General features: G+C 57.1%; 1 protein-coding gene and 1 long non-coding RNA gene across 11 annotated transcripts; one reads left to right on the forward strand and one right to left on the reverse strand.

Annotated features, from left to right (window-relative positions):
* Window positions 1-1,759: 1,759 nt before the first annotated feature.
* On the reverse strand, window positions 1,760-3,196 carry LOC102957345. The gene is made up of 2 exons (XR_006221351.1): window positions 3,015-3,196; window positions 1,760-1,973 (listed from the first exon to the last, which is right to left on the reverse strand). It is a non-coding gene; the product is annotated as an uncharacterized LOC102957345 (long non-coding RNA).
* Window positions 3,197-3,287: 91 nt separating this feature from the next.
* BIN1 (bridging integrator 1) lies at window positions 3,288-58,331 on the forward strand. 10 transcript variants are annotated; one of them, XM_042994201.1, is made up of 19 exons: window positions 3,288-3,530; window positions 30,209-30,289; window positions 36,329-36,383; window positions 36,617-36,711; window positions 37,088-37,183; window positions 38,273-38,380; window positions 39,241-39,333; window positions 43,705-43,790; window positions 43,991-44,066; window positions 45,401-45,483; window positions 48,616-48,760; window positions 50,097-50,225; window positions 53,065-53,172; window positions 53,674-53,697; window positions 54,657-54,764; window positions 55,687-55,776; window positions 56,030-56,140; window positions 56,443-56,544; window positions 58,095-58,331. In XM_042994201.1, exons 1-19 carry the CDS (start codon window positions 3,447-3,449, stop codon window positions 58,200-58,202), a joined length of 1,782 nt encoding a protein of 593 aa, XP_042850135.1. In that variant the 5' UTR covers window positions 3,288-3,446; the 3' UTR covers window positions 58,203-58,331. The 10 variants fall into 10 exon arrangements, with proteins under 10 accessions (XP_042850135.1, XP_042850136.1, XP_042850127.1 ...); XM_042994202.1 differs by lacking the exon at window positions 39,241-39,333; XM_042994193.1 differs by lacking the exons at window positions 53,065-53,172; window positions 53,674-53,697; window positions 54,657-54,764.
* Window positions 58,332-68,247: the final 9,916 nt, after the last annotated feature.

Below are 68,247 nucleotides of genomic sequence, written 5' to 3' on the forward strand. Positions count from 1 at the left end.
CTCAACCTCACAAACTGTGAGTCTTGATCTCAGGCACCTAGCCATGAGATCGTGACCTGAGCAGAGATCAAGAGTCTGATGCTTGGGGTGCCTGGGTGGCTCAGTCGGTTAAGCGTCCTACTTAAGCTCAGGTCATGATCTCACACTCCGTGAGTTCGAGCCCCACATCGGGCTCTGTGCTGACAGCTCAGAGCTTGGAGCCTGCTTTGGACTCTGTGTCTCCCTCTCTCTCTCCCCCTCCCCTGTTCATGTTCTGTTTCTCTCGGTCTCAAAAACAAATAAACATTAAAAAAAGTTAAAAAAAAAAAGTCTGACGCTGAACCGACTGAGCCACCCAGACGCCCTAAAGAATATAGACATTTTGATGGTTCTTAATACATATTACAAGACTGCTTTCTGGAAATTCCAGTATCTGTCATAATCTCAGAAGCAGTATGTGTGAGTGCCTGTCTCTCTGGCTGTAGGTAATGTAGTTTAAAAAATGATTCGCCGATTTGATGAAAGTAGGGGCAGGAATGATATAATTCGTTGATTTAATAAATGCTTTTTTTTTTTTTTTAAACCTGTTAATTGATCATTTGGAACTCCGATTTTGTGAATTGTCCATCTGTGCCATTTGCCCAGTTATACTGGATCTTAGTGTTTTGTTTGTGATCGTGAAAACAATGGGCTATCATGGTAAAGAAAATCAGACATTATAGCAAATCATAAAGAAGAAAGTAAAAATCTCCTACATTCCTACCCCTTGGACTCGTGACTAACATTTTTGGAGTATGTCCTTCCAAACTTTTAACCTTATGTGTTAATAGTAGTTTTTGAAGTTTAAAACATTTAAATTTCTATGTACTCTCAAACTAGCATTGTTTATTTCAATAGATCTTCCAATGCCTCTGTGTTTAAAAAAGTTTTTCCAACGTAGATATCACATTAAGAGTTGCCATGTTTAGGGGTGTCTCAGTGCCTCCGTGGCACTGTCCGCTAAGCTTCCAACTTCGGCTCAGGTCACAATCTCACAGTTGGTGAGTTCTAGCCCCACGTGAGGCTCTGTGCTGACAGCTCAGATCCTGGAGCCTGCTTCCGATTCTGTCTCTTCCTTTCTCTCTGCCCCTCTCCCACTCACACTCTGTCTCTGTCTTTCAAAAATAAATAGACATTAAAAAAAAAGGATTATCACGTTTAAAGATACAGCTATGCGTGTGTTTAGTTATTAAGGCCATATAGTATATTGTGGAATATTTAGGAAATTAAGAGGAAAAAATCAGCCATAATCTCTCGACCTTAAACAAAGCCTGTTTCCTTTGTTTATGGTCCTTTTGAATCTTGGATCACGAGCACTTATATTTATTTTTAGTGGTTGCAAGGACAGAGTGCATGCACAGTGTTTTTTGTCTTCTCCTTTTTGCTCACAACTATACTGTAAGCATTATTTTCATGTTGCTACATCTCTAGATGGTTGTTTAGAATGATCCCCTAGCTGACTCCATCCTGCTGATAACCATCTAAGTTGCTTCCAATTTTTTTGTCAAGTGATATTTTGCAACACCAAAGCCCAGCGAAGCACAATCTCCCACTGTTCCCTGGGAACTGATTGTAATATGGTTTGACTTCTGCTTATTTCCTCCTTTCCTCCGAGGAGTGTTGGGAGACAGCGCTCTTAGAGAACGGTTAGAAAAACGACAATCATAAAATTAGGAGAAGAGAGACCATGAAGTGAAAGCACGTTGAGCTTTTAGAAAAAAGTCGCTTTAACAACTCAGGCTGTGCTGTTTACGTTTTGTTTTTGTAACTCATGAATCGGGCATGAGTTTATAATCATAATTTTGACAAAATGCTTTCCATTTGTGCAGTGCTTGGTGCTTTTTCTGGGACGCAGTTCGGTGTATCAGCTGAGGGCTTTAGTGCAGGAAGACCAGGGTTTGGATATCTGCTTCTCTCTTGTGATCTTCAGTTGCTGCAATCCCCAGTCTGTCTTTCTGCAAAATAGGAGTGGTAATAAGCCAGGAGGGAGGACTGGTTAAGATCATCCCTTATGGGCACTGAGCAGTAATGGGAAGAAGAAGGAGGAGGAGTGGCCAGAGTACAGGAGGCCTTCCATGCAGAGGGAAGTGAAAACCTTTTATTCCTGGGCCTCAGTTTCTCCATTTATATGGGGGCGGGGCTTGGTGTATGGTCTCCAAAGCCTTTCCTGCTTCTGGGAGCCTCCCAGGGACCTCTGCCCTGGCACCTGTCCACCCGCCTCAACAGGGCGTCCAGGACTCCTCTCTCCACTCAGCTCAGCCTTCGGTGCCTGAGAAACCTTGCAGGGCGGTGCCCTGGCCTCCAGGGCAGCATAGGGCTGTGGCATCCTTTATAGCCTCTGACATAATTTGGGGAAGGGGTGTGAGTGGGATCTGTAGATTCAACACATATTTATAAATCTCGAACAAGTGTCATTGATTTGTTGGCAAAGCTAGTTAGCAATAACCTTATCTTCTCTTTGAATAACGATCATTAATCATCCCCCTCCCCGCCTCACAGAAGAGAAGGCAGCCCAGTAGTATATAGTGGTAGAGAGCCTGGAAGGCAGAACCAGAGATTTGGTTCCAGGCCTCTCTGCGCCCATTTGTCAAATGGGAATGATAACAGCACCTACCTCATAGGGCTGTTGTGGAGACTGGAAGCTATACCGCCTGTTCAGGAGACAGCCGAGTGCCAGGCACACAGTAAGTGCTCAGTTAATGGTCAGTTGTTATTACAGTAATAATTATTGGCAAATGGGAAAACAGCGCGCTTTGTAGGCATGGGACTAGGTGCCAAGGACAGAGATGTGAAGATGTCCTAGAGGGCCCCCCCCACCAGAACCCAGGTGAAAACTGGTGAGTCTATAGGCCAGGACGAGGCCGAGCGTCCTGCGCGAGGCCAGAGCCAAACCCAGAGCTGGAGAGCGGGTTCCCGCCGCGCGCTCCAGGCCGGGGCTCCCCGATCCCGGGGACGCGCCCCGATCGCCGCCCTTAACCTCTGGTTTTGGAACGCACCCTTTCTCAGGCTGGTCTCTTGTCCCGGGAGGACGGCGTCTTCGTCTCCGCCCCGGGGCGGTGTCTTCGGAGTGCCCCGGGAGACCCGCTCGCCGCAGCACCGGGCGCCCTCGCGCACCTCCCCTCGCTCCGGGTCTGCCGAGGGTTCCGGCGCCCGCGGAGGCCCTTTAAAAGGCAGAGTCTGGTCCGCAGGGGGCGGGCGGGGGGCGCTGACCGCCGCCCGAGGCCCGGCCCCTCCTCCCCGCCCCTCCCTCGGTCCGTCCCTCCCCGGGTCCCCGCGTCGCTCGCTCGCTCGCCGGGCTAACGCTCCGCCTCCGTCAGTCGGCTCGGCTGTCGAGAGAGCGGCGTGGAGCCGGAGCCGGGGCCGGACGCGCGGCCGGGGGCTGGGGGCTGGGAGATCGGCGCCCGCCGCCTGGCGAGGCCTGAGCCACGATGGCCGAGATGGGCAGCAAGGGGGTGACCGCAGGGAAGATCGCCAGCAACGTGCAGAAGAAGCTCACGCGCGCGCAGGAGAAGGTGAGGGAGCCAGATCCCCGGCCTCCGCGCGGTCCGGGCCACCTGTCCCCTCCCTCCCCCTAACCCCTCACCCCCAGGGGCTGGTCCTCACCCGGGATCAGGCCCTGTCACCTCCGGACGACCGCTGCTGGGAGTCTTCGGGGATCCACGGGCTGCAGCCCCCAGCGGTCTGGGCGCCCCCTCCGGTCCGCGTCTTGTCTCCCCACCCCCGGCAGGGGCAGGAGAGGGCGCAGCTGTCCCCTCAACCCCCCCCCCGCCCTCGTTTCCCCCCCCCCCCCAACCCGCTTTGTATCTCCTCCGCCTGTCTGCAGAGAAGAGGCGGCCCACGCTCTTCTCGGGGCGCGAGGTCCAGTAAACCCAACGTTGGAGACCGAGGGCCGGGAGGCTGGGAGGCTGGGTGGCGCCCCTAGCCCCTCAGCCCCACGCGAGCCACGCGGGCGGGGCCGGCTCCAGGGGGAAGGAGGGAGCCTGTTACCCGTCCCCCAGGGCCGCCGTGCTCCGGGAATCCCGAGGCTGCCCCGAGGCCCGCGGGTGCTGGAGCACTCGCTCTCCAGGCCTCTGGGCGCTTCCTACGCCCTCCGTTCCCTCCTCCCCGCCCGCCTCTCCACCTTCTGTCCCCGCCGGCCGCAGGAGGGATCGAGTTTCCTTTGCCGAGAGGTGCCCGCGGCCTGGCCGCTCCCGCCCGGCCCTCAGGGAGCACGGCGCTGCGCGCCCCTCGGGGAGGTGCTCGCGCTCCAGCCCCGGCTTGGCGTTTCCGGCGGCTGGGGAGGGGGTGGTGGCTCCGGTTTTGGGAGCCCACCACCTGGGTGGGGAGCTGGCTCGAAGGAGCTGGGGCTAAGCCGGGGGGCGTGGAGGGCGCCTCAGGAAACCCGACCCCTCGGCGCCCAGGGCAGCGGGCAGCAGGCGAGGGGGGACGGAGCTGGGGCTTCCCGCGGCTCCCTGACCGTGCCGGACGTGCGGGACCCGGGGGCAGGGGTCCGCGCGCGCTCACTTTTCCCTCCCAAGCCACCTCTGGTTCATTGAATTGGATCACGCCAGCTGCTGACGCCACTTCCCCTGCCGCCTCGGACTCTGAAATCTAGGATTGTAGAATCCGTGGTCCAGCCGGGGTGGTCCCCCAGTGCCCCCCAGCGGAGTCAGCCCTCTCTCCCGCCCGACGCTCAGCCGAGAGGAGGAATCTGGGGACCGGTCGGCCTTCCCCTGCCTGGCTGTGGCTGTTTATAAACAATGACTTTTGCAGCTAAGACCTGCGGGGCTCCCTAAGGATGCGGCCACGTGATTGGGGCCGGGGGGGGGGGGTGGGGGTGGGGGGGACGGCGGCTAGAGCTTCCCGGGCGCCTCCCTAAGTCCCGTCGCTCATCCTTAAGGTCCCAGGCTAAGGAGATAGGTGGGTGTGTGTGGAGGTTAGGGCCCTCAGCCAGTCTCCAGATCTGGCCTGGCCCCAGCAGCTGTACCACCCCCCCTCCGGGCCCCGGGCGGGGGAGGGATTAGAGCACCGCAGATAGCTGGTGTGTGTGTGGGGCGGGGGGGAAGCTGGGAAGGCTTCTATGAGCGTCGGTGGGGGTGGAGGGGCAGATGCTTCTGCCCTTGCTTCCTCCCCCTCCCCCCTCTCTCGCCCTAGACTGGGTAATCCATCTAGGTGCCTGGAGCCGGCAGCTCTGGGCTAAGCCTACTTCCTGCTGCTGAGGGGCTGGGAAAGATGAATGGGAAGCAGAAGGTTAGCTGAGACCAGGTCCCCGCCCCCACTCCACTGACGTCCTATTCCTCCCTAGCTCCCCTTGGCTCTTTTGGTGTCCCCTTTGTCCTGGTTTGCCTTGTCTCTGCAGCAGTGTCTTTCAGTAACTTCAGGGACAGCAGGCATGACCTGTGTCCCCTCCTTGTAAGTGGCAGTATGTCATTACTGACCCCACTGAGCTGCCACCCCTCCCTCTTCGGCTCCTGTTTTGTGGCATGGGCAGTTGGCTGACAGCTGGTCAGCCATGGGTGCTGGCCTTGGCCAAGGGCTGGCACTGCCCAAGCCTGGGCTCTAAGCGACCAGAGTTGTTGAGTGCTGCCTGTGTTCTGGCCCTCAGGCACTGGTGAGGAGACCCTCCCCCCATCGGAAGCCAGAGAGTAGCCTTCCTTCAGTCCCCTCCCTTGTGGGCCCTGCCGAGGTACCCCCTTCCCAGAAGCCTGATGCATCTCCCCTTTGCCCTCCTGTGGTTCAGAGTGTGTCATCTGCTGGTGGTCTTCAGGACCATGTCTAATTCACAGTGTCAGTGGTCTCACAGGCACCCCCCCCCCCGCCCTTCCCCCACCTGGACTCTGCCATATCAGTGAATGATGGGGACAGTTCCAGCTGTCCGGTTGCCCTAGGAGGGCATCTCCTGGTCAGGGACAAGCAGTAGCTGGGGTGGAGGGCCTAGATTGTATCCGCATAGATTCAAGGGCCCCATCTCTCCTTTTCTTCTTTCCCGATTTCCCCACATCCACTCCCAGCCCAAACATCCAGCAGGACTCCGAGGGTGACAGTGTGCTCAAGTTTCCTTGCTTGCCCTCTGGTGCCTACGGAGCCAGCTCTCCTGTGCCCCCAGCCTAGTGGGTCTCTGCATGGGTCTTGGCTTGGCGTTACCCATCTCACCCTCCCCCATCCCTGGGTCGCTGGTCTGGGTGCTGTCCTTGAGGGGAGAGCAGACCTGCGTGTGCACCCAAATGTTCACCTGGCCCTGGCGGAGGTACAGTGACTATGTATGAACAAACAAGGGCATTTGAGGGCTTGGCCTGGGAGTCCTGATGCAGGCTTGTGGGTGGGCTGACTTGTGCTGTGTGCTCCTCGTTCAGCAAATTCTGCCTTGGGCATGTGCTGTGTGCCTGGCCCTGGGCCCCGCCGAGGGTGCCGTGGGGAGTGGGCTGTGCTGGCTTTGACTGCCGTGGAGCTTACTGTTGTAAGGTCCTGTGGCCTCTGGTCATGAGGATGGCGTAAGCGTATATCGGAGGGGCCAGCAGGGTCTGAGCTTGGCAGTGACACTGCTCACCTCCCAGCCGCCGGCTGCCCCCAGAGGGCTGGGGTGCAGACCGTGTGCCTGGAGCTCAGCCTGGGGGTGTCATGAGGTCACCTTCCCATTGCCTCCATTTTTGGGCCTCAGTAGGGTGGCTGGACAGAGCCAAAGGTAGGGTGGAGCCCGGGTCAGATGACAGAGGATTAGAGGTTGGCGGGCTGGGCCCCTTGGGGGAAGGGATGGTGGGGGAGAAGGGACAGCTGGGGTGGGGGTGGAACCTGGCCTGCTTGCCCCTGAGGCCTACTGCTCAGGCGTCCTCACAGAGCAGAGCGGTGTGCTTGAGGGAGGCTGTGTGCTGGCAGAGCTGGGGCTGCTGATGAGCACAAGGAAGGAGGCTCCGGCAGGGGGTGGGAGTATGCACTCTGTCCCCCTAGGCCGCCTAGAGCCTGCTGGGAATGGGGAGGCCCAGCTGGGAGAGGGCAGGGCCCAGGGCTGGCAAGTCAGAGTGGAAGGTGCGGCAGTTATTTATAGGACCCTGACACATGGCCCCGATGGCACCACACTTGCCTGGTGGTCAAGGTCTCCCAACAAAGTGGCTGTGTTAGCCTCAGCTGGAGCCAGGCCTGTATGACCAGTCTTTATCCTCACGGCAGCCATAAGAAGAGCCGTGCCATAGGGAGGAGCAGGTGCCCTGGGAGTGGGGCCTACCCGGGTGCCTCCCAGCCCCCTCTCACCTCCCCCCTTCCCCAGGCCCCAGCCACCCATTGCTCCCCTCCCTTCACATTCTGCATTTCTCTTTCCTCATCTTGGTGTCCATTGCTCTGTCCCTGGGTATCTGAGGACTCTTCCTCCCCTCTCTTTTGTCTGTGCCCACACCCTGCCCCATGTTGCCTGTTCCTTGGCCTCTCCCTATCTGCCTGCTCTGTGTCTCTTTCCTCTGAGTTTGCACAAGGCTTTTGTACCCGCCTACCCTTGGAGCAGCTTGTCCCTGAACCTGAATTATTGATGGAGATGGTTCACCCACTGGATGGAAGGCTCCTGAACCAGGCATCATCTCTGGGAGCATGTCTATAGGGGCTCAGGACATTTGGCTAGGGAACGTGGGCACGGAAAGATTGGAAGCATGGCCTCCAGACTTCCCTGAGCTCTGGTGGTCCTGGCTGGGCTGGGGCCTGGGGGTGAGCTGGGTCCCCACTCAGCAGAGCCCTGCTGGCTCATGGCAGGACTCAGAATGAGGCAAAGGCCGTTTTGCCCAGGGGCCTGCAGACAAGGATGTGCTCACTGGGCTACGTGGGGCACGGAGGGTGTTCTGGGAGGGTCCTTGTGGGCTGAGGTATGGGGTGAGAGTGAGCACAGGAGGCCAGCAGCTCGCTGACCACGTCCCTTTCCCTGGACCAGGCAGTTTGGATTCAGCTTGTCCCTTACAAGCTGTGTGACTTTCACGATGTGAAGAGAATGTTTCTGTCCCTCCATCCTGCCGGAACCTAAGGCCAGGCCTTGCATTGTTCTTTTTCCATGAGTTTCTAGAATCCCTGGGTCCGCCTCTCAGTGTTAGGCCTCTTTCTTACTACAGGAGAAGAGACTACAGGAGCATGTCAAAAAGGCAGCCTGCATGGGCTTGGCAGGCAGGCAATCCTTGGTTTCCCTATAGGACCTTGGGCAAGCGGCAGGACCTTCATCTATAAAGTGTGGTAATAATGGTTCCTCTGCGCTTATTTGTGTTGGAGAGTAAAGCCTTGGACGGTGCCCAGCACATAGCAAGTGCTCACTAAATGCCAGCTCTGTGGGGCAGGGCAGTACAGTGAGGCCACCCTGGAGCCTGCCGTCCCTGCCTAGGCCTGCTTCCCAACCTTCTCCCTGTGAGTGTCCATTACAGGCCTCTACAGACAGCTAATCCCTGCTGAGCCCTTAGATGATCAGGGCTTATGATGGTGTGCGGTGTGCGTGTGTGTGCATGCCTGTGTGTGTGTGTGTGTGTGTGTGTGTGTGTGTGTGTGTGTGTTTAGAGGGGCAGCCGGCGGCAGGGGAGGGAATCAGCTCTGTAGTGAATATCAACTCTCCTACAGATAAACTCGGTGGCCCTGGGTAAGTTATTCCCCCTCTCTGGGCTTCTTCACTTTGGCCATCAGTAAAGTGAGGGGGGTTGCTCATCCGTTCTTTAATTCATGGAAGGAACATTGAGCACCCACTATGTGTTGGGCACTGTTCTAGGGACAGAGGGTACAGGGCTGAGCAAAACCAAGCCCCACCCTCAGGGAGCTGACATTCTAGCTTGGGGAGACGGTAAAGAAACAAACATGTACTGGCAGGTGGAGTGGGTTCTGAGAACTGGGCTCAGCGTTTCCCGAACATCCCCTAGTTACCACTGCTGAGGACTCAGGTGTGGATGTGAACATGGGCTCTCACACAGTGCAAGGGATTGACCAGGGAGAGGCTGACTGGAAGCTTCTGGGCTCCAGGTAAGAGGGCACCTGGAGGAGGAAGTCTTTCTGTTAGATGTCACCCTTGGATGTTGTGTTTCTCTAAAGACTCTTTGGGAAGAGTTTCTTTTTGGGACTAAAAGTGCAAAGGAAAGGATGCCCATGCTAAAACTGCTCAGCAGGGCACTGACGGAGGACAGGCCCGGCAGCTTGGAAGCGGGGCAGGGGCTCTGGGTTTGGAATGTAGAATGAGGGGGTCAGAGGGGCCACTGAAAGAGGAGGAGGGAGGCACCAAAGATGACCCAGACTTGGGGGTGGGTGCTTGTAAGACTTTTTAGAAAGCTGAGTCTGAATCTCTCCCTAGCATTACTGCCCGTGGGCAAGACTCATTGACCTCTCGGAGTCTGTTCCCTCCCTTGGTATCGGGGTGTGTGCCTTGCGGGGTGCTGTGCAGATTAAATGCACTGGGCTCGCCATTCCCCAAAGGAGCTGGTCTTGTGCTGTGGATGGGACACCCTCGTGGGAACTGGCTGACACCTGGGGGTGTTGGTGCCTCCCCAAAGGGGCTGTCACCTCCCAAAGAGGTCACTCACTTCAGGCAAAACGGACTCCATGCTAAGGGCTGACAGGGGTCAGGGATGGGCAGTTGAAAAGGGAAAGGCAGGCCTCTTCTTGCTCCGAGGGAAGAGTTGGTCAAATATTAACTTGATAATAACAGCCATGGTTTACTGTGTACCTGCTGAGTGCCAGGTGCTTGGTGAAAACTCTCATCTCCACTGCAACCAGGTGAGGTCATTATGATTCCCATTCAGCAGATCAAAACACTGAGGCCCAGCAGTCGTATGACTTGCCCATGGGCTCTCCTGGTCAACTATCTGGGTTACCAGGTCTCTGGCAGAGATGTGAAATGAGAAGTGCATCTCTAGTGACCCCTCCTGACCCCTCCTGACCAGGAAGGCCTTGTCTATCAGGTGGATCATCTGACAGATTTGGATCCCCAAGACCTTCTTCCTTTCCCATTAAATGAGGTTTGGGGGCTCTTGTCCCCTCTGTCTAGCCATACACTTGGGGTGTGACCTTCACTCTTTTGGGACGTGTGGTGGGCTCTGGGGTGTGGAAACTGCCGGAGGTTTCCTGATGTAGCCCAAAGCAAGAGTTTCTGCATGCAAATAAGGACTAACGAGGCAATGTGGTGTGTATTTATGTGAGCGTGTGTGTTTTCCCAAATATAAAAGCTGTATCCAGTTCATTCAGTATAAAGAGACACTCTCTATTCTGAGATTCAGTCTACTTTTGTTTGTATTATTGTAACAGTGTTTCTTTTATGAAATGATGTTAATAGAGTTGTTTTTTAATGTTACAGAGGAGGATATAGTCATGCAATTGACCATACACACATGCTGGTCTTTTCCTGGAGTGGAATCTGAAAGTCTGGGACCTACTACCCACCCCTGGGGGTGGGAGGGGGGAGGAGGACCTTGCTGCCCAGCCTCAAGCAATTGCTCTGGTGGGGAGGCAGGTCTCTTGGGTGCAGGCTTGAGGCTGGCCCAGGGCAGCCTGAGGCAAGCTCCCTAGAATATCTGCTCCACGAGGGTGGGTCCCGCCTCCTATGGTAGCTGTGGCACCTCCAGCTCAGCACATGGCACGTGCTCAGTGCATAACTTCTGCATGGGTGCGTGGATTCCTCAGGCAGGGCTGGCCAAGGCCTGGGAGATGCCCTGAGTGTTCAGGGTGCAGGGTGGGTGGCGTAGGAAAGCCAGGACTGCAGGATTTCAGGCCTTCAGAGAGCAGAGAAGGCCAGAGTTAGAGCTCAGGGCTTGGAGTCAGATGGAGGGGCACCTCCCGCACCGTGCAGGCCATTCCAAGGGACCCAGGCATCACAGTACCGTCTCCCCCAGTAAAATGGCCCAGGACCATGGCGGGGCGAACCTGAGCCAGAGGCTGCAGAGCTTGGGCCCAGAAACCGGGAGTGGGCTGGCGCCCTGCTCGGGAGCCCTGCCTGGCTTTAGGCCAGATGCCAGAGAGGACGTGGCCTGGGCCTCCTGCCAGAGTCTTCTTCCAACCTGAGAAAGCTTTTAGGTGACACAGGCTCTGGGGATCGCTGACCTGGGGGTCTGTGTGGTTTGCTGAACCCGCGACCTCGCTGTTAGGGCCGGTGAACTGCTGTCCTCAGCCCCAGCCCCGCTGTACTCTTTGCTGGACCTTCTCCCTCTGCTTCCTGGACTCACCTTCAACCACACTGCAGCACAGATGGGGTGGGATTGGGGGCCCAGCATGGGTGGGGGGGGTTGGAGCCTGGCTGCGGGGATGGCCTCAGGGCACTGAGAGCCACTTGGTGCCCTGTGGGTGGGCATTTGTGCCCCACCCCCTGCTGTGTCCAAGCCTGAGGCGATGCACTGGCCCCCCCCTCCCGTCCCCCCCAAGGGCAGTGAGCTGCGGCCGCCTCCGCCTCTGCAGCACTAGGGCCGCAGTGTCTCTGGGTTGCGCCCCACAGGCTGGGAGTGAGTGGGCGGCTGCCAGCCACAGCGCCACAGGGCCGTAGGGAGGGACTCCTTGCGGCTGGTGCTGGGCCAGCGCTCCGAGGCCTTCTGGGCCCCTGAAGGCTCCCTGTTCCTGGCTCCCAGGGCACCTTCGTAGGGACCTCCCTGCTGGCTCCGTGTTTTAGATGCCTCTACCCACACTGAACTAGCTCCCTCAGCTTATTTTTCCGGCTGTCCTTCCCCTGTCTGTGGCTTGCCCACTGAGGGCCAGGATGCTGAGGTGCGGTGGGTGCTGAGAGAGAACCTGCCCTGCCCTCAAGGGGCTCCCAGTGCCCATCACGGCACTCGGGGAGACTGAGGGCAAGGGCACTGGTGCCCTGGACATGAGAGCCTCTTCTCATCCACCTGGGGCAATCAAGGAAGTCTCCTCAGAGGAGGTGGCACTTGAGCTGGGTTTGAAAGGCAGAGGAGGTGGGTTGTGGGGTGCGCAAGGATGTTTCTGGCAGCCTGTTGAGGGTGGCTGGAATGTGTGTGAGTAAGGGTGGTGGTGGGGGGTGTGGCCCGAGACTGAAAGGATAGGTGGTGGGGGGTGGGGGGGAGCAGGCCCTGGAGGGCTGGGAGGGACCCCAGACCCCTATGCACCTCAACCTGCTTACCTTTCTTCCTCACGTGTTGCCTGAGCCATGGGTCTGTTGTCCAGTCTGGGCTTAGCTGAGGACCCAGTGTCTCACTGGCCAGGGCCCAGGGAGCCCCCGGCTCTGAGGAAAAGGAGCCCCAGGGTAAGTCCTGCATCCCCTGAGGGAATGGCCTCTAGCTTGGCCGGGCTGGGATCCAGGTGTGCCCGGGAAGGGGGCCTGGGGTAGGGCTGCCATCCTGGAGTCCACCCTGTCAGGTGATGTCTGTTCCCCAAGCTTGCCGGAAACCGCACAACGTCTTATACTCCCTGCCTCACATGTGTCCCTGCTTCTGGGTTTTGGGTCCCCAAAGTGACACTGAGGGTGAGTGACACCTCTAGGTTTGGAGAGCTTAACAGCCCGGAGGGGCCATCATGGCATCAATTCACCCTCTCCAGGCAGCCCTGTGGGCTCCACCCTTCGTGGCCAGGCCACTGGTCAGATGGCCACGTGGGGGTCCCCTAGTTCCTGGGTTGGGGAACCCAACCAGGGGGGTTCTCAAGGGAGGAGGGGTCATGCCAGCGGGTGGGGTCTCTGGCTGTCAGCGCAGACTGCAGGGAGAGGAGTGGACAAAGGAATAGTACTGTTGTACGGATGGAGGCCCAGGGGCGGCTCTGGCTGGCGAGGCGGTTGGCCTTCTGCTCCGGCCTGTGGCTTGAGGGGCTCTCAGAGGCTGTGAGGCCGGAAGGTGGATTGGGTAACGGGAGAGCCTTTGTCAGACTGGCTGCTTTTCCAACAGCTGCTGCTACTTTCTTTGGACCCTCTGCTCAGCTCAGCCTCTCCCCAGGACTGTGGCCAACATGCCTGAGCCCTGGACAAGACTGGGCCCACCATTGGGCACCAGGGACAGACCTGGCACAGGCAATCTGGGCTGGAAGAAACCCCTCAAGGGGCCCCCCACTCCCTACCCCCATCCACTATAGAGCCCCTATTTCTCTGCTCTGAGGGGGCATCATCACTCTGCCAGGACATGATAACTATCTTGGGGGTCAGATACAGGTGGGGGTGATGCAGGTGCTAACCTGGGGCCCGGGCACTGGCAGTGGAGCAAGGGCAGAGATTGAACTGGGGTTAAGAGGTGTGTGCGGGGAGGAAGACAGACCCTAAAAGAGAGGATGGAGTGTGGCCCCAGTGACCGCTCGCCTACTCTGCGGGCCTGGGCCTCTCTGCAGCTCCGTTTCCTCCTCTGTAAATGGGAACAAGAGTTCCTGCCCCACGGGCTTGTGTAGAGGGTCCAGGAGGAAGTGAATGCAATCAATGCCTGGTCCCTGGTGGGAGCTGACACATGGGTTTTTTCCCAGGGAGCATCTTGGGGAAGCACCTGAGAACCCACACGTATGGACCATTCTGGCTTTGGTGTTTTGAGCTGTTTTGCTTATGACAGGATTCTTGACATTGAACTATGGTGTACTTTTTTCCCCTTTTTTTTCCTGTATTGGTTGAAAAAGCTAATTTGGGAGGTGGTGGTATCACCTCCTGGAGGAGGGAAGTCAGAGCCCCCGAGCCAGAGCCCGATTGAAGGAGGTGGTGGTGGGGGGAGGCAACTGGTTCAGGTGGGCTGTGCTTTCAGGGACCGGGCGAGGGGCACAAAGCTGGGGTCAGAGGTGAGGGGTCACCCATCATTCGTTCATTCGAGGAGCCTGATGTGCAATGGAAGACTCCAGGCTTGAGAGACCTGGGCTGAACCCTAGCTCGGCCTCCAAGCCTCAGTGTGCCCATCTGGGAGTTGGGAAGCATGAGACTGTCCTTTCCATGAGACAAGGTGGACCCGGGGACTCCTGTAAGTGCTAGTGGCAGAGCTGTGTCCCTGCTGGCTCCAGCTGGCTCTAGAGAGTTTAGGAGGGAGCACAGTCTTCCTGTCTCTGTGGAATTTTGTGATTTATGAAGAACACTCATACCCGCCAATTTTCATTTTATGCATTGTCTTGCTGACCTGTGAGGTAGGCAGGACTGGATTATGGTTCCATTTGGCAGGTGAGAACACTGATGCTCAGGCAAACCCTGGGATTTCCTCCCTTCCGTTCATCAGACTTGGCCCCAGGTTGGTCTTTCCCAGGTGCTGCCACCCCCCTCCCTAAATCCAGGGCTAGGGAGAGACTGCTGAAGTGCACAGGTGCATGTCTAGGCATGGGGTGCACGCGCGTGCGTGTGTGTGTGTGTGTGTGGTGGGGAAGGCGGCCCCTGGTCGCCCCAGGAGGCTGGCACACCAGAGGAGAAGGTAAAGCTGCAGAACTAGCCCTTCCTTGAGTTGGGGGGTTTCCTCATTGCCTGGCATTCGCCAACCAACTTTACAAGAGGTGGGAGTGTGGCTGTCCCCAGAAACCAAGGGACCTCAGAGGGTCAGGTTTGGAGAGAGCGGGTCTGATCCGCACTCCCTGGGGAGCCCAAAGGTAGAGGGGGAGCTGAGCACAGGCACCATCGCTCCCATCTCCCATGAAGAAAGAGCTGGGGGACCCTGGGGCAGGGGAGACTTGAGGATGAGCTAATTGCTGCAAGTGTGAGCTGAGTGAGTCGTGATCTAAAATGAGAAACAAAATCCACAATTCATTGGATGCATTTGCTGAACCTGGGACAGGACCCAAATACTGTTGTTTTTCTGAAATAGTAAACCAAGCCAGGGGTTTATTTATTTGTATCCTCTCTCCACCTCTCAAGGATTCAGTCTAACAGTCTGTCCTGGCAGTGGGCTTGGCTCAGCTAGAATGTCACTGCCCTCCCCAAGTTGACTGCCTCCCCCTCCTGGCTGGGTGGACTGTGGGTCTGGAGGAGGCTACAACCAAAGGGGGGCCCGGGGCCCAGGCTGTGGATTTGAGGGAGGCCTGCTCTGGTGGACCAGTGGGGGCTTCCTCCTCGTGTCTGGTCCTGGCACTGCTGGCCTAGTGCACTGCAGAAACTACCTGGAGGGCGGGGCGGGAGGGCTGAGTCAGCACTGTGGGAAACCCATGGGCAGCAGCAGGACGGGACTCGGCGGCTGCACCCCCACTGGTGCCACTGCACTCACAGGTCACCCTGTCCGCTATGCACCCCAGGACACCTGGGGAGGCTGCCACCATGTTCTCCAGCTGGTGCAGTGCTACCCCCGAGCCACGCGGTGGGGAGAGAGGCCTCTGCACAGCCATGTGCTCTCAGCACACCCCGAGACCTGGGATTCTAGCTTGTGCTCTCCCTCCCCCGCTTTTTTAAGAAAAATAATTTATCTACTTATGTAGCACAAGCCGGGGAGGGGCAGAGAGAAAGAGAGAGAATCCCAGGCAGGCTCCTCACTGCACAGAGCCTGACATGGGGCTTGAACTCACGAACCGTGAGATCATGACCTGAGCTGAAAGCTCAACCCACTGAGCCACCCAGGTGCCTCTCCTTCCCCTTACCTGGGCCTTGGGCCAGGCACTTAACCCCTTCCGGTATGGTTTGCTCCTTCATAGAATGTGGTAACCATCTTCCCTGTTTCACCCAGAGTCTTGGAGGGTGAAGGCTGGTCCCGTGGTGAGTGTGTGATCCTGGCATCTGCACCTAGTAGACACTTAATGCTAAATGAGTTGGAGTGTAAGGCTCCAGTGCAGAAGCAACGGGAAAGGTTTTGCAAAGCACCTTCTCTAGTGTGTCAAGGTGGCAGGCTTGGGTTCAAATTCTAGCTGTCCTCCTCTCAAGCCCTAGACTTTGGGCAAGTTACCCCCCAGAGCCTCAGTTTTCCTATTTGTGAGGATTAAATGGAGAATAGTGTCTCCATTTCACACCAAGGGTACTGGAAGTTGGCGTGCCAGCTCACGGGCTCAGCTCTACACTGGGGCGGGGGTGGCTGAGGCACCTTAGGTGGGTGTGGGGTGTTCGACTGTGCCTTGGCACTCTGTGTGTGTCCTGTTGGGCCATCCTGGCTGAGTCCAGGGCATGCTTGGCCCACCAGTAGTGCAGGAGTCCAAGCCCAGCTTGGAATCCAGATGGTGGATCCAAGGGCTCCGGGGAGGATGGAAGGAGGCATTGCTTGGAGAGGGCCTCATGGGGGCCAGGTGACTTTCATCCCTCCCACCCTGACTCCTTCTTCTTGTAGGCAACAGAATCCCTTCCAGCTTTTAGAAGATCTACAAGTGTCCAGAGCTGTAGCAAGGGATGGTCAGGGACCGACCTTCAGAATCTGGGGTTGGGCGTCCGTCCAACTTGCCCCTCTCTGGACAACCTTCCCCGTCAGTACGCAAAGTTGCCTCCTTTGGCACATTCCTGTGATTTTTTTTCTTTTTTTTTTTGAGAATTGGTAACTCTGCCTCACTGTTCAACTTCCCCTTGGTGTTGAATTGTGTTTCTCCTGGCAAAGAGGGCCCCAGGGGGAGGAAGGGGCAGTAGGCATGAACCCAGCAGGCATAGAGGGTGTGCTGGTGTTTGCTATGATTTCTGGGGGTCTCTGCCACCCCTCCCTGTCCTCACTGCCTCAGCCTTCTTGGAGACTTGACTGGGAGCCCGGATGTGTTGAGTGAAGGGATGTGGGTCAGATCCCTAGGGTCCCTCCGTACTCGGTGAGACAGGGACTCCTGTGCTGATGGTCTGAACAAGCCCTGGGAAGCCGAAATGGATGGGCGTCTCACGGTCACCTGGTCCTCACCTTCCTCCTTTGACTATAGAGGTGGGACACCGAGACCTGGAGCGTGACAACCTGTCCAGGCCTCTGGCGGCCCCTGAATGATCCCCCTGAGCTGCCCACTGAGCCAGTGAGGCTCTAGGCCCCTGTTCCTGCCCACTGCGTCTGCTGGGGCTGGGGAAGATAGCACCTTCCCCTTCGGTATGCCCCTTGCCCACCCTATCTCTCTAGCCTCCCCTCCCCCACAGAAGCACAGAAAAGCAGGTGCAAGGTTGTCAGAAGGAAACCTGAAGGGGCGCCTGGATGGCTCAGTCGGGTGAGTGACTCTTGATTTTGGCCCAGGTCATGATTCTGCTGTTCGTGCACGGAGCTCGCTTGGGATTCTCTCTCTCCCCCTCTCTCTGCCCCTCCCCTATGTGCACACACACATTCTCACTCTCAAAATAAGTAAATAAACAAAAAAAAAAAAACAGAGAAGGAAGCCTAGAAAAGCCTGCCCTGGCCCCTGAATATTCATTCCGCCTGCCAGGTGCAGGGGCGGCCATTTGGCACCCCCTGGTCTGTCGGTGGTCCCACTTTCTTCCCCCACCCCAGGATTCACCCTTGACCGGATTACCTGGTGGTCAGCCCCTCCCTCCCCTCTAGTCCATTCCCACTTCTCCTCCTGCCTCCACTGGTGGAATGCAGCCGGACTAGACTTGCTCCTCTGGGGAACCATGAACTAGCCAGTCCCCACCCCTTGATTCCCAACTGTGAAGTTGGGGGTCCGTGTGGTGCCCTCATGGGTACTAGGGACTTGTGGACAGTTCAGGGCTGTGGCAGGGGAGCTTCCGGGCAGATGAGGGCCTGGGAGTCAGCACAGGGGCTGGGGTTAGGGCCCCCCCTTCCCCTGACTACTGGGCCAGGGGTGCTTGTCAGCACTTTGGTGGCTGCACTGGGTGGGAGCTATTTAAAGGTGATTCCAGGCATCCACTCCCTTGAATAACAAAAATAACAACAATAGCCAAAATAGTAGCAATAATGTGTTTGAAAAAAATACCACTGTCTTGTCTCCTTTAGGTGCTATTTATTTATTTTTTAAGTATTTATTTTTGAGTGAGAGAGAGAGAGAGAGAGAGAGAGAGAGAGGGGATGAGCGGGGGAGGTGCAGGGAGAGAGGGGGCAGAGGATCCAAAGCAGGCTCTGTGCTTACAGCAGAGAGACTGATAGGGGGCTTGAACTCATGAACCATGAGATCATGACCTGAGCTGAAGTCGGACACTCAACCAACTGAGCCCCCCAGGCGCCGGTAGGTACTATTCAATAGTTACAGTTTCACAGATGTGGACACAGAGCATTCCAACTGGTGAAATAAATGAATGACCTGTTTGCGTACTTAGGTTGAACTTCTCTGATAGGAATAGATGTAAGTAAAGGGCTAAGGACATCCAGTGGGGCAAGTGAGCCTCTGTGGTGGAGGTGGAGTCAGGGAAGGCTGCCTGGAAGAGGTGATGTGAAATAGCAGCATGGGCTGGTATCAGTAAGGAAGTAGGGTTTCCTGATGGAGATTTGGGGGCCCCAGGGCTGGCCTTTGCTTGGCCCTGATGCAGGTGGGTGCTGGCAGGGACTTCATCCTCCCTTCCCCCGGCCCTGGCTTCGTGCTGTGCTGAGCTGTGGGCTTTTTTTGCACAGGCTGTTCCCCCACCGAGCTAAGCAAGCAGCTGATGAGGGGTTTGTGGGAGGCCGTGCACTGGAGGGACAGATTCCACCCCCTCTGTTGATGGCCAGTGTCCTAGAGCCTGGGGCTGAGAATAGCACCCACACTTGCATGGAGGGGACAGGTGGGGCGGGGTGGTGGCTCTGGGGGTGGTTGTGCTGACATCTCTGAACAGGTGGTGTGGGGTGCTGGGCCAAGGGTGGGGTCGTTCCTGTCCTCTGCAGGCCCCACCCAGAATGACAGGAGGCCAGCAGGCAGCCCTGTGTCACTCACATGCCCTGGCTGTGAGCCTTCTCTGGACCTCTTCCTGGGGTGGACTGCATCCCAGGCTCGGGGCCAGCAAAGTCAAGGTGCATCAGGGCTGCTCATGGGGGCTGCCGCTGGTCACAAGAGGCCAGTACTCTTAGTGCTGTTCGGTTTCCTTGGGGCCTTTACCATTTTGCCTTCTTACCACCAGAGGGGTCCAGGGTAAGGAGGTGGCTTGCAGGATCCTAGCAGAGCTGGGGGGCGGAGGGTGCTGCTGGGGGGAGGTGGGGTGGATTGGTATTTGCTGTCCACCAGGAGCGTTGTGCATAAGCCTGCGTGAGTCATGGGGAACAGGTGCGCTGGGCGGCAGGCACCGAGAAAGTCACGTGTGGTCTGAGGGTGGGAGGGCGGGGTGGGGCCGAGGTGGGAGAGGCCGCCTGAACTTTCTGGCCTGGGTGTGAGGAGTGCCAGGTTAAGATGAGGGGAAGGGGACAGAAAGGAAGTCACCTACTCAAGCACACCGCATCCTTAATCCTCCCATGAGGGAGAGGTCTTGGCTCCATTTTACTGATGGGGCTCAGGGCTCAGAAAGGTGTACTCCCTGCGTAGGGTTGCACAGCCTGGGCCTGCTCCCTGAACCTTCTGCCCTGAGTCCTCTCCCCATGGAAGAGGTCCTTAGCCGGAGATGCTCCTCCCTCTCTCCCTCCCCTTGGCAGCTGTCCAGACCAGACAGATACTCTGAGCTGGCCCTCTGGAGTAGGAGTGACGGAGCAGGGAGGTGGGCAGGGAATGAGTGCAGAAGCCTGATGCGGGGTCTGCCCTGGCTGCCCTGGGCTTCCTGGCTGTTGTGTCCCCACCTCCCTCCTTGACATCTCTGGGCATCTCAGACTCACCATCTCTAGTGATGACAGCTCCTTCCCTCTTGTCATTCAAGCCCTGGAGTCTTCTTCACTTCTCTTAGTCACCCCACATTCGGCCACTTCTCACCATTTCCTGCCCTTGCCAAACCAGCTTTGGCTCTACCTGGGTCACTGCAGACACCTCTGAAATGGGCTTCCTGCTCTGTGAGTCAGATCACAGCTCCCCGGGCTTCCTATTCCATGGAGAGCGTCAAAGCCAGAATCTTCCAGGAGCCTGCAGCTAAGGCCCTGAGGTCTGGCCCTGGCTGCTAAGGCCGTGTGTGCAGTGGTTAGAGCAATGGCCTCTGGAGGCAGTCTTGGGGTTTGGATCCCAGCCACCCTTCTGGCTGGCTGTGTGACCCCGGAGAGATTTTAAAGCAGTGCCTTGGTTTCTTGCTCTGGCCTTGCTCTTCCCACCTCAGGGCCTTTGCACTTGCTTGCCCTCTGCTTGGCAAGTTCTCTCCCCTTCATCAGGTCTCAGGTGTCACTTCCCTGAGCTGCTTCCTAAGAACAGCACTTATCTGGCCTCACTCTTTCTGTGCATTGCTGTGTTTTTGCTCAGAGACTCTTGTATTACCACCAGACATGCCTCCTCTTTGGAGTGTTGGCTCAGGGACCTTGCTTTGCCCCCTGCAGAACAGAGCCAGGCAGGCTGGGGGAGGGTGTCCAAGATGAGCCCCAACCCAGGGGGCCAAGTCCCAGAGTCCATGGGGGTAGGGACTCCTCACTGTGGAAAGTCTGGGAGGGTCAAAATCAAGTGAGAGCCTTTTGAGGAGGGAGCAGCTTGGGCTGTCCTGGAAAAGTTGGTGAAAAGTTCCTTTCTCCCATGGGAATGTGGCCTGGGTGAGGTGGAGTGCTGTGTGGGGAGGTCTGGATAGTTGGGTGGCTTCTGATTGTGGAAGGGGGTGGCCAGCCTCGGTCTGGGTGGTTCTAGCCCTTCCAGAAGCCCTCCGACCCACTGTGGAAGCCTCCTTCTGCTGTTGACTAGGGATGGGCTCTGCCTGGTGGGTGACCCCTGAGGGGAGGGGAGTCATCCCAAGCCTGGGCCCCTCTGGCCCCCTTGGGGCTGTAGTGCTTCTTTTGGCCTAGACCTCCTCTTGGCTGACTTTTCTTTCTTAGCCCTGAGATCACAGGCTTTGAGCCTCAGTTTCCTCCCCTGTGGAACACCTCCCTCTTCTCACAGGATTCAGAGAACACTTGTAAGCCTCTTGGATGCCTTTGGCTGAGTGACTGCTGCTGATTTGTGGTTTCCACCTCCACTCTGGCAAGCTCAGCTGGGCCCTTCCGGGCTCTACACGACCTCTTCCCCCTCCGGACGTGGGCTCCTGCTGCCTCTGCTCCCCTGTGTTCTGTTCTGGGCTGTTCCCATCTCCCTATCCCAGCCCACCCTAGCTTCCTCTGGGCTCTGGGTGGCCCTACCCTGGCCGCTGGCCACAGGCTTATCTGCTGAACAGGCTGGAATTTCAGGCCCCCTGGGAGGGGAGGGGAGAAGGGAGAGGGGGAGGGGCATTCTGGTCCACAGTTGCCTGGGGTGAGGGCCTTCCGGTCCACCTGGACAGATGGGTGTGGAGGAGTAGGAGACACCCCCTCCAGGCTCCCTGCCATCTCAGGGGTTAGGCCTCCAGCCCCAGGATGGACCGCGTCCTCAGGACTCTGCATTCTGGCTTTTGACCAACCAATCAGATCTCAAGGCAGTGTGGTGGGGCTGATAGAGTTAGCGGGCCGAGTTTTTTATGTATCCAGTTAAGGACGTAAAAAAGAAAACCAAACATCACTCTTTACTCTCACCAGTGTTTTGTAAGGGAAAGGGAAAATTGCTGAAAGAGGAAGGAGATGATTTTAGACTGACCGTCTCCCAAGCAAGGCCAGTTGACTTCCTCAGCCAGGGGCCCACAGAAAAGGATGATGAGTCTTTGTGGCCTGGTGTCAGGGGCCAGTGACTTCCAAAACACCAGGACCTGTGTGTGTGAGGCAAGGAGCTTTCTGGGATGGGGGAGGGGTGGGCGGGTGCAGCCCAGCCTCTGTCAGGTTGGCCAGGAGGAACCTGGAAACGTTTTTCTAGTGTTGTATTTCCTTGCAAAAGTCTCGACAGCTTTGCATTCTGCTACGCAATCTGTCTATGTTGGTTATGTCACAAAAGTGCTTCCGTTACATCTCTGGAAGGCGGCAAGTATGCAGCAGCAGGATGAATCTTTTGCAGTAAACCCTGCACGTGCTGCCTGTTACTACCGGGCATCTGGGTGCCTCCCACTTGAGAATGACAAGTGCAGTCTGGGCCTTGGAAAACCATCAGGTTTGGGGGGATCTCTCTGAACCTCAGTTTTTTCATTTATAAAATGGGACAATAGCCCCCACCTCAGGATGTCCTGCTGATCTGAGCCCAGCTGAAAGCGGGGGTTAGGGTGGTGGGCTTCTCTCAAGGGGGGGTCCTTGGACCCTGCACCCTGGGGTCATGCTTTGCAATGTGATCTTTGTGGAGCTTAGAAGGAGGGGTGGTTGTGGTGCCCTCGGCTGGAGGCTGCCAGGAGCCCGGCTGGGGAGGAGAGCCCTTCAGAATGTGAGGTGAGCCGACAGCATTTTTTCCCCCGGGAGGAAGGCAGGATATGAGACGCCTGTCCTCAGAGCCAGTCTCTCCTGCTACCACCTTGCAGCCAGCCTGGGGAAATGGAGGTCCTAAGACAGCGGTGTAGAGAGACCGAGAGAAGGGACGCAGGCCCCTGGCCGGGCTTGTCTTTTGGGGGCTGCAACATGTACATGTGTGTGTGCGTGTGTGTGTGTGTGTGTGTGTGTGTGTGTGTGTGTGTGTTTGGGGGTAGAGAGAGGGAACTGGAGTCTAGAGGCTCCCTCTCGTCCCTGAGACCCACCTGCCTGGGGCTGCCGGGCCCGTTCCTGGTCTGGAGCCCATCTTGCCACCCTCAGCTACTGTCGGTTTCCCTTTCTCTGGTTTTCTCTCCATTTCCCCTTCCTCATTCTGGGTTCTCCTTGCACAGTGTCTCCTGACCTCAGCTCTGCTTCTTGCCTGGCTCTGTGGCCTCCTTGTGGTTCCCGCTGCCTTCCCACCATGCTGGGGGGCGACCAAAGGGCCGTGGGAGGGAGCCCCATCAGGAAGTGTGTGCGAGTGTATATGCACAGACATGGGGGTGAGCATCAGCAGGTGAACGTGTGGGTGCTGGGTGTACCTGCCGCCTGTGCATGGGAGCCTGTGAGTGTGCACATGGGAGCTGCGTGGGGGGCCTGAGTGCCAGGGAGCGTTCTTGCCTCCTGGAGATGGAATGCTGTTCTTGGCTCTTGCCCAAGGCCAGTGTTTCCACATTTATCTTTCTTAAAAAGTCTTGGAGCCTCCGGGAAGTTGTAAGGGAAAGCCTGATGTGCGGCCAGCCTGGCTCTGCAGGAAGGCCTAGGAGTTTCACTGGCCAGGGCAACTCTGCCACGTGTTCCAGACTTGCTTTCTGGGACCCTGGGCTCTGCTCCCAAGCAGGGACCTGAGTGGCTTCTCCCTCTTGCTGGCCACAGCTGGGCTGGAGTGGGGCCCAACTCCTTCCAAGAGAGGTCAGGCCCCTCCTTCCATCCCTTTCCTCTTGGTCCCTGCCTAACCCTAAGGCACGGCAGGAGCTCTGAGGCTGCTAACCATGTCAGACTAGTCACTGGGAGACCACCAGCCTCTGGGGGAAGTGTTGCTGCTTGCTCTGAAAGCAGAGCCACCTGACTGCTCATCAGGGAGCTTGTGAGGCTCCCTGGAGGGAGGGGCAGACTTTGCTGGGGCTGGATGCTACATGAGAAGATGGAGCTATTTCCTTGTGCCCAGGGTCAAGAGCCACACTTCAGGGGTGGCACCCCGTGGAAAGGACCCAGGAGTCAGGAGCCCTTGGGTCTAGCCTTGGCCAGGCCACAGGCCACCTCAGCACTCTGTCCTTCTGTCTTCTTTCTCATTAAGTGGGAGTGCCTTATGGCCACGTTAGAAGAAGAGGCCAAAGAAGGAGCTCAGCCTGCAGCACAGCGCTGGGAAGGGTTCAGCAAGGCTGGTGGGGCATCCCTGGGCCAGACTCACCTGTTGGAGGGGCCAATTGTCTCTGCAACCCCAGCACACTCAGTCACTGGCTAGAGTAGGCCCATGGGTGGTGTGGCCTTGGCTGGAGCGCAGTGATGGGCCCAGAGGTCTAGTTCATTTGCCACAGCAGATGAGATCTGAGCCACGCTTGTTTACAGCCACAGCAAAGCCACAGAGTCCTGGGTGGCCAGCCAAATTACTTAATGTCACAGCCTTACTTTTCTTATCTCTAAATTGGGGGTATGAGTGTGCAGCTCAGAACATGGCCTAAAGATTAAGTGAGATACTCAGGAGGAAGGATACTCAATAGCAATGAACACACCTCCCCCTGAAGACAGCTAGGCTCCTTGGAGAAATGGTGGGCTTTAAGGGCATATGCAGGTGGCAGTGAGTGCTGGGCTTGGGGCCTACCTCTGTCCTCTCCTTCCTTGCTCTCTCGTGGGTGCTGCTGGGGTCCTGCCCAGCTCCTGGGTTGCTGGAGGGTCTGAGACAAGCATGGGGTCAGGTTCAGGCCACTAGTGTCAGAGCCCATCACACGGGTCTAAGGGCTCGCAGCATCAGCGCGGGGGACCGGGAGGCCAGCTGTGCAGCTCCCTAGCCTGGCCCACCCCAGCTGTGTGTGGGAGAGAGGGTGGAGAAGGAGGCATCCAGGCCCCATCACAGAAAGAAAGCCCCAAGGTGTTGGGGGTGGGAGGGCGGTGAACCAGAAACCCGGAGGCCCACGGGCAGAGTGGGCAGAATATGCCAGATTGGCATGTCTACCCTGGGGGAGGGGGCAGCTCTGGCCTTTCCACCCTTGAGGTGTCTCCCTCAGAACAGAGCCCAGTTGTGTGTGCTGAGCGACCTGTGGGAAAACCTGGCCTTCTTTCTGCCTGCCCATCTGTCTGTCTGTCTGCCTGTCCTGCCTGTTTGGGAACCTGTGTGTGAGGTGCAAAGACGCGCATCCTGTCGCTGTGGTCCCCTGACCGCAAGCTCTCCTGGGAGGAAGCTGTGAGGTGGCAGTGCTCAGCCCCCCTGGTGCAGCTCACTTCTCCGCCGACCCTGACAGAGGCAGCGACCGGGCAGGTGCCGAGAGGAGATGATGAGGAAGGTGAAGGCCTGACAGGGTCTCAGCTGGGTGGTGGGTTCTTGCTGGAGAGAGCAAGATGAGTCTTGCTCTGGGTGGTGGGTTCTTGCTGGGGGAGCTGGATGGTGGGGGAGCTGAGACAGGGTCTCAGCTGGGTGGTGGGTTCTTGCTGGGGGAGCTGGATGAGTCTCCCCACTACCTCTCGTGTTGTGAATGTGTGTGGGGGGTTGGGGTTTGGGGGACGCTCTGGGTGAAGTGTGGGTGGGTCCCCATCTCAGCTGGCTGTGTGAGACGCCTTTGCAGTAGCCATGACAAGGGGTGCCGTAGCTGCTGGAGGAGCCCCCGGCTTTCCTGCTTGGCCCAGAGGCTGGGGACCAGGGCTGATTGGGAACATGGACCTTGTCTCCCTTTGGGCTTCCCTCCTGGGGCCCTGGACTTGGCTCTTCTCCTCAGCCTTGGGTTCTAGAAAGCACTTACTCCTGCCATCTGCCATGCCATTCAGATGTGAGCATGTGTCCCCGCAGTGCAGGGGAAGCCAGCCCCTCTCTGGAGGAAGGAGACGTTAGAGTCCCCCCCTCCTCCCCATAGGGTGTTGTCCCGGATTCAGGGCTCCAAGCAGGGCCACCCGCTGTAGCCCAGTGGGTGAGTGCCTGCAGACCTCTTATCCACACTGTATCTGTGGGGCTGGAGTGTCCTGTGCTGGGTGGGGTCTACTGGGTTCCCCTCCTCCAGTTTCGGAGGTTAGGAGTGGCAGAGCAGCTCAGAGCTTGCTCCTGGCTGTAAGACCTTAGGCTACGGGGCCTGATTTACCCACACTCACCTGCCACCTTGTCACACGGCGGTGAAGACTCTTACCTACAGGAGGGAGCACTTGGTGTCTGTAAAGTGCTTTGCTCAGTGCCGGTGAACAGTCAGTGATGAACTGCTCCTAGTTCAAACAAGACTGGCCCTGGGGGGACCTTCCTGTTCCTCTGGGTTTGGTGGTCACGCAAGCATGGCCGTGTAGAGGCACATGGGCCTGTCCCCAGGAGGCCCCAGGAAGAGAGGTGAAGGTTTGGCAGGACTCCCCATACTGGGCGGTGGGAGTGGGGTGCTCTGGGCTGTGAGAAAGGCCACAGCAGAGAGGCTGGGAAGGGGCCCCTCCCTCTTCCGAAGCTCCCCCCACTGAGCCCTGGTGAGCCTCCTGCCCTGCGCAAGGAGGGGCTGCTGGCCCTGGTTCACAGCACAGGCTCAGTGAGGCCGAACTGTGTGTGGATGTTGTCACAAGGAGGTTTGTTTCTGCCACCAGCTGCTCCTCTCTACCCTGCCCTGGACTGTTCCTTCTGAGGACATCAGCTCCACTGCTCTCGGGCTGGGCTGAGGATGTGTTGAGAAGAAACAGTGGCACTGATGAGGCTTTCCGGGCTGCTGAACTGCCCTCCCTCCCTCCCCCGGGCTAACACCAAGGTGTGGCAGGGTCTGTGCACCTGTCCTCTGCCCCATCGTGAGAAAGGCTCTCTGTGTTTATTACAAAGGGAGACACACGTGACAAGTGCGTAAGTGTGACACTGGTGTGTCTGGGGCTCTCCCCCTACATGACCCTGGACAGACCATGGGAATCCTGCCTCTGTCCCCACCTCCTGCTCATCCTATAAGGCCATCTTCATTGTCCTGCATTCTCTGGGCCCCTGGGGGCCAGGCCCCTCTAGATGCCCAGAGTCCCCCAGCCACTCTCAGTAGTCTGTGTGTGAGCTGGGCACAGGGAGGCCCCACTAACCACGTATTGAATGGGGGGAGCACCTGTGTCCCTAAGGCCTGTGGCCTTGGCCACGCTTGCCTCCTGGTGAGCAGAGGGCTGAGTGTGTGCATGTGTGTCCTAATGAAGGCCCTAATGAAGGGGGCTGGACAGAGCAGCCCTGAGGCCTCCCCTGGGGACGGGGACAGATCTCAGCATGGCAGAACAGCTTCAGGTGGCAGGGAGGGGGTGGGTCGTGGTCTGGGCTCCCCAGCAGCCGGTCATAAAGGTCTGTAAGCCAGTGGCTGGGCCATGGCAGGAGTTCCAGTTACAGAGGTTGGAAAAAAGGAAGCTGGTAGCGGGAAGCTGTGGGATTTTTACCGGACCGAATTTTGTCTTTGTCCTTGCTCCGAGGCAGGCAGTGCTCGGCTTGCTTTTCCCTCTAGTAGCCACACCAGCAGCACCTTGAGAGCGGGAACCCAGGCTGTGTGACCTTCTGTCACCTATAAAATGGGGTAGGTGCAGGGGGGAGATTAACGAGGCCAAGGCCAGCATTCACTCACTGGGCGTTTTCCTGAAACACAGCCCTGCAGCCATGCCGTGGTTACCGTTCACAGTGTGGACAGGTTGTGGTTACCGTTCGTGGTGTGGACAGGTTAAGCAGTTAGCCTGAGGTCACGTGGAGCCAGGAGCCTACCCCACCTTCCCGTGCTGGTCACTCCCCTGCACACGGCCCCTTCAGGCTTGGGACCCGCTGGAGTGGGCCTGGGTTATTCAAGACCGGTCCTCAGGTCATGTGAGTGCCAATCCTAACCCTCATCCTAATGTTGACCTTTCACGGTCAGCTTTCTGTCTGTGTGTCTGGCTGAGTACTTTCTGTATGCAACCCTCCCATTTTGCATAAGAGGATACTTAGCCTGAGAGATGGGATGTTCTGTTGAAGGTCATGGCTTAGATTAGCCATCAGACACCAAGAACAAATTGTGCGTCTGCCCTGTGCCCAGCCCTTTGCAGGAACTGGGAACATGTAAAAGGCTGGACACTGTCTCTGACCTCAGACGGTTTGCATGGCTGGGACAGAGAGCCAGAGGCAGACACTTGGGCACATCCCACAGCAGTGAGGAGAGTGGATCCCGGGCCTTCAGTGGTACAGCGTGTTGTTGGGGAGAGAGAGGGCAGGGGCAGCTTTGCAGAGGTATCATATGAGCAAAGTTTTGAAGTGTGGATAGGAGTTTACTGTGTGCGCATGCATGTATGTTCAGTGTGTGTGCGCCTGAATTATGTCTCGTGTCTTGGGATGCTATCAGTCTGGGCCCAGTGTGGGGGTTGGTGGGTGTTAGGCTTGGCCCCTAATTGTGTGAAGGTTGCTCTGAAGGCCTTTTAGGAGATTGTTGTTACTCGAGTATGCCAGGTACAGACACACGTTTTATAGATATGAGCCTTAAGGTGGGTGCTGGTGTTCTGTTTATCCATCAGACAACGCACTTGAAGTTCAGAGAGGAAGTGCCTTTTCTAAACGGTCTTCTCACTGCCTGGCATAGCTCACTGTGGCTGGCCGTCCTCAGGCCTGCAGGTGTCCCTGGTGGGGAGCCGTCTGGGTGGAGTGCATTGCCGGTTGGGGAAGTGGGGGCCGCGTGTGCGTGTCTGTGTAAATCTGGGGGCTTGGAGCCCTCAGGAGCTCTGGTGGCAGGATGGGCACTGGGGACCTTTTGCTGACAGAGTACATCTCCTCGGGGAGAAGGGAGACAGGGGGGTGGACAGGGCCACCTTCCCAGTCTTCCTGTCTCGAGGGCCAACCAGGCCTGGACCCTGTTCCCTGGGAGCCTCTTACTGTCTCTTGTGGCCTCTCTTGACTTCTGGAAGTTCTTTCCCACCTGGTGTTCCATTTCTGTCTTTGGAGGTGGTGGGGCCAAGGGGCCGGTGTCTGATAGGGGGTGAGTCACCTACTCAGGCTCAGTGCAGAGCAGGCCAGGTGCCTCCACAGCTCCTCCCTGTTTCCCCAGGACCAGCTGGGTATTGCTGCCAAGGGAGGAGTGGGGGAGCCCGTGGACGGTGGGAAGTGCCAAGTTTCTTGCTCACGGGGGTTTAGTTTTGCTCTTTTCCTCTCACCTCAATATCAGCCTGCAGCTGCCATGGCCTGATAAACCGTGTTGTGACCATTATAGCACAAAGTTGTTGGTGGGCCGCCCTCCCATGCCCACCCTGCTCCTCCCACTGCCCACGTCCTCCCCCAGCATCCTCTGTGACTTCTGGTCACCTTGAGCTATTCTGAATTTCCTGGTAATGTTCCTCATCTCTCTGGTCTCCTCGCTTTGCTGCATGCTCTCCCCGGCCGTCTGAGCTGCCACTTCCCCCAGGAAGTCTTCCCTGATTGCGCAGGCTGCGTGGGATCCCTACCCCGGGCTCCCATAGTCCCATGTGCTTCCCTCTGTCTGGCTGGATCCATGTCTGATTGATGTCTGTTGCCCCAGCAGAGATGCCCATGGCTGTTGTACATAGCAGGCACTTGACGAGATGGCTAAACGTTCTCCATGCGGAGAGTGGGTCTGAGAGCTAACAGACCTTGCCGTGGTCCCCGAGCCAGCTGGACAGGGTGCAGCAGGACAGCACGGGCCATCCCAGGTCCAGTCAGGGCTGGGAAGGTCCAGACTCTGTTCTGGGACAGGGCCTCCCTTGGTTCAGGCCACCTTTTCTCCCTCTACCTGCCACCCCCACCCACTGCCACCTTTCCTTCTCATTCTTGTGGGGTTGTGGCCACTGCTTCTGCTGAATGTCTCAGCGGGGTCCTCCTGTTTCCTGTGGGGGTGCTGTAAGTGGCGGCGGGGGGTGGGTTCTCTGCCTTCCCTGTCTTCCCATAAACCCACCTTGTCTCTGCTATAGCTTCCCCTTTCGGCACCCATCTTTCATCCTTCTCTTTCCTGGCCCTCTCCTCCCCTGTTGTCTTCACCCCTCCTAGCTTCCACCTCCCTATCTCTCTCGTCATACTTCCTCTCTGGCTCCTGCTCCTCCCTCTTTAGGTCTTTCCCCCTCTTCTGGCCTTGGGTCTCTCTGCCCTAACCCATCCGTCTCGGCTCCCCCCACACAGCTGAGAAAGCACAGTGTGACTCACCACGGGGAGAGTCCACCTCTGAGATGTCTAGCTGGGAGTAGAGCGGGTGGCTGCAAGCCTGTGTGTGTGTGTGTGTGTGTGTGTGTGTGTGTGTGTGTGTGTGAATGCATGTGCGTGAGCGTGAGTGTGTGGTGCCAGCAGTGGGCCTGGCACGGCCTGCTGGGCTGTAGAGAAGGGAGCAGGGCAGCTGGGGCAGGTCACTTCTGAAAGTCTAGTCAGATTGGGACACAAAGAGCCTGACCCCCAGCCACCCTTTGCTGCCTTCCTTGTCCTGGGGCTGTTCTGCTCCTCCCTCTGGTATTCACAAACTCTCGGCCCAGGAAATGGAGTTATGTGGGAGAAGTGGGGCTGCCCTTACCTGGCCCCTCTTGTGCTCAGCTCACATTTTAGCTGCCAGGGTTGGGGCGGAGCCCCCAGGGTCACAGTGTGAGATCAGCAAAGAGGGGGCCCTGACCCCACAAGCTGCCTTTGGAGCTCCCCTCCTCCTGGTTTCAGTCACTACAGCAAACCTGACCCAAGTTGCTCCTCTTGGCCAATGGGCGAGCCCTGGATAGAGGATGGGGAGGTCTCAAGACTTGATGGACTCAGGGTTGCCTTTGGGGATCCCAGCAGCCACGAGACCTTCTGATGGTCTTAGTGCCCTGGGCTGGGTGATACTGGCGGTGGGCCTCCAGGACCCTGGTCGGGGTGGGGGGGCTGTCTGTGGTATTGGCGATCGGGCATTCTTGGTTTCGCACTCACTTTCTCATGGTAACACTCCCTTCTCTGTCTGCCTTGGCAGGTCCTCCAGAAACTAGGGAAGGCGGACGAGACAAAGGATGAGCAGTTTGAACAGTGTGTCCAGAATTTCAACAAACAGCTGGTAAGTGTGGGTGGCCTTTGGCCTTAGGGAGCTTGTGCAAAATGGAATTGTGGCTTCCAGGTAGAAAATGTCAAGAGCTGAATTTATGGAGTAAGAGAGCGTGGAGCAGGGGCCCGTGCAGGCTGATGAGGTTACAGAGGACTTCTTGGAGGAGGGAGCAGTGGTTCTGGGCGTAGTCCATGGGAAAGAAGAAGGAGGCCTGGGGGAGGGGGGTGGCGTTCGGGTGGGAGCAGGTAAGGGGTTTTGGCCACACTCTAGAAAACCTTGGACGTCGAGGCAAGTGGGAGCTGAAGAAGCTTCTTGGGAGGAGAGTGGCATTTGCAGAGTGTACTGTGGGAGCAGAGCAGACAGGATCTGGTGTGAGCAGTTGCTAAGCATGGCCCGGTGTGCCTCCCAACATCCCTGTAAGGTATCTGGTGTCATCGTTCCCTTTTTATAGATGAAGCAGAAAGGCTCAGAGAAGCTGAGTAATTTGTCCAAAGCCATCTTGTTTTGGGAGTGGATTTAGATCCATACTTGTTTGGTCCCAAAGACTACAGTGGCACTGTTATCAGGTCCCTTTGCATAGGTCAGAGACCAGTGACAGAAGGGGCTTAATCACATTGGCAGCCTGGGGGCAGTGGTTCGATACAAGAGAGGACTTCTTCTATCTTCTTGACTGAAGGACCCTGAATGCCTCAACTGGGACGTCCCTGAAACTTTTTCCTCACATGAATCTGCTGAGTCTAGAATAAGCCACTTCTGTGGCTGTGTCTGAGGACATAGAAGTGGGGAATGAGATGACCTTGGTGACTCTCCCTTCCTGGGGAAGGGCTGAGGTAGTAGGAAGTGAGGGAGAAGTGGGCCGTGGCCCCATGGCTTCTGCAGGCCAGGCTCAGTGAGTGACAGATGGGGGTGGAGGCCAGGAGAGGCCACAAGGAGTAAGAATCGGCATGGGGGTGGGGTTAGGGCCTAAGCTGTCCTGGGAAAGGGGCCAAATAGGCCCAGACCAGTCTTCTTCCTCCTCCTTGTTCATGTCTGAGGCCACTGAAAGCACTGAAGGTGCCCACCAATGCCTCTGCAGCTGGAATGCAACCTGGGGGAGGGGGTCCTCTTTGGAGAACTTTGACAATTCACTGGCTGGGGGCTGGGGACCATGCTGGGAGATGGCTGGGGTGACAGGGGAGGGCCAGGGAGCATATTAGGAGAGTTAAAGAGCAGCTAAGGAGAAGGTCAGAAGGCAGCTGGGAGAGGTTGGGGAACATGTTGGGAGAGGGTCTGGAGGCATGCTGGGTCAGAGTTGGGGGCATGCTAAAAGAGTCCCAGGGAGCATGATGGGAGAGGGCCGGGGGCGTGCTGGGAGAGGGCTGGGGACATGCTGGGAGAGTCCCAGGGAGGATGCTGGGAGACGGCTGGGGAGGAGGCTGGGAGAGGGCTGGGGACATGTTGGGAGAGTCCCAGGGAGGATGCTGGGAGAGGGCCGGGGGCATGGTGGGAGAAGGGGATGCAGAGAGCAGCTTGGAAAGTCCCCAGGACCAAGTTTATCCTTGCCTGTCAGAGGAGCTCTGTTGAAAGGTTCCTTAGGGCAGGGATAGGAGCCCTCATGGCTGATTGTCCCCCAGGCTGCTAATGGGAAGTGTTTCAAGGCCCCAGTAGGTGCCATGACAGAGCCATCTACTGCCTCTGTGGCCCTGGGTGAGCCCCTGCTCCTTGGGCCTCAGTTCTCTCACCTGCAAAATGGAGGTTTGGCTAAGAACCCTGAAGTCTTTGCTTCTGATTCTGTCACCTGAAAGCTCCAGGGGTCTGTCCCCTACTCAGCTGGCTTCCTCAGGTTGTGGGATGCTCTGAAAGCCCTTGGGGGAATCAGTGTTGCTAGAGTACCTACTATAGACTAGGCACTAGATATTAACCTTGCGTTCTTGACTATAGACTAGGTACTGCTTGTATTTTACAGACACTAACCTTGCATTCTTGAGGCGGATGCTGATATCTTCCATTTTACAGATGGGCACTTGAAGCTCAGAGGGGTTAAGCGACTCTTCCAAGGGCACACAGTGGTGTGGTGTCCAGATCTGTCCACTCTCAGGCACCCCTTCTGGAGCTGAGTCCCAGGCCTGAGGACAGCTGGCTGGGCTGGGGAGAAGGGTTAGGGCTCCTGAGCTGGGCAGGGGGTGATGGGGCTGCCTCAGAGCAGGCTGGGCTGTCTGGTGGAAGGAGAAAAAGCACAGGTTTGGGATCTGAGGTTCCCTGTGGTCTGGCCCCAGTGCTATGACCACAGCATTGCTTTCCACTTTCATCCCTCACAGTCACCCTCTCTGGGCCCCAGCTCTGGACAGGGAGTCACTCAGTGATCCTTGGGCTCAGGGACCAGGCAGTGAGGCCAGAGTTAAAGATAGCTGGTGCGGGTGGCGGGCATGGAGTGGTCACTTGAGCTGGGGCTCTGTCTGTCCTCAGATTGGGGAGGGTGGCTGGCTTTTCAGGGGCCGAGCAGGAGGGGGTGGATTTGAGGTCTCATTTGAAGCTTGGGGTGACCCTCTCTTGGGGTTTAAGGCAGCCATGCAGTTCTGGATTTGATTGGTGTGTGGGGGTAACTGGGGCCCTGGGCTTGAGTGACCCCAGGAAAGGCGGGGTGGAGGCTGAGTGTGGAAAGTCTGGAAGCTGAGTGTTCTCCTGCTCTTTATCTGGGAATACCAAGCAGAGTGGGCCCAGCGCTAGTCGGGGACTAGGATGGCTGGGAATATGGGTTTCAAGGCAGCAAATCTACCCCTCCCTCTGGGTGCCCTAGGTGAGGGTGTAGGTCACCTGGCTGTCGCCGGCTCTCACAGGGGCACATCAGACCCCTTCCTGGCCCCACTTAGTGCCAGTCTAGCCCTTCTGCCCTCTGTCCCTGCACTGGGGAACCCCAAAGGGCCCATTCACCTCCTCCACTACCTCCCCGCAGCTCAGGTCCAGCTCAGGCCTTTCTGGAAGCCATCCTGGGTCCTCCGGGTGGGCCATGCTCTTTGTCCTGGGGCCACCTGTAGCTTGCACCCCAGGGCTCATTCCTGCTGTTTGCTTTTCTCGCTGAGGGGGCACAGGCCTGATTCCTTCTCATTCTTAGGGCCTGCTTGGCTCAGAGAGGGCATCTCTGGCTATTGAGTGATGATCCTCTGAAACTGACTGCAAGCAGCAAGAGTCAGCCGGAGCCAGAGAGGGTCCATGTGGGAGCCCCCCGCACTCCCTGGGAAGATAGGAGCTTAGGTCTTCAGACCACTGGTCGGGGCTGATGTCAGGGAAGGCAGGGAGCACCCTTTGAAGGGAGGTCTAGCAGGGATATGGGGTGCTGGCCAAGCCACCCCCCGTGCAACTGCCCTGGGTTTTGGTACTGGGTAGTTGTGTCCTTCCAGAATCCTCTGAGTCCAGAGCCCACAGAGCCAGGCTGGAGGGACTGTGCTTTTGAGCTTTATTCTTCCCCCAGCTGCTCTGCAAGGGGTGTTAGAGCCCTGGGAACCTCCAGAGAGTTGTTTCTTGGATGCTCTATTGGGGGGTGGGGGGGTGAGGGAACCAGTTTGGGAGCAAACACACAGGTTCTGTGTTGGCCTGAGCGCTGGCCTGCATGGGGGAGGGCTGTGTCTGGTCCCGGGGACTGACTGGGGAGTGTGGCTTAGGGGCCCAGCTGCGGCTGGCACATGCGAGGCAGAGCTCTGGGCGGCCCCTCGCACATCTGTGCCCAGTGTGCCTGCTCACAGCGAGGCCTTGTTTGGGAAACACAAGGAGCCCTGGTACGGCCTGAGGCCCGGGCAACCACGGCAAGCCACCCCACGGAGACCCCTTCCTCGGGGTGATGTGTATGATGCTGGGGAGGGGAGTGGGATGACAGAGCTTGGCAGGAAGAGAAGCTGAGTCTGGAAGATTCTGCCGGCTCAGATGAATGCAATGGCATCACATCATGAACACACTTGAATCTTCACCTCAGCCGCCAAAGCGTCAAGAGTGGGAATGGCCCTTCTTCATTCCCGGTCCCGCACGGTCCACATCTGGCCCGAGATAGAATTCCAGAGAGCTTTGGATGCTGTGGCCTGGCCTCCTTTGATCTCTGATTTCTTCCTTTGATCTCTAATTAACAAGCCTCAAACTCTAAAGTTCTCAGAATTAGGTGTGGCCACGGTTCTATAGGCTACTCTGGGGGGACTGAAGGAATTTTGGAGAGGGTTTTTTTTTTCTTCCCTAACTGTACATCTTATGCACTGCCCTGAAACCCTTCCTGCATGACACCTCTGCTGTTTTCTGGAAGCATTAATTGTAATAAGTAGGCAGCTGCGGTGGGACCCGAGTGTCCAGGCTGTGGGGGTCCTCACCGGGTCTTCCAGTCCGTGAACACTGGGCAAGCCACTGAACCACTCAGCTTCCTCGTCGGTCAGGTGGGGACAAATGATACCACGAAGATGGTGCAGGGAAAGAACCAGCTGGTGCGTGATGCTCTGGGGACACTGCGGGAGGAAGAGGAGGCCCTGGCTGTGAGGAGGGAGGGCCTGTTTGGGGGGCGGGGACAGGAGAGGTTTGAGGGCGCCTGGGTGAGCCTAGGAGGTTGGTTGTGTCCCTGCTTGCCCTCAGCTGGAGTAGAGACCACCTGTCATCTGCAGAAGCGCCAGGCAGGCCAGGAGTGGGGCTGTGGCTGCTTGCCGGGTCCGTGTCTATCTCGCCCTCCACCAGGGCAGGGGGATCCAGGGGTGTTGCTGACACGTGAGCAGGGAGGGCAGGGAGGCGCCAGGACGGTGCTCCTTCCCTGCAGAAGTCAGCTTCTGGCACTGCCACCCTTGGCTCTCCAGAGGCCCTGCCCTCCTCATGCTTCCCCCCTGCCCCGCATCACCATCGTCCGCATAAAGCCCATCTCCTGAAGCTGGGGGCCTGGCCTGGCTCACTTACGCTGTTCCCTGAGCACATGTGAGCTTGTGGTCTGCCAGGCGGGGCTCGGTCACCCCAGCTGGCAGATGAGGAGACCGAGGCTCAGAGAGGTTCGGTAACTTGCTTGAGGTTTCATGTCTAGTAAGGGCCTGACTTGGGCCTTCATAACTCTAAAGCCTGTGTGTGTGCTCTCCCACTTTACACATGGCCTCTGGACACTTCAGCATCTCACTGTTGGTGGTCTCGTACGTCACCTGTTGCCTCAGCCTGTTGGCCCCCTCTCTCCCCTGGGACTCCGCTTTCCTGCTCCTGCCTTGTGTGGTATTGATTATCCAGAGGGACTGGAGGCTTTGCCCAGGGGCCATCCTCTGTACCGGTCCTGCTGCCTCAGGAAGCTGCTGGGGCTGCCTCCCCAGCTCAGGGTCTTCCCTGCCTGGCCCAGTCCCCTGGCCAGCCTTTTCCTACCTCCTGCCTCCTCCCTCTTGGCTGGGCCAGTGTCCTGAGAGTCCCGGGCGTGACCCTGCACTTCTCTGAAGCCTGGCTAAGCCATTCCCTTCCACCTCTGCAGCCCACCTGCCCACCCCTTCCAGTGCCATCCTCTGTCTCTGGCACGATGCAGTGGGAGCCTGCCGGCCTGAGCTTTCAGGACAAGGTGCTGGGTGTTCCACTCCTGTGTTCTGTGCTCATTGGTTACCTGGTCCCCGGTCGTGTGAGAGCATGCCTGGGGGCTGCCGACCCCATTGTATGTGTGTGCCATTCAGCCCGTGCCCCCGTGTCTTATTCAGGGTGGAAAGGTCTCCATTTTCCTGCCTTCCTTACAGGGCTCTGAAGAGTGCCTGCAAGAGGCAGGTGCTGACGGGCTCAGGACAGATATCCTTTGGGGTCAGGGCCCCTGAGGCAGGGGTGGTGCTGAGGAACGCTGGAGGCCCAGTACATTCTGTCGCCAGAGAGGCAATAGCTGCTGTGCTCCGAGTGGTGCTCCAGGCTGGGTTGTGCTCGGGGGCTGTTCCGCATGTCTCGTCTCCTCTCATCCCGCTGGTGCCCTGATGAGGACAGCTGATCTGTGCCAGCTGTCAGGAGCAGCCTGCATTTGTCCACGCTGGGGTGCAGGAAGGATGGGGACAGGTATGGGGTGTGCCCCGGGCCCTCATGCTGTCCTTGTCATTCTCTCTGTAGACCGAGGGCACTCGACTGCAGAAGGATCTCCGGACCTACCTGGCCTCCGTCAAAGGTAAGGGGCAGGTGGGGCTCTTGGGGCACACCCGGCCTGGGGAGGGGGGCTTCATGGGACACTGAAGGACCTTTGCCATGTGCTGCTGATGGGTGCAGAGCTGGGAAGGGGAGCAGGGTTTGTGGTGGAGGGGTAAGGGCTGGTAGTGGGGACCCACCCACCTCCAGGGCCTTTGGAGGTGGGGGCAAGAGTGACCGTGGCCCTGGCTGCAGCATGGCCCTTCTGCCCCACAGCCATGCACGAGGCCTCCAAGAAACTGAACGAATGTCTGCAGGAGGTGTACGAGCCCGACTGGCCTGGCAGGGATGAAGCAAACAAGATAGCTGAGGTGAGCGTGAGGCAGGTGGCCTCAGTCCTTCCCGGAAGGCCCTCCTTGTCTCAGCTCCCAGCCTGTTCCTCGCCCACGGGGACAAGCCCTTCTGGTTTTCAGGCATCCACATGCCATGTGCCCTTGGGCAAATCACTTCGGCTCCCTGACCCTGGGCTTATCCGTTCCCTTAGAGTTGCCCCATGAGAGGCCACAGGGCAGGAGTGATTTTATAGTACACCCATTCCACACCCAAGGAACCCAAGCTTCTGAGAAGCCTCTGAGCTGCGAAGTGATGGGGCTGAATCTGACCCCAGGTCGCTGGGAGGAGAGGGCGGGAGACTGGGTGCGGCCCAGCTCGCCCGGCCGTATACTCAGGGACTCTTACGTCCTTCAGAACAATGACCTCCTCTGGCTGGATTATCACCAGAAGCTGGTGGACCAGGCACTGCTGACCATGGACACATACCTGGGTCAGTTCCCTGACATCAAGGTGAGAGGCACTCTCTATAGATCGGTCCTGCTCTGGCCTGGTAGCCTGTGCAGGGGAGTGGGAGAGGGGACAGAGGGGTGGGGGGAAGGGTCAGCCTCTGCCCCGCTCAGGCACTGAGGTGGCCATGCCCCGAAGGCAGGCATCTCCCTCACCCAGCAATTCATCCCTCCAGGGCTGCTCCCTCTGAGGCCAGCCCACCAGCCCCCAGCCCTGGGCCTTTCAGAGCTGACAGCTTTTGGGCCCTGAACCTTTGGGTCTCCGGACTAGGGGAAGAGACCCCGTGGTGCATGTATGCGTGTGTGGCCATGTCACTGTGGAACGACTATAGGGTTGTATAAGGTGTATTGAGGGCATGTAAGGCCTGGGCCTGTGTGCCTATAGGTGTCCTGCATTAGCCTATGTGTGCTTAGAAGGGAATGTATGTATTGTTGTGTGTATTCCCTCTTATCTGGGTGTATATGTGTTATTGTGTGTGTTCCGAGAGCCGGCCCCCAGGTACTGGGAACTGTCAGTGTGCCAGGGTCCCCACTGAGGCCAATGAGCCCCAGATGCTTCAGACGTGGAAGCAGAGATGTTGAGCCCAGATGCTGACTGCTGTGCTAGACCTGATCCCCGGGGAGTCAGGCTCCATGCTGGCCCCCATGGCCGCCCAATGCAGATGGCTCAGGCTCCTGAAGAGGCCTTATGAAGAGTATGGAAGGGAGGCTAATGGTGGTGGCCTGGGAGAAGAGAAGCCTGGGGTCCAGGAGGCGTCTTTAAGGAGCTGAGGGCCAGGCCAGGGTGGAGGTTTGTCCCACAGTACTGGCTGGAGGGTACTGACAACAATGGGTGGATACTGAAGGACATGGTTTCGCCTCTGTATGAGAAAGGACCCCAGAGGGCAGGGACTGCCTCGAAGGTGTGAGCTCTTTGCCACCGGAAATGTTGGAGTACGTGTTTCAAGCATGTATGAGATGCCCTTCTTGAGCCCGGGGTCGACTGCCCTGGGCCCTTCGTCTTCCCCCAGTTTCTTTGGGCCCAGCCTGGTCAGCATCTCAGCATGGGTGAGGCCCTGTTCAGCACCGCTCCCCCACCCCGTCTGTCCTCCAGTCACGCATTGCCAAGCGAGGGCGGAAATTGGTGGACTATGACAGCGCCCGGCACCATTACGAGTCCCTCCAAACCGCCAAAAAGAAGGATGAAACCAAAATTGCCAAGGTAAGGGCTGGATGGCAGGGCTGCGGGGGAGAGTTTTCAGGCTGGGTACCCACGTCCCTTGGAGGGGCCTTCCTCTGTGCTGCCCTCCCTGCACCCCTTTGCACTGTTGACTGTCTCTGCTCCCCAGGGGCAGGAACCATCAATCTCGCTTGCAGATGGCTTTATAGCAGGTGACTAGTCCCAGGTAGCAGAGGCGGGTGGAGGATGGTGCTGGACCCACGGCGGCGAGTGAAAGGCCCTTGCGGGCACTTGGGTGAGGGTCCACTTCCTGCCCATCCTCTGGTGCTTGCTCTGGCCCTTGGTTCCTCCACCCCACTCTGAGGCCACTTTCCAGGATGAGAACAGGCCTGGCTTGGGTTTCACTGGAACGGCCCTGCCCGACCTGGCGTGCTCTGAGTGGAATTCTGTCATGGGATCCGATGTACCCTATCTCAGCTGGAACAAGCCTGGGGGCACAGGGCTTGAGCTGGCCACACTGTCCACAAGTGAGGGGCCGAGGGTGGGTCCCCCTCCCCTCCCCAGCCCACCCCCACCCTGGAGCAGGACCAAGCTTGCTGAGCCCCTCTGCCCCTGCTAACGATTCTCACATTTTGCTTTGCAGTTGGAGTGCAAGTTTGCTTGCACAGTTTGCTTTGCACCCCCTTCTCTGCCCCTTGCCTGGGGCTCCCCTTAATTCTCTTGACCTTGAGGGGCCTTTACCTGCTGGGGGGCTGGCCCCCTGGAGGGGCGGCCAGCTTGTCTGTCACTGTGTTTGGGACGTTTGGACTTGGTGTTTAATATCTGTGTCTCTGTTTCTCTCTCCCCATCTCCCTCCTGTTTCTCCACTCTCCTTCGCCTTGACCTCCCTTCCCCAACCCCAGCCTGTCTCGCTGCTTGAGAAAGCCGCCCCCCAGTGGTGCCAAGGCAAACTGCAGGCTCATCTCGTAGCTCAAACTAACCTGCTCCGAAATCAGGTGACACTGGCTTCTAACCTTGCACGTGCTGGCGCCTTCCGGTCTGTTGTCCTGTCCTTGGCGCTGGGCGCCCGTCTTGCACTGCCCGGCGCGGGGGGAGGGCTCAGTCTCTTTCCTGGGTTGGTGGGGGGCAGGGCTGTTTTCAAATGCCTCTGCTGGGAGAGCTCCTGCTTCAGAGGAGACCTGAGGTCAAATGTGGGCGACTCAGAGGGGCCTGGGGCTCCGGTTAACCTGGGGTGGACCGCAGTCTGTTGCTTCATGCCTGGGTCTCTGGTAGTCCTGAGAATCTATGAAATCCTAGCCTCTGGGAATGCAGGAAAGCCTCCGAGCCATTTGCCCTCTCTGAGGGCTCCTGTCCGAACATGTGTTGTCCTTCAAGCCTAGTAAAAGTTGTGAGGTTATCCAGAATTTACTGAGGAGACACACCTGCCCAGAGAGGCGAAATCTCCAGCTCGAAGGGACCCTTGGGAACTGTGGGCCCTCATGGTGCCCCTAGAGGGGAAACCTTGGGAAGGCTCTGCAAGTGTGTTTGGGATCTGAGACCTGGGGCCTGGAGGGTTGGCTCTTTGGGAGTTTCTCGAAGGGCAAACTGTGCACCACAGTGGTTCTGGAGGGCTTCTTGGAGGAGGCCTTTGTACAGAACTCCTGACTGATCTTAATACCCTGGTAACACTTCGCTCTTCGCAGACCTCTGCCGTTGGGATGGACTGGGTGCCTGGTGAGCGCAGTGTGGCCAGGGACAGCTAGATACACCCTGGGAGAGGTGGCCTCATGGTTTCTCTCCAGGGAAACTGGCAGGACTCCAGCACCCCTTCGTGGTCCTGAGGTGGGGGTGCGCAACAGAGCCCTGACCCAGCAGGTTGGGTTTCTCTTTGGGCAGTGGCCCCATTTTTTCTGGGCCACCTCCTGATTTCATCATCTTCAACCTGCACGTGTTGAACGCTTGTAATGTGGAGTGTTCTGGGCTCAGCATGGGCTCGCGGCCCAATTTCTTATCTGACCTGCTGCCTGATTTCTTTTAGACTAGAGTTATGGGGTGACTTTGGAGGCACTGAGTTGTTGACAGTCCTACCCTGAGGGTGGCTTGACCCTGGATCTCCAAAGTCTGGGGGAGATGGCCCTCAGGAGGTGAAGGAGGAGCTAGAGGTTGGGGCACCATCCCTGCCTGTAGAGTTCAGGACTCCTGGCTGGAGGGGGTTGGGGCCACTGACCCAGACCCAGGCTTTCTGCATAATTTTCCCTGAGATGGGTTTGGCAGGAGACCAGGTGAAGATTTTTGTTGCCTCTGGGAGTCTGTGGAGCTTGGGGTGGTGCCTGTGGCTGCTTTTGAACTCCCGGGTGGGGTGTGGATAGGGGATCCTGCTGGGAGGGCCCCATCCCCCCGCCTCAGGGGAGCCACTAGGGAGGCTAAGGCATATGATCTCATCTTTGGATGTTGGACTGCAGATGTTTGGCCTTTCAGCCCAATTGGCTTTCCCATTTGGACCCAATTTTTATTTGAGCAGATCCTCTTTCTGCCCCCACCCTGCCTCACGCCTGGCTGGAAGCTGGGGAGTCTTCTGAGTTCCCACGGGCAGCTGTCTGGCTGTGAGCTGGGGCACTGTGGTCCCGGGGCTGCCTTGCTGGCTGACTTGACTTTGGGGAGATAGTGTGACCTGGTGAGGCTGTGTTCTTTAAGCTGACCAGTGCCACATATTCCCTGGGCCAGTTCTGAGCTGCTCTCCGTACTGGCCACAGTCCCCTAAAACCTGCCTGCGGGACCCCAGTGCCCCGTGGCATGGTGAGCGGGCCTGTTTCCATCTGTTCCACGTGTCCGTTGGCGTGTAGCCAAGCCACCGGGGCTTCAAGATCTCTCCAGCAACGGAAAGCTCTTCCCCGACCCCCTGCCCCCTCCAGTGCTTCAGAAACAGCCAGAATATGAAGAATGTGACCCAAAGGGAATGACAGACACAGGCCCTGACTTCCAGGAACGCTAAAACAGAGCCACCCTGTTCTTCACAGGATTGCTGGGTGTGCGAACAGAGTTTGGCCTACAGCAATGAGCTGCTAGGCCATCCTCAGTGTCATTGTCACCACTGTTCGTCTGGGGAGTCAGGACCAGTGTCGTGGGGTAGTGGCCGAATCGCCATGGAGAGGTGGTCTCTGGGGGTACGGGAGCTGTGCCAGAGCTCCTGGGGAACGTGGGTCTTCAGCCAGACCCGTGGCAGTTGGGTGGGAGGGGTATGTGACAGTGCCAGAACTCATTCTGTGGGTTCTACAGACCCACAGTACCTACCTGAGTGGCCGACAGTGGAGTATGGCAGGGTGGGCCTGCTGGGTCTGGTCCTCTCCAAGAGCTGCCGGAGGAGTGCATGCTCAGGCAGACATTTCTTTTCTTCCTTTCTTTCTCTCTTTCTCTTTCTTTTCTTTCTTTCTTTCTTTCTTTCTTTCTTTCTTTCTTTCTTTCTTCCTTCCTTCCTTCCTTCCTTCCTTTCTTTCTTTCTTTCTTTCTTTCTTTCTTTTCTTTCCTCTTTATTTCTTTTCTTTCTTTCTTTCTTTCTTTTCTTTCTTTCTTTCTTTCTTTTTCTGTCTTTTGTTTTTCTGTCTCTTTCTTTCTGTCTTTTCTTTCATCTTTCTGTCTTTTGTCTTTCTGTCTTTCTTTCTGTCTCTTTCTTTCTGTCTTTCTTTCTGTCTTTCTTTCATCTTTCTGTCTTTTGTTTTTCTGTCTTTCTTTCTGTTTCTTTCTTTCTTTCTTTCTCTCCCTCCCTCCCTCCCTCTCTCTCTTTCTTTCTGTCTTTCTGTTTTTCTTTCTTTCTTTTGTCTTTCTGTCTTTCTTTCTTTCTGTCTTTCGTCTTTCTTTCTTTCTTTTGTCTTTCTGTCTTTTGTCTTTCTTTCTTTCTGTCTTTCTTTCATCTTTCTTTCTTTCTTTCTTTCTCTCTTTTCTGTCTTTTGTTTTTCTGTCTTTCTGTCTCTTTTGGTCTGTCTTTCTTTTGTCTTTCTGTCTTTCTTTTTCTGTCTTTCTTTCTTTCTTTCTTTCTTTCTTTCTGTTTTTCTTTCTTTCGTGTTTCTGTCTTTCTGTCTGTCTTTCTTTTGTCTTTCTTTCTTTCTTTCTTTCTTTCTTTCTTTCTTTCTTTCCCTATTCCACCTTTAATTTTTAAGTTAGATTTTAAACAGTTAGGCAAGGAGCTTATTCTAGCAAGCTCCAGCAACCTGAAGATAATTGTCATCAGGAGCAGGGTGGTCCCTCACTCCTCCAGCCCCACGCCCATCCCCGAGGCTGGGCTGGCAGGGAACAGCAGGGATAGTGGGCCCGGAGCTGGATGGGACAGCTGGGTGGGCTGCAGAAATCGTGTGCTTTGTGGCTCTGGTCTGTCGCTCTGGTCAGGTGGCTGCCTTTGCCAGAGGCCTGAGAATGTAAGGCTGCTGGCGGGGAGTGTTCCCCCGGGGAGGGGCCTGCTGCGTTCCTGGGATGTGACTCAGACTCTGAATCCAAGTCACCCCCCTGAGTCACTGTTTCCAGCAGTGTCCTCCCAATGAGCTAGCAGAGCCCCTTCTCTGCCTGGGGTCTGTGACTCACTGCCACCCTCACCAGTCTCCGCCTTCGGCTCTGGGATGGGGCCTTAGTGCCACCTGGTGGGTGTCAGCGGGTCTGGAGGGCACTGGGCCTGCCAGGGTGAGGGCTTTGGGGGTGAGCCCTGGAACCCTGCCCGGCAACCTAGCTCCCTCCTCCCCTGGCCCTGCCCTCACCCCCATCTTTCCCCTGTGCTTCTTGGATGCCTGAGCAGCTGCCTCTGGGCTCTGTGTGGTGGGGACAAGTCACAGAGGAAATGCTGCTACCACCTCCTATAGGGAGGTGAAATGCAGGCTGGGGGCTGGGGCTGAGTAGGAGCCTACTCTGAGAAAGGGGTACTCAGGCAGGGACAGCAAGGACAAGGCCAAGGGAGCTGGGCAGCAGGCTGACACTTAGTCTGAGAGGGGTTCATGTGTAAGTGGTCAGGGTCCCTGCTGGGCTGGGTCTGTGACCTTCCTGTGCCCCAGCCTCTGGACCCCTTGTCTGGAGCCTTCTTGTTGTGCTCTGCTCATTCCTCCTCTCCCTCCTGGCCCACCTTGGCCTGACGGGGATGGGGGTGGGTGGGGTGTCCCTTTTACCATGGGGGTGGGAGGTTAGGGGGAGCAGATCTTGGGGCTGGGAGGTTAGGGGGAGCAGGTCTCGGGAGGTGGGAGGTTGGGGGAACAGATCTGAGCGGGTGGGTAGGAGGTTGGGGGAACAGATCTCGGGGGTGGGAGGTTGGGGGAAGCAGGTCTTGGGGGGCGGGTGGGCCTGGCCCGGTCCCAGCTGGCTGGGACAGAGGCCTGGCGGAGGGGAGGGGAGTGACGGGTCTTGCCCCTCAGGCAGAGGAGGAGCTCATCAAAGCCCAGAAGGTGTTTGAGGAGATGAATGTGGACCTACAGGAAGAGCTGCCGTCCCTGTGGAACAGGTGAGTCCCCAGGGGTGAGTCCCCAGAGGTGGTGGCGCTGAGCCTTGGCTTCCCTCCTGAGGATGTCTGTCCGCTGTGCCCTGTGCCCTCCCACGGTTGGTGTCTCTGGCGAAGGTGGAGGTGTGTCAGTGTGTGTGTGTCTCCTGGACCGCCCGCTGACCTGTGTGTTCTCTTTGCCCTTCCCTCCCTCCTTCCCACAGCCGTGTAGGCTTCTATGTCAACACGTTCCAGAGCATTGCAGGCCTGGAGGAGAACTTCCACAAGGAGATGAGTAAGGTAGGTCCCGGTGACCCCTTTGGGCCACTCTCTGCTGCCAAGGGCCAGGGTCAGAGGCAAGGACGGGGCCGGCCAAGCTCCCTCTTTTCCTGCTGGGGCTTGGTGCACACTAGTGACCACAGTGCTGCCTCTGGGCCTTGGGGAGAGCCGCCTGGTCCTGGCCTCCAGGAGCTCCCTGCTCTAGAGCGTCCAGGCCCAGTGGGAGTGCTGGGGAGGCTGTGAGCAGGGCCCACATGCCTGGCCCCTGCGCCCTCCTCGCCCCGTCCTATCCTCCCTGCCTGGATGGAACCAGCCCCTCCTGAGGTTTCAGTGTGTTCTCAGGTGACACTGGCTCAGGGAGCTCTGAGAATGCTGGCCCTTTCCCCGTTCGTAGGCAAATAGTCAGTAAGTTCCTAGAATTTCTCAATTTTTTTCTCATGTTTCTTAAGACATTGAAACGCATCTGCTTTATCTGCCAGAATCCGGGGTAAGAAGGGGTCTGACTAGCTTGAATTCCTATGTTGTATTATTTTCATTTTAACTGGCAGTTAAACTACACAGCAGAGTTGGAGAGACCCAGTGTTGGCAGCCCCTCCCTCTGATCACTCGAGGGGTCGCTGACTCTGTCTCTTGGGCCCAAAGGAACCAAGTGATGGCAGTGGAGTCCAGGCCCAGGGCAGGAGGAGAAGCAGCAGCTTGGGGCCTCTTCCTGAGCCACCACCCTGACTATGATTTCCTGCCTTTTAGGTCTTCCCATTCTTTTCCTTCCTGCCTTTAAACATTTGAGACAACTTATGAAAAGTTTAAAAAGGGAAGAGGTGTTTGGGGGAAGAAAACATTTATGTAAAGTAGGAGGAAAATTCAGTTCTGAGCTTCCTAGTAGCCAAAGCGAAAGAGGGAAATTTTTTTCAACAGTGAGAATCACTGTGTACATGGGATAAACCTCTTCTATCCTGTCTGTGGTTTTAGTGAAATCTTTGGCAGTTGTAGGGTGGCCTGAAAACATCTTGGCACAATGACCTTAACAATTAGAATCAACAGTTAGTTTGCAAAAACAATTTAAAAACATTTAAAAACCATACAAGCTGCATGAGGCATTTTAGGAAATTTCTACAAGTAGAAAGAAGAGAGAGGATGGTCCTCAGAAGCAGTAACGATTAGTAATGTAGCCCACTCCCTTCATTCTTCCCCTTCGTTTTTCTGGGTTTGGTGTGCAATTCCCAGCTCCCTACTCCTGGTAAGGGACGGGGAGCAAGAAGGGGTTAGGTATGGGGAGGAGCAGGGATGTTACTGGGGAGACAGAGGTGTTTGGTGGCCCCAGAGGCTCTCCCCACCTGCTTGCTGTCCCCTTGCAGCTCAACCAGAACCTCAACGATGTGCTGGTTAGCCTGGAGAAGCAGCACGGGAGCAACACGTTCACAGTCAAGGCCCAGCCCAGGTGCGTGTAGCCCAGCACTGTCTGGCCGTCTGGCTGAGGGTGGGGTGGAGGGAGGTGTGGTCTGGGGCAGGGTCCTGGGGCAGAGCTTGCTCATTCCTGAAAGACCAGGGCAGGGCTGTGTCTGCCCCGCCCTGGGGGTTTGGCCTCTTTGCTCAGGGGGACAGGTTAGGGTACCCCACATTCCTCTGGTGTGTGGCATCAGAGAAGGAGCACTCCTGGACAGTCTGAGCGTCACCTGACACCTGAGCTGGGCCTGGGCCTGGCTTCCCCTCCTGTGGAGCCCCGCAGCCAGGGTGCCTGCAAAGCCTTGGAGGTGGGGCCCGGGGACTCCAAGCTTCCGTGCTGATGTGGAGCCACCTGGAAGGGGAGCCTTCCTCCCCCAGCAGGGGCATAGTGCCACCTTTTCCTTTCCTTGCTCCTGGGAAAGCCCAAGTCCCTGGATGGTGGCATCCTGCGCACGCACAAAATCATCCTTGTTCCTGTCCTTGGCCTGGTCTGGCCTCTCAGGGCCCCCTCCAGCTGCGAGGAGATTCCTGCTTCCTGAGGGGAAACCATGAGGGAGGAGGGAAGTGCCTTGCCCTCTGGCTGCGGGTCAAGGGAAATGATAGCCGGTCTGGGATTTCCCTTCCGTTTTGGCTTGCACCTGTGACAGCACAGCCCACAGGGTATGGATGGACCTCAGCTTCCTCTCTGTGAAACGGGGAACGTTTATCTGCGTCTTGGGGCAACTGGGGGGCCACGGAGGACTAAGGAGTTATTCAGGGAATGTTGTTCTTCTCCCTGAAAATGAACCAGAATGTGTGTGACTGAGAGAAAGGAGCCCCCAGGGGGCCCTGAGGCCAAGGGGTGAGCAGGGGGCAGGGTAGGGGTGGGGAATCAAGGCCAGGTCCCTGCAGGGAGGAAGGGTCTCTCCCTGTGCTGGGCCTACAGGTAAGATGGGAGGGTGGTGAATGGAGGCCACCTGGGCAGTGCAGCGGCTGGACTCAGGCTTCCTGTGGGAGAAGGCTGGTGTGAGCAGATGGGGAGGGGAATGGAGGGGATGGGGGGAGTGGAGCTCTATGAACCTCCTTCACTGCAAGGTGGCCCATTTTGCAGCCTGGTTGCTTCCTTTCAGAGGCCTCCCAGCGGCCAGCTGCACCCCCCTCCAGGCACTGTGGGCCCCCAGAGCCCCTGTGTGCTGAACCACAGGCAGGGTGGGTGGCCAGCAGTCTCCCTCAGCTGGTCAGCCCTGGTTTGGGGCTGCACCCTCTCACTTTGTCAGCTCTGTTCCAAGGCGCCTGGCTGCATGCCCAGGTCAGTGGGGTTCCTGGGACTGGGCGATGGGGGTTAGGGTTAGGGCAGGGTCAGGACCTCTTCATGGCCTTTGAGCTTTAGGGGAGGCTTTGCCCCTTGGCACCCCTCTGAGCAGAGGGGTTGCTGATGAGGAAAGGGAGCAGGCCAACCTCAAATTGGGCGTTTCCCCAAAATGAAGGCCTCTGCGTCCCGTCCGTTCCCACAGAAAGAAAACTAAACTGCTCTCCCGGCTGCTCAGAAAGAAGAACAGGTACCGGCACCGAGTGCTGCATTGTGGGGGTGTCTGGGGCCGGCACCTGGCCGGCCGACCCCTGTGCATGCGCCTAGCATCCTGCTCCGAGGGTGCCACTAACCCCTAACCTGTGTCCCCTGTTTGGTGCTGCGGGCAGGGCTGTTGTGGGAGGGAGCTGGCAGGGTGGCAGGGCTATGCTGTGGCCTGTGTGTGTGTGTCGTGGGGTCGGAGGGCTCAGGGGCTATCCGGTGGGAATGAGGAGGGCAGACAGCCTGAACTCGGTTGAGTGGGTTCCTCTGTGTGCCACAGCACGTCCACCTGGCTGTGGCCCAGACCAGGAGGTTCCAGATGGGAACATGCGTCCCCAGACGGGAGGAATGTAGCCAGAAAGGAGCCTCGGCGAGAGGGGAAGGGGAAGGGGGTCTTGTAGCACAGTGGTGGGTTTTAAAATCTGTGTGTGTGTGTGTGTGTGTGTGTGTGTGTGTGTGTGTGTGTGTGTATACTATGTTTATATGTATGCTTTAAGGAGGCAAATACATTCCCACGAAACACAAATTCAGTAGAGATGAGAAGGGACCACGATGTCTCTCACACGCCTGTCCCATCATCTCAACACCACCCCCCAGCCCCACCCCACCCCCCAGGCTGTGTGGTCAGTAGCTTCTTTGGATCCTTCTAGAACTGCCCTGTCCAACACTTGCCCCGGGAGGCTGGTGAGCACTTGAAATGTGGCCAGTGTGACTGAGCAGTTGAACTTCTGGTTTCACTTAATGTAAATATAACCTTCAACAGCCATCTGCGGCCGGTGGCTAGTCTTTATCGGTACCGTCCCATGGTTTCCTTATGCAAGAACAAACGTACATTTTCATTTTCTGCCCCCTTGCCCCCAAGTGGTGCTCATGTGAGAGACTGCAGCCTCTCACCCCCGGATGCCACTCTGTGGCCCTCTGCCCCAAAGGGCCTGTAGGTGCAAAGGTGTGGATGGTGACCGCGGTGTGGGTGGGAGCATGGGCCCTGTGAGTCGGGCAGTGGTCAGTGTCCCGGTGTGAGTGGGTGGACTGGCGGGGAGGCCAGCCGAGGCCTTTGGGGGCTGGCTGAGGAGGGGGGCCCAGCTAGGCACAGGGGCCGCTGCAGACGTGTGGGATGAGACTCATTCGCCTCTAGGATGTTTGGCTTTCTCGTGCTGTGGAGCTCGGCTCCCTGGTGGAGCCCAGCGGTGGCCTGTGGGTGGCTTCCCTGAGGACCGAAGACCTCCAGCTTGGAGTTCCTCCCGGGCCGTCACTGTCTCCAAGGCAGGCCCTGTGCCCACACCCTTCGTTTCCACCCATTCTGAATCACGCGTACACGAACTTCTCACCTGTAAGCACGGGGACACACTCATACACATGTGGACATCGCATTTTCACGGTGAATTTATGTGAACACACACACATACACGCTCTCCAATTCACATGTTAACAGACACATGCTCATACGCGCATGCACATGCATTTCCACACGGATCCGTGCACACATCCCATCACAGGCACACCTGTGCATTTGCACATTCCCTTTTGTACGCAGTGACTTCCCTCCATTGAGCTTTCTCCCCCGTCTCGCCTCCACAGTGACAACGCCTCTGCAAAAGGGGACAAGAGCCCTTCGCCTCCTCCAGATGGCTCCCCGGCCGCCCCGGAGATCAGAGTCAACCACGAGCCTGAGCCGCCTAGCTCAGCAGCAGCAGGGGCCGCCCTCCCCAAGTCCCCGTCTCAGGTAGGCACCGTGCCCCCTCCCCTGCTTCCTCTTCTTCCTGCTTCTCTCTCCTTCCCAGTCCTCTCCCCAACACCGGCCTGGGCTCCCCTCAGCGGCCCTGCCTTCTCCTGGGAACGCCTGTGACCGTGTGTCTCCCTCTGCTCCCCCCCAGCACCCTCTCCTTCCCTCTCTCCCTGACCCTTGGGGCTGCTGACCTCCTCATCTTCCTTCCCCCCCCTACAAGGGGCTTGGGGCCCTCAGCCCCAGGGCATCCAGATCTGCAGAGGCCGTTGCTTTCTGTCCTCCTCATCTTCTCTCTTGGCATGATGCCATGCAGGACCTCCACAGGGTCAGTGAGGGAAAGGGCTCGGGGAGGGGAGCATGAGGTAGCCAAGGGGCACAGGCCCTGGGCTTCCAGAAGCCTCCCCCAAGAAGCTTGGCCCCCACTCCTACCCCCACCGGGTTCCTCCAGCTTTCTGCCATGTCCCCAGGAGCTGGCCTGCGGCCCCGTCTGAACTGATAGGCTTTCCCAGCTGTCAGCTCCTGGCAGCAGCCCTCTTGGTGGTTGGCCATGACCCTCCCCACAGCTGATTAGATGTGAAGAGTGTGACAAGAGCCCACACTTGAATAGTACTTGCTCTGGGCCCAGCACTATGCCACCACTTCCCACATTTTCATTCATTAAACCGTCACAGCCACCCTGTGAGGCAGATGCCCACCCCATCTCAACAAGTGAGGAAACCAAGGCTGGGGGGCGGGGCATGGTTCCTGACTTGCTGGAGGCCCTCCATGGGCAGGTGTGTGGCCATCCTGCCTGGCCCTCTGCTGGGCCCTGGCTCCTGCTCCATGCTGGCCTCCACGGGTGACAGACAAGAGAGCCTGGGCCCCTCCCGCAGGAGATGCAGAGAGGGTCCTGGAAGGGCAGAGAGCCCAGGTCATAGCTATTTCTCAGCGACAGCTTCTCTTCTCAGTGTCTCACCCAGGTGGGTGACAGCCCAGAACTGCAGCCCCTCCCCCGCCGCCCTGCCCCCCGGGCTCTCCCTTCTTTCTCCTCTTCTTTTCTGTTCCCTCCCTGTCTCTCTCCTTTCACTTCCTCCCCCTCCTGTCCCCTTCTCTGTCATCCACTCTGTCTCTGCACAGCATTTCTGGACCTCCTGCTTCAGTCTCCCTCTAGGGGTGGCGCTGTGGTCCTGCACCTCAGGCAGCCGTGACTCTTCTTGTCTTCCTCAGTTACCTGGGTGGGGCCAGGGCCTGGGGTGTGACTAACCGTGGCTTTGTCTCTGTCTGTCCCCCCTCCCCCACCCCCACGCTCTGCTGTGCCTCGCTGTGCGGCCCCTCACCTGCTGCCGACCCACAGCTCCGGAAAGGGCCACCAGTCCCTCCACCTCCCAAACACACCCCGTCCAAGGAGGTCAAGCAGGAGCAGATCCTCAGCCTGTTTGATGACACGTTTGTCCCTGAGATCAGCGTGACCACCCCCTCCCAGGTCAGCCGCGGCCACCGCGGCCCAGCTCTCTCTTACTCTCTTGGGACATGCATGGCCTTCTTCCTTCATCCCACGCCCTGTGCCTCTGCCTCAAGAGCCAGAATCTGGCCTGAGAGGTTGGCCCAGAGCCTCCCCCTTGCTCATTCATCCACCCCTCCATTCATCCTCCCCCATCCATTTCTGAGCATGGACTGTGGCTAGATGCAGGGACACAGGCGGGTGGTCCTCGGGCAGCCGGTCAGCTTGGTAGTGGCCTCATGCTTCCACTGGTGCGATGGGTGAAGAGGCATCAGCAGGGAGGATCCCGGCCAGTCCAGGAAAGGCCTCCTGGAGCAGGTGACATTTGCCAGGTGGCTGCAAGTAGACACATTGCTTTAGCCAGAGTCAACAGTGTGTGTGTATGTCAGGAGGGGTAGGACATGGGCTCAGGAGGTCAGAGTTCAGTGTGTGCAGAGTGCAGCAGTGGGGCAGTGAGAGGAGGCAGGGGGGAACACAGTTGGGAAGGCCCTGGAAAGTCTGGCCAAGGCACATAGACTGTAGCTCCCAGACATGCCGACTGGCCTTAGGAGTGGGACAGTGCTTGGGCCACGGAGCAAGGCTGCTGCTCGGAAGTGTCCTGAGAAGGCATGTAATGCTCATCCATAAGTGGACAGAAGGAGGGCTGAGCAGGAAGGTTACTGCGGAGGCACGGACGTGGGCTGTACAAGGTCAGATGGGTTCGCAGAGGCCACTGTGTGCTCAGCCCTCCAAGCCTGCCCTCCAGGCCTCGAAGCCAGGGCCCTTCCCACTACGGCCTCGCCTGTGGTGCAGGCTTGCTGATCCCAGGCTGTGGCTGGCCCGTGCTGGAGGGCTGCCCTAGAACTACTCTGCCCAGGGCCTCTGGTTGCTGCCTCCTGCCTGCTCCTTTGCACAAGCTCAGAGGCCTGGGGTTGGGGGGTGGGGAGAGGCGGTGCAGGGCAGAGGGTGAGTGTGGAAGGAGAGGCAGTTGGGAACTGAGGATGGTGGTATCTGCTAAGAGTGGCCTAAGGCTGAGTGGGCTTCAAGCCGGGACAGAGTTCTCTGAGTTAGAAGTAGGAACTTCCGGTATGGGGTGGCTGGGTGGGCAGGTGGGCGATTTGCTGGCTCGGGCCCGGCAGGCCTGGGAGCCCCTGTCTAGAAGGTGACCAAGGCCGGTTCAGGGGCCCCTGAGAGGGGAGGACACCGGGTGGCATGACCTCCGGGACAGCTCGCTGCTGGAGCACTCACCAGCCTGAGTAGGCCTCCGCCCTAGAGGTGCACATGAGGGACACGGGGTCACACAGAGCGCTAAGAAACGCTCAGTAGGGGATGGTGCCAGCCCCTTATTGACACGACCTTGTTGGGTTTTCACCTGAGCTGTTAGGAGGGGGTTCTTGCCCCCGTTCAGCAGGCGAGGACCCCGTGGGCCTGCCCGGCAGCCACACCGCCCTCACCGAGCGTGTTGGCCTCTCTGTGCTCACCGCATGCCTCCTTGCTACCCCCTCTGCCCACTCCAGGGACCCAGGTCTCTGCCCGGGGGTGGGAAGCCTACACCGTGGGTGCTGTTGCTGGGGGCTGGGGTGGGCTGTCTGTGATGCTGTGCTCACAGGGCTGCTGGGCAGGGCTGAGGTGAATAGCCTGCATCCTTGCACCGGAGGACAGTTGTGGTCCTGCATGGTGGGTAGCTGGCTCGCTGGGAGGCAGGGAGGGAGGATGTGGTCTGCCCTTTGGTGCCCCTGTCCCCTTGGAGCACAAAAGGGCAGCTGTCTGGGCTTGAGTGACCTCTGAGAAGGAGCTGGTGGTGGGGCTACTTGGGGGAGAGAAACACTGCTACCAGCTGGCAGGGGTGGTGGGGCACCTACAGGCCATGCACCCACGGTGTCTTGAGCACTCACTCACTTAGAGAGGGCAGGGTCATGGGGACAGAGCAGTGGCCCCAACCCCAGCCTCATTAGACAGGGATCAACCCAGGGAAAGTCACTAGTTGGGGGTGGGCTTGGGGCAGGGGCTTGGGACTTGGGGCCCCGTGTCCAGGAAGTGAGACCACTCAGCCCGGGCTCTCCGAGGTCTGTGCCTTGTCCCCTGAGCTGTGGGACAGCTGGCACCTAGTGTTCTCAGAACTGAGAGTCTCAGGTCTCTGCTGACAGGCCGCAGCTCCGCTGTGAAGTCTCATCTGGGGAGCCCATTTCCCCAGGACCCAGGTCTTGGGTCCTTCTAGACGCAAGGCTTTAGGTGGACGTGGACAGTCTCCTGGGGCCATGCCTGTTACCAGCACATTCCTGGGCTGCACTCAGGCCCGCTGAATGGGAGTCTCTGGGGGTGGGACCTGCGGTTTGAGTACAGGTGCCCCCAGTGTCGGGGAACCCACACCTAAGATTTGGCTCCCAGGCGGTGTGTGTTGGCTCAACCCTGTCCTCACTCTGTGGAGCTGGCGGGTGGGTGGGTGTCACCACAGGTGAGCTGTGTGGGGCAGCGAGGGGGGCCTGTCCTAGGGAGGGCGGTGGACTGTGCTGCTTCTGGGGGGGCAAGGGTGAGGCTGGGAGAACCTGTGGGTGTGGGGAGCAGAGAGGAGCATGCACCGGGAGCCCACCACGGTCTGCAGGACAAGACAGACCTCTGGCTGGGCTGGGCTGGCAGGTGGCTACCCCAGTGGGCCTGCTGCTGATGTCTGAGGGGGGTGGCGGGTGCGGTCCTTGTGTGCGTGGAGCCCGTGCCAGGGTCGTGGTGGGGGCAGTGCTCCCACGTGTGAGGCAGACGTGAGCATGTGTGCCTGCCGTGAGCTCCCCGTGGAGTGCTCCCAGCCTGTCACTAACTGCCTTCCTCCTCTGCCACTGCTGCCAAGTTTGAGGCCCCGGGGCCTTTCTCGGAGCAGGCCAGTCTGCTGGACCTGGACTTTGACCCCCTCCCGCCTGTGGCGAGCCCCGTGAAGGCGCCCACACCCTCTGGTCAGGTTGGTCTGAGCCCACCACCACCACCACCTGCGGACCTGCGGGTCTCTGGGGCGCCGGGCCATGGGCTCATGTCTGGCCATGGGTGCCCATCTAAGCCACCAGGCCTTTAGGGTCCTGGGGTCAACAGGCTTTCCTCCCACTCACTGCCCTTCCCCTGGTGCCCTGGCCCCTACCGCCCCCTGGCCCTGCGCAAGAGGAGGGGAAGAGCAGACACGTGTCAGGGAGAGGGCCCTCGGGAGGAAGGTCAGCTGAACACTCACTTGGTAACTTGCAGCCTCGGTCAGCCTCCTGCCCCTCTCCTCGCAGTGGCTCTGTGTCTGGGCACTCCCTGGCAGGTGTCCAGGACTTGGCCCCCTGGAGACCCTGGAGCCTGGCTCCGTGCTGCCCTGAGCCCGTTGGGCTCCAGGGCCTTGGGGTGGGGGTCCCTGGGGACTGCTCGTCTGCCCCCTGTCACTAACCTTTGCACTAACTCTGTCCTTCTCCCCTTCTGCTGCGCCTAGTCAATTCCATGGGACCTCTGGGAGGTAAGCTGTGTTTGCTCTGTGCCCACCCCCAGGGGGAGCTGCTCCTCCCTGGCCCACCCTGCCTGGTCCTGCACCTGGCCTGCTCACAGGTGCACACACACGCACGCCCGGGCTGGTGCTTGTGTGCGCAGGAGCTGGCCGTCACTGCCTGTCTCCAGGTGTCCCACTGCTTCCCCTCTGCCAGGCCCTGCGGGGAAGGGGCTCTTCGGTTTAGCCAGAGAAGGTCGTGGTTTGGCTCAGTCGTGGGGTCTGTGAGTGGCCCCGTAGGATGGATGTGGTGTCCTCCTGCTGGGCTGCGGCCTGCGAGGCAGGGCGGCCTTGGGGTGGAGGGTCTTCGTCCTTGAGAAGGTTTGTGTCTGTGGGGATCCTACAGGGCAGCGGCATCGGGGAGATGTTGGGATAGAGGACAGGAGGAGGGTGGCTCGAGGGACAGGAGAAGCAGGGTGAGGCCAGGTGCCCTTATGCGAGCAGGCCTGCTGGGCAGTTGTCCTCATCACCTGGGGGCTCAGGCACGAGGCTCAGGGAGGGCGTGGGGCCGCACTACCACTATACAGCTTCTGAAGGAGCAGGAGCCGCTGTGTGCGAGTGCTGGGAGCACTTCTCCCAGGAGCTTGAAGGCTCCGAATAGCCTTGCTGTGGAGGAGGCCAGAGGAAAGCCTGGCACGGGCAGCCATTTTAGCGAGGGGCCTTTGGTGGGTGCTGAGCCGCGTGTGGCTCGTTTGCGCCTGCTCATCCCTTTGTCAGGAGTAGGAGCAAGGAGGTGGGAGTGGTTTTCCCTTCAGAGGGTCCACGTGTGTCCCTTGATGGGCCAGGCTGCCCGCCACAGGCACCTAGTCTCCCCTCTGCCAACGCTGGGCCGCTCATGACTCTCTTCTCTTGTCTTGTGCCCTTGCCCAACACCCCCTCCTCCCTGGTCTTCCACCCCTCCCACCCTGCTCTCCCTGGTGGCCCATCACTAGCCCACAGAGAGTCCAGCTGGCAGCCTGCCTTCCGGGGAGCCCAGTGCTGCCGAGGGCACCTTTGCTGTGGCCTGGCCCAGCCAGACGGCCGAGCCGGGGCCTGCCCAAGTAAGTGCCCATCTGCCAGCTCCCAGTTGTCCCCAGTCCCTGGGGGTGTAGCAGTGAGGAAGAGCCTGGAGGAGGAGGCACAGGATGGACAAGGCCACTGTGGGCCTGAGGGTGAGGTCAAGGCGGTGAACCAGGAGGCCCCTAGGATGGGGCTTACCACTCCTGCTCGCTGTGATTTAGGCCAGATTGGCCCCTCTCCCCCTTGCCAGCCCCACCCCAGCCTCCCAGCTTAGGCCTCCTGAAGTGGGAGGGAGGAGCGTTCAGAGCATCTCTCTGTTTGTGGCAGGTACTTTCCAGAATTTTCTCATTTAACTTTCACCCTAACCTAGACATTTCCTCCTTTTACAGATGAGGAAGTGGGGGCTAGAAAGCTTGAGTGATTGATTGTGCCCAGAGCTCGGAAGTGGCCGAGTGTGAGTGTTGGCCCAGGTCAGCCTGACTGAGGCTGGACAGTGTCCACTCTGCCTTGGCCAGGCCCCTCCCCCCATGGTGCCCATCACTGTGCTGCCCCCCTCCTTGGGGAACAGGTGTCCAGGGCTGGGCAAAGGCTGCTCCAGCCTGCCCTGAGTTGTTTGGCCAGGGACAGGCACTTGTTGCTGTCCCCAAGCGTGGGGGTCTCATGGCTCAGCCAGCAGGCCAGGCAGGTGGGAAGAAGCTGAGGCCTGGCCAGGCCTTGGGCTTAGAGGACAGGACCTGTGAGGGAAGGTCGGGGTGGCATCCAGGGGCCCGTGTGGCACGTCACTTGGCATCTCTGTGCTGCCAGCACCTTCTCCAGCAGCTTCCCGTGACAGGCACCCAGCCTCTCCTCCAGGAGCTCCCTGTACTGCCCAGCTCTAGACACTGCTGCTGTCCATGGCCCTTTCCTTGTCCTGGTCACAGCGTCCGTCCCGTGTCTGACCCCATGCCGGCATTTGTGTTGCAGCCAGCAGAGGCCTCCGAGGTGGCGGGTGGGACCCGACCTGCGGCTGGAGCCCAGGAGCCCGGGGAGACAGCAGCAAGTGAAGCAGCCTCCGTAAGACGACAGGGACCAAGACCCTGTCTTTTCTTTCCTGCTGTCTGCCCGCCCTCCCGCTTGTGGCTCCCTAGCCCTGTGTGTTCCCTGTGCTCCTTGCTCTGTGCTGGTCCAGGTCATAGTTCCCGTTGAGGAACCCGGAGGCAGACCAGTCTGGCATCAGTCACAGAGACCCTCCCCTTCCCTTGCCCCTGTGGCCTCTGCCCTCTGGGACCCACTCCCTTACCACGCTGACTGTGCTTCCTCCCCTCAGAGCTCTCTCCCTGCCGTGGTGGTAGAGACCTTCTCAGCGACCGTGAATGGCACCGTGGAGGGCAGCGGTGGGGCAGGACGCTTGGATCTGCCCCCGGGGTTCATGTTCAAGGTACGCCCGGGCCAGCTTGACTCCACAGCCTCTGCTGCCATCTGAGCCGACGGTGCCCTGGCGGTGTGGTCACCCCCTTTTACAGATGAAGACCCTGAGCTGGGAGGCTATGTGGGTTTGCCCAGAGTTCCCCTGCCCCCACTCCCGCTGCTACCCAGTGGGCGGGGTGGCGTCTTGAGCTTTTAGGATCTCCTGTCAGCACGCTGAAGCCCCCACAAGGCCTGGTGCACTGTGCTAGGTTGCAGGGGGGGACCAAAGGGGTCTGTGGGAAGGGGTGTTGAGCTCTTCCCCAACCTCTGCAGGTACAGGCCCAGCACGACTACGTGGCCACCGACACGGATGAGCTGCAGCTCAAGGCTGGTGATGTGGTACTGGTGATCCCCTTCCAGAACCCTGAGGAGCAGGTGAGGGCCCTGGCTGGCTGAGGCGGGAGTGGCCAGCAGGGGGCAGCAGAGACCTGCCAGCTACAGACCTGCAGGCACAGCGCCAGCTGCTCTTCCTTCCTCCTGTTAGCTCCTTCTCTCTGTCTCTGTGCCCTTCTCCCCTGACTCGTTTTCCTCTCCCTTCACCTCCCCCACTCTCTCCCTTCCCTTTGGCCCCTTTCCTGGGCCATCACATCCCCTACCCCGGTCTCCTTTCTCTGTTTCCTCAGTCAGCTCTCCTTCTTCCTGGGCTCTGCCTTTCTCTCAGTTTTTTTGCATCCAAGTGGCTTTCTTTCTCCCCTCCTCCTTCCCCTGCCCCTGTCCTCCACGGCCTCCTCTCTCCTGGGACAGGATCCCTGTCCACCCCTCTGTGAGCCCTCCTGCCCGGCAGTGAGCTGGCGAGGTGCCCACTCTGCAGCGTCACATTGGGCCGCCTCCTCCAGGCTGGCCTTGCCCTCTGCCCACAGGCTCAGTGTGTGGGTTCCAGCAGGCCCCCTTGAACACCCTCAACTGTGTCCCCAGCTGTTTCCCAGGCCAGATAACTCCCAGACCCTCCCCCTGCTGTGGCTTCTCCTGGTTAGTTAATGTCACAGTGAGCTCCAGCCGAGACTGGGGCTGGTGCAGAGCGGGGACTGCCCTCTAAATTCTGACAGGCTGCTGGTTCGGGCCGGGAGGTTTGAGTGCCGAGGGTTTCCTGGGCCCAGTACTAAATCTAACAGCTTCCTTCAACCCTTGGGTCTCCACTGGTCTTCTGGGGGCCAGCCCTGGGCTAGGCGGGATTTTAAGTGGAGTCCTGTCCCCCAACCCACAGTGGGGGTCATGTGGGTGGGTGGACGAGGCTCAAAAAGGACATACATAGGCTCTGTGACAGGCAGGTAATGACGTAACAAAGGCCTAGGGAGGTCCCAGGCAGAGCAAGGTCAGTGATGGCATCTGCCACAGCCAGAGGTGTATGGCCCCTGTGGACCTAGGGATCGGGGTCTGGGGCTGGGAACACTGCCAGAACTTGGGTAGATGGTCCCTGTGAGGGGTCAATATGAAAGCAAAGGCCAGGTTTGAGTCTGAGGGCTTGATGGGGTGGCCTTGGGTCACTTGAGGTGCGTTTAACTGGTCAGTGCTCACCAGAAACTTCTGGTATTGTTTGTAGAAGTCTGGAAGGACAGCCAATGTGCTCTGTGAGCACCAGACAGTGAGAAACTCCTTGGCCTGGGATTGAGAGATTTTAGACACATTCAGACCAGCATAGCAGTTAGGTTGCCTTTGTAGAGAGAGGAGAACTCACCCAATGACAGTTAAATCCACATGCTGAAGGGCGGATGTCTCCTGGCTTGGGCAGGTTTGGGTCTGGGATAGCAAGGAATGCTGCCTGGAGGAGGCATTCTTTCAGTTTGGGTGTGACAGGCTAGAGGAAACGATCAGGCAGAGGAGGGGACATCCTCCCAGCAGATCTTAAGTGAGCCCCATGTCCTGTAGGGTTTGAGTGCCCTCCGTCCCCATCCCTGCGTGACGTGGGTGCCCTGTTTTGCTCTCAGGATGAAGGCTGGCTCATGGGCGTGAAGGAGAGTGACTGGAACCAGCACCTAGAGCTGGAGAAATGTCGGGGCGTCTTCCCCGAGAACTTCACCGAGCGGGTTCAGTGAGGGCAGCAGCTGCTGCAGCTGTCTGGGCATGTGGAGAACACCTTTTCCCGAAAAATGTGTGTGTCTTTCTTTCTTTCTTTCTTTCTTTCTTTCTTTCTTTCTTTCTTTCTTTCTCTCTTTCTTTCCCTTTCTTTCTTTCTTTCTTTCTTTCTTTCTTTCTTTCTTTCTCTTTCTTTCTTTCTTTCTCTCTCTCTTTTTTTTTTCCTGATTTTGTTTTTGAACTTTTGAAAAGCGAAGGGAAATCGAGAGAGAGACCTAAGCCAAGAGGTGTTCTCCCAGGGATTGGGTTGTGTTCCAAAGAGTCTGGTTTCGGCGATTCCAGTGGCATCACCAGTGTTCTTGAAGCTGCCGTGTCCCCTAGTTGAGTTCCTGGCCGCCCCCACCTCCCACCGCGCCCGCATGTGTGCCTGGCCGCAGGGCCGGGGCCTGGGGGCCGCTGAGCCGCCTCGCTTGCCTGAAGCTTCGGGCCAAGCAGTCTGGGCAAGTGTCCTCTTTCTCCTGGCAGCTGCTGTGGGTGGGGTCGGGTCTCTCCAGAGACCTGGGGGCCCAGACATCAGGCTGGCCTGGCCCTGCCCCGCAGACCGTCTGTGTGCTGTTTGAAAATAAACCTTAGTGTTCAAAACGAAATGAAACAAACTGAACAAAAACCCTCAGAAAATGTGTGTTTGTTGTATTTGTTCTCCCTCCGTTTCTGTCTGCAGTGCAGTGGAACCGTGATTATCGGTGGCTTTTTCTACTGGGACAGTCCACCCCCCCTTAACCTGCTGCCAGGGCAGGTGCTGCTGGGCCGGAGGCTGCATTCTGGCTGTGCCCCCAGCAGCTATGGTGTGCCCGACAACACTTCCTTTAGAGCTCTTCTGGGTCTGGACCCTGCGGAGCCCTTCAGCCCCTGCCCCCTAGCGTTTTTAGTGGTGGTTGGTTGGGATACAGGAGATCAGGGGCTTGAAGACTCAGTTGCCTGCCGCCTTATTTATTAATTTAATACATGTGAGAACTTGGAGGTCAGGTGCCAGAGACTCCATTTCCCAGATGAGGAAACTGAGGCCCAGGGAGGTTCAGTTGCTTGCTGATCAGCAGCGGGACTAGGTTCTGAACCCGAACATTTGGCCCCGGGTGCATGGGAAGGTCTGAGCCTGGTGGCAGTAAAGACAAGTCAGCCCACCCAACTGCTCCTTCGTGCCACCTGCTTCCCTTTCCAATAGGAAGGTCCCCATTGCATGCAGCCCCGTTCTTCAGCTCCTCAGTAGACTTGGGCTGCTGAGAAGCCTGTGACACATGCCTGTGGTGGCCTGGGTCCCTCCCAGCAGCCACCGGAGCTGTGCTCATGGGCCTAGGGACCAGCTGGACCTCCAGGTGCAAGGGACTTGTCTCTGCAGAAATCTGTATGGTGGTAAAAAGCCAGTGAAGGAGACGAACGTCAGAGTCTTAGATTTATTTTTGGGTAACACCCTTGAGCTGTGCTTCAGGTGGTGGCATCGTCGCTGCTGTGGCCCTGCCCTGTCTGTGGTTCGCAGTGTGGGCCCTGCCAACCACAGTTTCTATGAGCACAGGGAGGCACAGAGCTCATTTCCTGTCAGTTACCCCCGCTTCCAAAGCTTTACCTTTTCATTTGTTCGTCCCTTCCACATTGACAGCAATTGCTAGTGGAGCCGGGCCCGAAGCCCAGACTTGGTCAGCTCCACTGTGCTTGAGAACCTGGGGTGTGGTCCCTGGGGCCTGGGGGTGTGCCACGAGAATCTTCATTTTTATTTCATGATGAAACACGGAAACATTATGCAGGAGAAAGCGTTTGTCTTAGGTTTATCACAACATGAGATTCATGGATGTCTCAAATGGTAGCTTTAAGCAACACCCCCTGACCCTCAAGGGGGTCCTGCCCCCTGCACCTGGGCTAAATTTGTCAGGAAAAGCCCTCCTCTGTATCACAGGGGTGGGGTCTGCAGGGAGCTCCCTGCGGGCAGTGGGAGGAAACTGAACCTGCAGAGAGAGCTCCCAGAGGCCGGGAGCCTGGGTGCAGTGCGCCTGTCCAAGTGGGTGGGCAGTTGGCCTGAAGACTGAGTGGGGCTAAGTGGGAGCTGGGACGCTACCAGGTTTATGTCCACCTGAGAGAAATTGGAAATTCAGAGCCGAGCAGCGCACACCTTGTCGGTGCTAATGGTCCCTCCCTTTCTATGCCCAAGGCCACAGACTGTGCACACACAGTCACCAGGCTGTCTCAGAAGGCCCTGGCCCATCTCAGGGAAACCCTTCTGTATTCCTCTCCCTTCTGCCAGCTCCCAAGCCCTTCCCAGTGACTCAGATACTGGCCAGCTCTGGCTGGTCTCTTGCTTCTCATTCTTGGTTGGGTTTGGTAACCACACTGGCATTGCTTTTCTTGGTCCACTCCCCCTGACACCCTTGGTTCTGCCTCTGGGAATTTACATATTCGCTCTCCTAGTGTCACTCAGTCCCAAACACCAGGTCTGAACTGGGACACTGTGACAGAACATTGGGTTCATTTGCTCACAAAGCCTCGGCCGGGCGTTCTTAGCATCCAAAGTAGGTGGGTACCCAGGCTACAGCTCAGCCCTCCACGAAGCTTTGGGGTCCCCTGTTCCCTGGGCGCTGGCTTATCTTTGGACAGGTTCCCCAAGAGTTCCGGGTGTGATGTCTGTGCACTGCAGTGTGCAGAAGAGACTTCCGTAGAGAGGCATGAGTCTTCCTTCCCGGGAGCCCCTCAGCAAATCTCCTTTGTCTCATTGGCCTGGGTCCCCAGTGCTGAGCCAGTTTCTGTGGCTGGGGGCAGGCCTCTAATTGGCCTCAAAATTACAGGTGGGAGGTGGGACTGGGCTGAGTGGAGGAGGGTGGACACCTGAATGCAAATTTGGGGCGTGGCTTCCAAGGAGAAGGGGGATGGGTTGTAAGAGCCCAAACCAGTGAATGTGCACTGCATGGTGTCTTCCAGAAAAGGCCACGAGATCAGGGAATGTGAATGGATAGAGGCTACATGTGTGTGTTTGTGAGTGTGAGTGTGTGTGTGTGTGTGTGTGTGTGAGAGAGAGAGAGAGAGAGAGAGAGAGAGACTTGGGAGACCCTTACTTTACTCACTCCATGCAGCCTAACTAGGGCTACCTCAAAAGGGTCAGGTGTGACCAGGGAACATAACCCATGTGGGGATGTTCTTCCATGGTCCAGGAGGAAGTCATCTCACCCCCAGCCCAGAACTTGTCCCACCATGGGAGATGGTGTAGACAGTGTGCAACATTCTTCAGCATATGTGGTTGTATCTATACAGGAGAGAAGTGTACAGATCCAGTCTCCTGAACATTCATTCACTTGCTCATTCATTCATTCATTCACTCAGCCAGTTCCCACACAGTCACTGAGATTACAGAGAAGATTCAGGTGTTATTCCCACCCTGATGCCCTCACAGTTCGCAGCAGTTGGGGAGTGGGGGCAGGGTGGGGGGGGGAAGCAGGCAAGAACAGGTAGGACCACAGCAGGGGCTGTCATGGTTGTGAGTTCAAGGCTCTGGAGACAAAAAGCAGCTAGCACCCTGGAGGCACATGGGAGGAGGAGTCTCCCCTGAGCCTGTCAAGGTGATGGGTGTCCCCAGGAGCTGATGCGAGGGAGGCTCTTCTCAGGCAGGGAGAAGCAAGTAGAAGAGGAGGCAAGTCTGGGCAAGAGGAGGGGGGTGGTTGCAGAGGCGTGTGGGGGTTCAGGCTCTCACTGGGGGGCCCGGAGCTCAGGAGAGAGGTCAAGACTGAGGGGCACTGAGGTGGAGACTGGGACCAGGGAAGAGATGAGAGCACTAGGGTATAGGCGGGGGTTGGGGGGGGGATGTGTGTAGAGGAGGCAGGTAGAGGGCCCCGGCAGGGGTGGGGCTGGGGTGGGGGGCTGATCACCAATGTCAGGAGGGAGGAAGAGGTTTCCAGGCGGGACTGCTGAGGAGCTGAGAAATGCTCTCCTGTAAGAAAAGCTCCTGGGGTGCCTGGGTGACTCAGTCGGTTGGGCTTCTGACTTCAGCTCAGGTCATGATCTCAAAGTTCGTGGGTTTGAGCCCCTCTTTGGGCTCTGTGCTGACAGCTCGGAGCCTGGAGCCTGCTTTGGATTCTGTGTCTCCCTCTCTCTCTGCCCCTCCCTCGCTCATGCTCTGTCTCTGTCTCAAAAATAAATAAAAACATTTTAAAAAATTTTAAAGAGAAGCTCCTTCTTCAGCAGCCACTTACGGTCTGTGAGGCTGGACAGGGGAAGGCAGTCAAGACAACCTACCTGGCCGGGGCTCCCAGGAGGGGCTGCCGTGGGCCTGGTGGACACGGCAGGCTGCCACCAGTGGCATCCCAGGCCCCGCTCTGGCTGCGGAAGAGCAAATCGCTGAGGAAAGGTGCTTCTCAGTGTAATTAAAAAGGATAATTAACAAGCAAGGAATGCCTTCCTGACAGCCCCTGATTACAGATGAGGACCCCGGCTGAGGCAGGAGATGGGGAGACGATCCTCTCTCCCAGTCAGCCAAGGTCACCGCAAAGAGGGACATCGAGTCTTGCTAAAGGAAAGGCTTTGTTGGAGTCCCAGGGCGGACCATCCCTGGCCCCACAGCCTGTCAACCCCCAGTGTTCATCTCACGTCTCCGAGGTAGCTTGCTCTGTGTGAACTGCAGATGGCCACCAGGAAGGAGGCACAGCTCCCTTCCCAGGGAGATGAGAAGCTGAGGGTAGGCCAGGGCTCATACACAGAACCACCCAGAACTAAGGAAATAGGGATTCTTTCCTCTGGAAGCCTCGTGCAACACTGCCATTCTTACTTTGGCAGTTCTGGAGGGTGGGTAGTTTCTATAGGGTGGAGTCACAAATGGCCTGGAACTTCTCTATGGTCATCCTCATTAGGAGCCAGCAACTCCAAATCTATGGCTTCAGATGAGTGTGCTCACTCAAGCTTTGGGTAGGTGCATCTATTGCCCATCTTCTCTGGATGTGCATGGGCACCTGTGTATGTGCCTCTAAGCCAGGCTTGTCAAACCTGGGGTACCCCCTAGACATCTCCTGCATCCCACATCCCCCTGGGGCAGACACTGCTGGGTACTCAGCCAATACTCAACTGTTTCTCTTCTCTAACCAAACAGATTTGTTTTCAGGTTACTGAAGAACTCCACTAAGGTCACTGGGCCTTCCTTGCAGCTATAGGTGGGGGCCTTATGATACAGTCCTGGCCAATAAGATAAAGAAGGACATCCCTTCCCAAATAAAAAGCCAAAACTTCCTCAAGACAAAGGTCCTTGCTTCCTTCCCTGCCTAGAATGAAGGCTGGAGGTATAGCAGCCATCTTGTGACCCAGAGGCCACATGCCTGAGGACAAAGAACCACTCGCTGAGGATTTCCAGGTAGAGGGATGGCATCCCAGGGCTGTGCTCATTCCAACCCACCTTCCATCTTCCGACTTTGAGTGTGAAACAAACAAGCCCCTCACATTTGTGGGGGGTTTTTGTTACTTGAAGTGTTCCTGACAGTGCCATGCTCCTGTGTCTGTCACCGGGTCCTCTGACTGGTCTCTTAAAGAGTTTTGAAACCAGTTTCTCTCTGTCCATCTCCCCTTCCTCCTGGTCGAGGCTTGTCACCTCTTCCTGCACTAATGTGACACTGTTCTGGTGGTCTCACTGCCACCTCAGCCTCTCCCTCTGGCCCATCCCAGGAGCACACCATGGCTGCCGGGACAATTTTTCAGAGACTCATTCCTGACCACATGGCTCTGTGTTTTCCCACACAAGTCCAGGTCCCTCACCCAGACCCTTCAGGATCTGGCCCCTGACCATCTCTCCACTCTGTCTTCCACTATTCCCTGCCTTGACATGGCTGAGCCACATGGCCTCTTCCCACCGTCCCAATTTTGGCTGCCATGCTGTGGCCCAGTGCCCTCGGAGACAGGCTTTCTCCTCTCCTTCTGAAACCCACTCCCCTTTAGACCTGGGTGTCCAGCCCCGGAGGTCAGCCATTTCCTCCGGGATCACCCTCATGAGTCTGTCTGTCCCGGCATTTGTCATGCTGCATGTAGTGGGCTGAGCTTAGCTGCTGCTCCCTCCCCCTACCTGCAGGAGCCCTCTGTGGCCCTTGGCTCCAGGTGCTCAGAGTGTGGTGCTCCACCATGCTCTCTGCTTGGACCCTGCCCCATGGCCACCAGAGTATTGCAGAAGCCACAGGGCATCATCTACTAAAAATGAGAACAGGTGAGTGCCAATCCCATCACCCCAATCCAGTGACCTATTTCATTTTTGCCTGTTTTGGAGTGTAGTTTTTATTTAAAAAATTTTTAATCGTTAGTTTTTTTTTTAAGTTTATTTATTTATTTAGAGAGAGAACAAGCAAGGAAGGGGCCCAGAGAGAGGGGGGCAGAGGATCTGAAGCAGGCTCTGTGCTGACAGGCTGACGTGGGACTCAAACTCATGAACCATGGAACCATGAGATCATGACTTGGGCTGAAGTCTGATGTTTAACTGCCTGAGCCACCCAGGTGCCCTGGAGTGGGGTTTTTAAATACTTGAGGGCAGACTGGTGCTTCTCCTGGCTGCCTTTCACCTGGTTCATTTGACCCAATGATAGTCTTATCAGCCCTCTGTGGGCTCTGAGTCTGCCACAGCCGACTTCTGGCTCAGCCTGTGTCCTAATGTGGGTGAAGCCCGGCACCCAGGATGGACAAGGAAACCCGTCCTGACTCTGCTCAGAGCCCTCTGTGGGACCTCCAGCAGTTTGGTTAGAGGCCTTGAACCCAGGTTCTCCGTATGTAAGGAGGTTGATGACAAGATCAGGTGTAACAAAATCGCTGAACTCCACAGAGCCACCCCCTGCAGAGCCCTGAGGCACACCACTACAGACTCACACTTGCTCAGATATTCTCTTTTGAAATGTTGGTTTCCCCACTTTGACACCCGTCCCCCTGCCCCACTGTCCTGTGAGCCGTGAATCTTTCTCTTTTTTGCTCAAAAAGTTTTCCGAGAGACCACAGGCAAGATGAGTGTCGGTAATTTCTTGAGCCATCAATTCATGCAAATGAATATGATCTTCCAAAATAGTATGCTGTGTGTATGTGTCCTTTTTTGAACAAAAGACTGCAGTTGCTCAGCACATTCTAGAATTTCCTCTCTGGGAAGCATCTTCAGGCTAGCGGCAACACTGTTTGGATGCATTCCATGCTGACAGATTATCACCTTCTGACGGGGAATTCGTTTTTTTGTGTCATAGGAAGAAAACAATTTCTATTAGAAAAGTTGCCTAGAGTTTGAAGCTGAAATGGATTGGGCTAGCAAGAAACAAAAAAATTCCTCTAACAGAGTCAAAAGGTCATTTGTTGGGGGGGGGGGGGAAGCTTAAGATCGTATTTAGTTCTGAAACATGATTCCTCTACACTCTCCCACATGGCCTGAGTAGCAGAAGCCAAAAGGTGAGTTGTTCTTCATGATAAAGTGATTTTACTTGTGCCTGTGGGAGATGAGGGAGGTGAGGACCCCGCAAGGGGAAGGGTGGAGGGAAAGGAAGAGTCTGGAAGAAGACAGGAGCCTGAGGAAGTGGCAGTGAGCCAGGCCTGAGGAAGGACCAAGGGCAAGAAATATCTTCGGTGACAAACACCTGGTGTTCGTGAGACAGTGGAGACTTCTTAACATTCAATTTAACTTGCTTCTAATTCTGTGCTGGGTTGAAAACCCCACCTTTTGATCCTACACCTTTAGTGTGTCAATGTTGCTTTGAGGAAACCAAGGAACAGGACCCAGTTGCATGCAGAAGCTGACCCAGGGCAGAGAGGGGAGCTGCCGGGGACGGAGGTCGTGCTGGGAGCAGAGTGGGGACAGAGCAGTGCTTGGGAAAAAAGCCACATCCCCCCAGCCCTCTGCCTTGAGGAGGAAGCCCTAGGAGATGGTGGGGCAGGAACTGAAATTTTCAAAATACAAAGGGAAAGGACAGTGAGCTGTTTGACTCAGGAACACAGGGAAGGGTGATTCCAGAGGGAACAAGGGCTCAAGGCACTAAAAAGGCTGACGTGTGGGTTATATCCAGGCCCCTGCAAGCAGGCGTGAGGGTGCTTGAGAACTGGGTTCTGGCACTGGAGGCATATAGGCTTGATGGTGTGACCCCACCTTGGGTCTCTGTTTCCTATCAAATAGTGGTGACAACACTTAGTTCACATAGAGGTAGTGGGAATTAAGAAGCTTTGCAGGGGTGCCTGGGTGGCTCAGTCGGTTGAGCGTCTGACTCTTGATTTCGACTCAGGACATGATCTCGCAGTTCATGAGTTCTAGCCCCGCATTGGACTCTGTGCTGGTGGCATGGAGCCTGCTTGGAATTCTTTCTGTCTCTCTGCCCCTCCCCAGCTCATGTTCTCTCTCTCTTTCTCAAAATAAATAAACTTAGAATAAAGAAGCATTACAGAATAATTTTAAAAAGTAAAACCATGCATTTATATATACACGTCTTAAGCAAATAGAAACACAACACATTTTATTTAACTAATGAGGAGCCAGTGACCTGCTACAGGCAGTTTACATGAGAACTGGATTTACAGAGATTTATAGTTTCTCCCGCACAACTGCATTATGTGCATCTCAGTCAGCCTGTATTAACAAACTCTATCTCTACAGAGCTGCAAAACAGCCCAGCCCCAGACACTCAACGCTGTGCGCCCCATAGAGTCAGACAACCCCAAGGCCCACTAGGTCATGCCCAGATTTCCAGTGAAGAGACACACAGTAATTCTTTTGCCTATTTAAAGTGTTTCATATTTTTAAAAAAGTCTTCCTCCTTCTCCCCCAGGGTCATAATAATCTCAGAAAATTATTCTTGATCCTAAAACAATGGGTCTCATCAGGCTTGGCCTGATTATTTACACAGGTGCAGTAAAAATGTTCATTAAGTTACAGGCCTCCTTGACTGGGCTTTCAAATCCAGGGAGCTGTACAACATTGTGCGACGGCAAAGGCCCTGGAATTCCTGTGTGTCTAGAAGTTTCATTCTCAGCCTTGATATCTAGAAGCTTCTATTATTTCCCAGGAAATGGAGCCCAAGGAACCGTTGACATCACATAATTGGATGATTTCCTCTCTGTTCAAAGTTCCCGAGACTGGGGAATGCTCTTGGCCTGCAGGAAACCACCTTATTTCCCACCTGTGAGGCTGGCCCTGCCACGCTCTCCCGGGAGGGCCTTGTGGCATTGATTCTGTACGTAAAATGGCTCATTGTACCTGGATAAATGAGAGTTATCCCCAGGTATGGCATCCCAAATGCACAATCCAATTATACTTTGGTAAAAAGGAGGACAGTTTCTCATTGAACGTATGACATTAACTACACTTCCATGAAAAGTTGAAAGAATGAAGTAAGAGCTTCTGAATTCTGAGGGGAAGGGGGCTGTCAGTGGGAATCAGAGGAAAATGTTTCTTTTCATGCTCAGCTGTGAGCTGTTTTAACAGCTAAACACAGTGTCCGTTTTCCATGGGAGGTGCTTCTACTCAGTAAGCAGGTCATGAGACCTGTACAAGATGTCTAGTGAGCACCACTGGCACTGACCAACAATGGCAGGGGCCTAAATGTCCACCAACAGGAAATGGATAAAGTATAGTCATGCGAGGGGGAAATGAATGAGCAGGAGTGTATATATCAACATGGACACATCTCAAAAATCAGTGTTCATCACCTTTTCCCCAAAAGAGAAAGCTGCAGATGGAGAGGTACAATCTGCTCCCGATTTTATGAAGATTAAAAGCTTGAAAACTGCACTATATATCACTGATGGATATCTATACATAACAAAGTGTTTAAAAATACATGGGGAGAATATATATTCAATTCAGATGAATAGCAGCTTCTGAGGAGGGAGGTACATGGGAGAAAAGGCACCCAGGGACTTTGGCCATTTCTAGGGGAAAAAAATGTTTCTTTTCAATTTACAAAAGCAAAGTCTATTAAATTGTAGGCTAAGAAGGAAGAGAAAGGGCTTCCTGACAGATCTGTAAATGAAGATAACTAAAGCAACATCAACAATGCTCCAAAAAATAATCACAGTAAAATAGCCTCATTCAATAAAAAA

Source organism: Panthera tigris, chromosome C1, assembly GCF_018350195.1.
Source record: "Panthera tigris isolate Pti1 chromosome C1, P.tigris_Pti1_mat1.1, whole genome shotgun sequence".
Lineage (NCBI taxonomy): Eukaryota > Metazoa > Chordata > Mammalia > Carnivora > Felidae > Panthera > Panthera tigris.

Excerpts from the sequence above, each read along its gene's own strand:
- BIN1 (XM_042994201.1), top strand. The coding sequence starts at position 3,447 with ATGGCCGAGATGGGCAGCAAGGGGGTGACCGCAGGGAAGATCGCCAGC. Across the intron at positions 54,765-55,686 it reads CCGAGCCGGGGCCTGCCCAA|CCAGCAGAGGCCTCCGAGGT; the intron begins GTAAGTGCCCAT and ends TTTGTGTTGCAG. Across the intron at positions 56,141-56,442 it reads CCCCGGGGTTCATGTTCAAG|GTACAGGCCCAGCACGACTA; the intron begins GTACGCCCGGGC and ends CAACCTCTGCAG.